Here is a 72,089-nt window from a genome sequence, read left to right as displayed (position 1 = left end):
TCCTAGTAGCAGGGGACACGGAGACTGAAGAAGATGCCCTCGAACTAGACAAAAACCCACCCACAAAAAATTTTGATTCAAAACTTGCCCTGCCTATAAGACATGCAGGGATAAAGATAGAACAGATAGAGCAGAGATTGAGGGAATGTCTAACCAATGCCTGGCCCAACCCAAACCTATCCCATGGAAAAGAGCCAACCCATGACACTATTAGCAAGACTCTGCTATGCTTGCAGACATGAGTCTAGCTGAGTTTTAATCTGAGAGGCTCCACCCAGCAGCAGTTCAAAAGAGATCCTAAAACCTCACAGCCAAACACCGGGCAAAGCATACGGAGTCTAATGGAAAAGAATGGGGAAGAATAAAAGGACCTAGAGGTAACAAAAGCTCCGTAATAAGACTAACAGAATCAACTAAACAGGGACCAGAGGGCCCTGTGGAGTCTTAAACACCAACCAAGGACCATGCATAGACTGTGCATAGGCCTCTACATAGATGTAACCTATGGGCTGCTCAGGCTTCATATGGCCTCACTAGCAAGGAGAGCCAGGGCTGTCTCTGACATGAACACTGTTGCCTGCCTTTTGATCACTTCCCCATAACTGAGCTTCCTTGCCAGGCCACAGGAAAGAGGACAAACTCAGCCCTGACACAACTTGATGAGCTGAAGAGGCTGTGTAGGGGGAGCTCCCCTTTTCTGAGGAATATGGGATGGGAAGGAGAGTGGGACTGCAAGAAGAGGAGGGTGGTGGCTATGGCAGGGATGTAAAGTAAATGAAGGAAGGAAGGAAGGAAGGAAGGAACCATTGTTATTAAAACAGAATGAGTAGTCACTAACAGAGTTTATTTCAACTGTAATAAGACATATGTAGCAAATCACATTTCCTGGAAGGGGTATTTAAACAAAGGCTTAAAGGTTAGATATTGCTTCATTAAGGAAGCAATAAAGAAAAGAATATTCAGCTGGATAAGCTTCGAGTTACTATGGTGGATCTGGACATGGTACATAGGGCTGACTACAAATCAACTCTGAACAGCCAGGGGGAGGCTCACATTTCTAAATTTCCACTCATGTAAGCATTAGCCTCCTCTGCCCAGTGACCAACAGAGGAAACAATAGTACTTGTTCTGCAGGAAAATGACATGGGTTTGGATTTATTTTGGAAAGATTGTTTGATCAATTGTGAGAAATAATAAGAAAAGGTGTCACTTGAGGAAGGTGCACACCGGGGATTCAGACATCAAAATCTAAAAGTCTATGCCCCACCTAGAGAAAGCAATAGGAGGATCACCTCAGTGATGTCCTGACTGAGGGCCAAACTACAAGACAACAAATAGGATTAACACTTTGAATACACTGACACTTAAAGGTGGTATCTATAAAATAATTTACAGAGGTATTTTTAAAACAATTTCTTTTTATTTAGTGAATTAGCTTTAATGTGCTTCCTGCACATTCTCTCTAGTTTTATTTATTCCTATGCTTACAAAGAATGCTATCTCTAGATTCTTAGGGAAGTCTGAGAAGATATATATTCACCATTTATTTGTAAATAATTGCTTCCACATGTGCCATATATGGTACAAAAGATGTTTTTTTTTTAAATGAATGGTTGTTGCATAGAGTGACCAGACATTTAGTTAAACCCTTTTCTTAACATGTTAGTGATGATGCTTATAAATAATGATAACCTTTGGATTGCTAAACTAAATATCATGTTTTGACAGTATGTAAATGTAGACAAATAAAAATATATTCGGTCCAGAAACTTCAACCTTTCAGTAAATGTGAAGATTTTGGTTTCTGTTTGTTTGTTTCGATATTTTAATGTATGTTTATTTATTATAATTACACTACATCCCATTGTCATCCCTCCCTTCTATCTTCCCATGCCTACCATCCCTCCCTCTTCTGCCGGTTCCCTTTCCTTAGCCCTCTGATAGGGGAGGCCTTGCTATCCCAACTGTACAGCAACAGCCGACTAGGTCTCATCGAGATAGCCTACATCCCCTTCCTCGGTGTGCCCACTAGGTCGTCTTGCCAAGGGGCAGTCACAATATCCTGTGCACCAGAGTACAAATCAGAGAGAGGTTCAGCAGCAGTTTCCCTCCCTGCCATGTGGAGACTCAACAGTCCGTTGGTTACATCTGAACAGGGGGTCTTGGTTCTCTCCATGCATTGCCCTTGGCTGGTGCATCAGTTTGTGCAACACCCCGGCCCCTGTGTCTAGATCCTCAGGCCTTGATGGTCCTCCCTGTGGAGCTCCTGCTCCCTCCCAGACCTTGCATCACCCCCACCCTTCCCTACAACTCTCCGTGCTCCTTCCAGAGTCCAGCATCGAGGCCCAGTATCTGTCGCAATCCCCAACTAGGTATAGTCTCTCAGAGGACATCTATGTTAGGTTAATAGCCACTTATAAATGAGTATATACTGTGCATGTGTTTCTGGGTCTGAATTACCTCACTTAGGATGATCTTTTCTAGTTCCATCCATTTGCCTACAAATTTCAAGATTTCCTAGTTTTTAATAGTTGAATAATATTCCATTGTGTATATGTACACAGTTTCTTTATCCATTCCTCAGTTGAGGGACATCTAGGTTGTTTCCAGATTCTGGCGATTATGAATAAAGCTGCTAAGAGCATAGTTGAGAAAAATGTCCTTGCTGTATGGTAGAGCATTTGGGGGGTATGTTCCCAGGAGTGGTATAGCTGAGTCTTGAGGTAGCACTATTCTCCCAGTTTTCTGAGAAAATGCCAGATGACTTCCAAAGTGGTTGTACAAGTTTGCACTCCAAAAAATGTAAATAACTTCATATTTGTCACCCTGTACAAAGCTAAAGTCCAAGTAGATTAAAGACCTGAACATAATATCAGGCACACTAAATCTGTTAACCAAGAAAAGTGTGAAAAAACCTATAACTCATTGGCACAGGAGACAACTTCCTGAATAGAACACCAATAGCTCAGGCTCTAAGATCAACAATTAATAAATGGGGCCTCATGAAACTGAAAACTTTTCTAAGGCAAAGGACACTGTCAATAGAACAAAGCAACAGCCTACAGATTGGAAAAAGATCTTCATCAACCCTAAATCTGGCAATGGGCTAATATCTAAAATATATAAAGAATTAAAGAAATTAAGCACCACCAAACCAAACAGCTCAATTAAAAATGAGGTACAGGGAATTCTCAACAGAAGAATATCAAATGGCCGAGAAATGCTTTAAGAAATATTCAACGTCATCAGGAAAAATGCAAACCAAAATGACTCTGAGATTCCATCTTACACCTATCAGAGTGGTTAAGATTAAAAAAAAAAAACCCTCAAGTGGCATCACGTGCTGGTGAGGATATAATTATCCTGAATGGAGGCTTGGAAATGGTGTTAGAGTAGAAAAACATTGATATTACCAAAACAATGAAAAGTAATAAGTAACATATTGATAAAATAATGAATATTTGTGCTCATAACAATTATTGAGGATTTAGGAGGCAGAATGAACACTTGCTGGCAAGGCTGATAACCTACGCACAACTTCCGGAATCTACATGGTAGAGGAGGACACCTGACGTATGTTAAATTGGCCTCTGACTTGCACATGCACAAGCATACTTTAAAATGAATCATAAAAAATGAATTTAGATGCTCTAGTGCCATCATTTCCTACAGTTTGTGTATAGCTGCTGCCTGACTTCATGGTGATGATTCTGAAGAGCAGGAACAAGATAAATTACCCATTATTGACATGGTATCATATTAGACACACAGGATATTAGTAGAGGCTATATGTATGACTCCTAGACACTATTGTACAGCCAGAAAATTCTTCTCATTTAATAAATGCCTATTGATTTCATTTGTGAGATGGTATTATAAAAGAATTCTTTATTAGCACACAGGTAAATTGCACAAGAATCACCAATCCAAGCTTCACTAATTATGAGAAAGCACTAGGACATTAATAAAATAACATTCTTCAGTCTTCTTTCATGGAACAAATTGGATATATGAGGAGGTAATGATCATGGTTCAGTGTGAAAAGAGCTTGCCTCACAAGACAAAGGACCTAAGCTCAAATATCCAGAGCCCATGTTAAAACTGGATACAATAGAACACACAGAGCTCCTACTGAGTGAGCAGAAACAGAGAGGAGAGGCTCAGGAGCTCGTGGCCCAGTGACGTGTCTGACATGCAGGGGTAAACAAAAGAATCAGTCTCAAATGTTGTATATGATAAGGGACAATACCTGAGGTTATCTTTACCTTATTACACACTAGCACACTGATATATTCACACTACACTTATATGCACATATAATAAATACACAATTGTTAAAAAGAAAAAAAAAACAGCATGCGTATAGGACATTTGGCCCAGTAATCAGGAGCATGCTGGTAAGACTGTGACTCAGAGATCTGCTTGTGAGAATATCAATTGCACTATCAAGGGATAAATACAAATTTGTCCAATTTTCCTTTGGTGGTCTATTTGTCTAGGGAGGACTTTTCAAAACATTTTTTAATAGAAAAGAAAATAAACTTTGGTTATATGATACTGTTTTTCCAACCCTAGGGAAATTGGCCAGCCAAGACAGACCAAGATGGAGTATATTTAAAGTTTCCACCCTGTAATTACATAGGAGGCAGCATAATTAACCTTGACCTTTCCCAGGGCTGGAATGACATACACCGTGAGTATGCAATGAGTGAGTCTCCCCAAAGTTATATAACCAAACCCCAAAACCATCAACAGTGGTCAATAGGTATATCCACAATTACTTTATGCTTGGTATCCTAGTGTCTGGATTAGACTAAGCCTTCTAGAAATTAATTGCAAAGAATTGTCGTTGAACACTTTGACATCAGTACAAGTTTGAGATGAGAAAAGAATTAACCTTTGGTGGAACAAAATAGGAGTTTATCAAACGTATGGGAAAACAAGACCAATTACAAGTCAGAATGAGAATAGCTATAGAGCTACAACAGTAGCAAATACAGCATGGGTAAAAGATCTTCCAGGGGACTCACGACAACACATGGGGTTCCAGGAGGGTGTGCTAAGCAAGCTGTGCAAGGATTGAAGTTGGGATTTTTAAAAGGGATGGAAAAGCTGGAATGCTCCTGTTTCCAAAAATAATTTATGGAAATTTAGTCAATTTGTGGACAGAGTCTGACACCCCAAAGCTAACTTAAATAGAGTGAAGAAACTTTAATTCTGAATCTTTCCTAGACTGTACATGAACCTTGAGATTTACTAGTCACTACTTTCCACATGGAAAAAATATAAGATCAGCAAAATGTGGACATCTCTGGCTAAATAACTGAGGTATCAAAGCTGGAATAGGACAATGGCAATTGTGGTTGTGATAGCAACTAAGAAACATCCTCAGAGAGGAAGTATAGCAAATATGAAGTGATAAAAAGCTCAATGGGAAAAAAAGACGGCAAAGGAATTAGCAACTAGGTTAACACCATTGTCAAAAAATGCCTGCTACAAAAAACACGGGTAGTTAGGGATCCTCAGAACTAATTTAAGCCTTGATGTTTTATTGAACTGCAGCAGGAAAATACAGAAGGGGTGTTCTGGATATGAAGTGAAATGTAGTACATATGGCTCTACTAGGGCCATGATCAAGGCACTCAAAAATGTTGTCTGATAGAGACTTTCGTGCTGCACCATCACCTGGCCAACTGGTCAAAGTACAAAAGACACAAGGATACTCTCGTCAGTCTTTTCCGAACAAGAAATTTTATCTGGTTTATGAAAGTTTATACTTGTTACCAGTCCCTAAAGCCCCCATTCTCTTAATTATATCTCCTTAGAGAGTAGATTTCAGCGTACGAAATTGGAAAGGTCATACACATCCATAGCATAACACTTGGGCTCTGGTCTTTATTGGCATTATATGTGGACAACTTAGTTTCCCAAAGCTTTTGTTGCTTCAGTTTTATAACAGACACAATAACAAGAATTCTCATATGTCATTATGTAAAACTGAGTAAAAGTGCACAAATGTCCTCAACATGATTTAAAAAAAATAAAGGACACTGCTCTGTAAATATATTTGCATGAAGAAATGTCCATTTTACAATCTTGAAATTTGCAGACAAATGGACGGAACTGAAAAAGATCATCCTGAGTGAGGTAAGCCAGACCCAGAAAGACAGACATGATATATACTCACTTATAAGTAGATATTAGCCCAACATAGCTGTCCTCAGAGAGGGGGATCAGAGATACTGGGACTCACAGCTGGAATCTGGGGAAAGTGCTGCTACTTGTATAGAAGAATTAAGGGATGGAAGGACGGGGGTGGGGTTGGTGCCAGGAGCTCCTCAAGACTAGAAAGGCTGACAGATCTGGATCTGGAGGGAAGGGCTGCACAAACTGTTGCACCAACCAAGGACATTGCAAGCAGAGAGCATAGACGGCCTGTTCGGGTGTAGCTAATGGACAGCTCATTCTCCATGTGGGCAAAGGAGGAAGAGTGGGGGACTGCTTCAGACATGAACTCTGGTGCCTGCAGGCTATCCAGATGAGACCTGATAGGCTGTGATCAGATGGTGGAGGAGGAGGACCCCACCTGTCAGAGGTCTAGGGGACTGGAATAGAACAGAAGAGGTCGGGAGGACGGGAGCAGGAAGATAAGATGGAGGGGATTACAATTAGGATGTAATTAAAGAAATTATAATAAAACACATAAAGAAATAAAAAAGAAAAAGAAGTGCATATGATCATCTAAACCATAACTGTTCAAGCTAGAATATCCTTCTTAGTACTGAAATTTTCTTATTGCCTCCCTCACCTACATACAGAGTCAGCTTCATCCACCAATGGGACTGGGCAGTACTACAAAGGAAAATATACTTCTGAGTCACCTGAGTTCTTCCTCCTATTTTTCCTTCAGTTAATTTGGATAAGCCAGGGCTATCACCTCCCCTCCAGAAGAAACCTGACAGTATCAAGGGGTGCTGAGCCAAGAGTGGATTCCATCAGCAAAGAGATCATTATCGTAGGACCACATGATGAGGTCATGACAAATATTTGGATTAGAAAGAAATAAAACAGCAACGAATGCAGGCTATGTAAAGGGACTCATGGTAGAAAATAATTTCCCAGGTAAGCTGATTAGATGATAGTCAATGGAAACTTTTTGACTGGGTGATCTGAAGGAAAGGAACAAGGCAAGGAGAGAATAAGTTACAAATTCAAAATGGTAAAGGATATTGGCCAATAACAGGCATTGCCCTGGTATTTTAATTTCTTGAATCCTAATGTGTTTCATTTAATAAACAGAAATAAGAAAATGATAAAGAAACCAATCAAATTGGGTGTCGCTAGGCACTTATGAAACTCAACAGATTTGAAACATGTGATCCAGTTTTAACAGGGAAATACTTTCAAATAGTCATTTGTGGTAGTGTTAAAAATCCTTATGTCTTATTTTATCAGCATGTTTTTAAATTGCAAGCCTACTTTTCTATATTAAGGAGAGAACAAACACACACATATTATATATATATATATATATATATGAAAAGCTGTAAAATCAACCTCATTTAAGTTTTGCCTCTTTCTAAGATTGGACAATTGGTCAAAAGAAGTTTTAAAAGATAATTATTTAAGGGCATATACCACAGAATCCTAGAGTATAACAATTCAAAAACAAAAATCTGTCAAATCAGTCTCCTCTGCTTAAAACAAAGGAACATGAAAATCTCATCAACATAGACAATTTCAGTAAGATTTCCCTGCACCCCTTGCAAAAGTTGGTAAGACTTTGCAATAGAACATTACTAGCTGTCAAAGACAACTGTTGCTTGATTAGAAAGTGCATCTGCCACATCATTATTGTGTTACTTTAATATTATTGTTATTATACTGAGTTTGGTAAAATGGGAAACATCAGATGAAGGCTATATGCTCATTACACAGTGCCAACATAAAAAGGGCTTTAAAATGCATGCTTCCTCGCCTCCCTTCTGCTAGCTCTGGGCTTCTCCTGCCATATCTTGCCAAATTATATTTGCTCTCTGTCATTGTCCACTGGCAGAGTGACAAAGTGCTGAATCTGCAGGAACCAGGGCATGCTGTACAGCCATTGCTACAGCAGATTCCTGACAGATTGCCTTCCCCTACCGTAATAAAGCTTGTGCTACATTTGCGCAGAAGGGCATAAGTGAGTTAATATTTCTAAGACATTTTGAAGATGGGAAGTACTGTATACATATCAAATTTTACTACTAATTTCTGTTGCTGTAAGGTTTATTGTAAGGAGAGAAATATATCAGGTTCAACACATAGAGGCATTAACATGTTAGCTAGGATTGTCAGGTTCCTGATGAAAACAAAACATATTTGCCTTCTCATTTGATGACATTTGACAAGAATGACAAATCAATGTTCTGATTTAAAACAACAAGCATTTTTCACTATCATAATTTATATGAATCACAGATAAAATGCTAAGAGCAAATTTTCCTATGTTGACATCATTGTGGATCATCAGCTGGGAAGCAGTCTTTAATCTCAATTATTTTTCCAGAGTAGGCATCTGTATTTTGATATACTTCTCTCTATTTACATAGATGAGACCAAACTTCAAATGACAAGGAGAACACCTAAAATATTCATAAGACTACCTAAAATCTCAGATCAAAATAAGCAGTTGCTCCTGGTCATCTTCCATGATACAAATCAAAAAGTTCATAAAAATCATCTCTGCAATGTTTAGAATGCTCGCTTTTTTTTTTTTTTTTGGTCAGGAATTCTAACTGCTTCCACAATTGAGTTTAGCATTGAAATTCACTATTAGCCAATCCCTATACATTCAAATGAGTGTCATTTTCTAACAGTTCAAATCTCTTTCACTCCTCAAAAGAAATTAGGTGGGATTCTCTTATTCTTCAGATTTAGATGGAATGAGTCCAAATTGGATGCAACATAAATTTTTTGGAAGTAGCTGTTCTTCTAAAATTTAGTTGATTAAAAATTTATAAAAAGTAAAATATTTTAAAATTTCAAAATAAATTTAAAAAATTTTTTAAAAATTTAAATTATAAAAACTAATGATAAATTGATAGAAAATAATTATCTTATTTATACCTTTTTTCTTTTTTGTTTTGTTTTGTTTCATTTTTGTTTTTGTTTTATTTTAGTATTTTAATGATCCTGAGAAAGTAATATATATGCAAAATGAAGAGAACATACAAAAAAGTTACATATTTGTACTCTTAAAGCCAGCCTCAAATATAGTCCTTAGTTCCCACACTGGCCTCCTCATGAGTACCCATGAACACCTCCAGAGTATCCTCAGAGTCAAACCCTAACTCTGCACGCCTTGAGTTTAGGTCCACTTTTCTTCTGGTCACTTTATTTTTTTGCTGCCCTGTGACCTCACCACTCACATCTCCCACAAAACTGATGGAGGTTTTCCTCTGTCTCTTTCTACTGCTTTGGGACTACACTGTTTTTCATCTGGCATGTGACTAATTTCCCCTTCATCCTCTTATGTCCTGTGGCCCATTCAGCAACTTGCTCTGATTGTTTCCATGGAGTGAGAAACGAGCTATTTATTAGTTGCTTATGTGCAACTCATCATCATTAGCTCACAGCCCAGCAAGGCCAAAAGCCCAGATGCAGATAAATCCTTAACACCTGGGCTCCTGCCATTCCTGTGGAGATAGGGCTTATCAGAATGCAATGCATCTCTTGGATGGTTCACAGATAAGCATATGAGGGTGTGCATAGGCACCTATAGCTTTTTTTTTTTTTTTTTTTTTTTTTCCTTGTTTGGCCACAGACATTGGTGCTATCTGACCAGGCACTTTCTTTTCTTTTTCTTTCTTTTTTTTTTTTTTAATTTATTTTAGTAATTTATTCAGATTACACCTCAATTGTTATCCACTTACTTGTATCTTTCTGATCCCCCCTCCCTCCCTCTTTCATCCTACTCCCCTCCTCTAGGTCTGTGAAAGAAGGGGACCTCCTCCCCCACCATATGATCACAGCATATTAGGTCTCATCCTGGTAGCTTGCTCACCAGGTCTCCCCACTAAGGGAAGTTGTTAAATAGGGGGCACCAGAATTCATGTCAGAGTCAGTCCCTGTTCTCCACACAGCTGTGGAGAATGGGCAGTCCATTGGCTAGATCTGGATAGGGATTCTAGGTTTACTGCCTGCATTGTCCTTGGTTGGTCCTGTAGTTTGAGCAGATGCGCCTGGGTCCAGATCTGCCAACCTTAATGGTCTTATTGTTGGTTTCTAGGACCCTCTGGATCCTTCTAATAATTCCCCATTCTCCCTTACCTCTCTCACCTGCAGTCACAATAAGAAGTCCCAGTATCTATCCCAATCTCATGGTGAGTGAAGACTTTCAAAGGGACATCCCTGTTGGGCTAGTGTCCAATTATAAACGAATATGTACCATGTGTATCTTTCTGGGTCTGGACTAACTCATTAAGGATGGTCCTCTCTAGTTCTATCTATTTGCCTGCAAATTTCAGGATTTCCTTCTTTTTAATAGCTGAGTAGTATTCCATAGTATAAATGTACCACAGTTTGTTTATTCATTCTTATTTTTTTCTTTTTTTAATTTTATTTTTATTAATTAACCATTTTTAATTTTACATATACTTGTCCATTATTACACATATATACCATAAGCTACATATAGAAAGAACGACCATGACACAATCAGGAATTTTATAAATGTTATATTCTTAATGCTTTTTGGCTATTTGTATTTGACAGCCTTGAAGAAAACATCTTTCCTATCTTGGTGCATCTAAAATTCTGAATGTAAATCAGTCTCCATCACATCCTGTCATTAACAATTTAAAACATCTATCTAGACCTAAAACCATCTTAACTAACAACTAAGCTTCATTGTAAAAACTAAGCTACCTGGTCTTCAACTCCATCAGAGACTTGAGAAGGAATAAACTTGATTACCTAAAGTATGCCAGTAGTGCAGGCTAGTAGCTTTCCAAATAAGAAGATGACAGAGACAGTTTGCTACCTGAATAGTCACCCAAAAATCTCTACAATGTTGGAGCACCTTCTTTAGTCTTCTGGCCCTATATAACTAACAGATATATTTGTGAGGCAGGAACTATTGAGGACTTGCTTACCCTATCTTGGCAGTGTTTGGTCATTGACCCTGCCTGCATCCAAGCTTACCCTTTTTTAGGCAGAATTCTGTCTGTAGTAGAAATGAGGACATTTTCCCAGTGGCTAGGTTGCCACATTTGAAGCCATCTCCATAAAGAGGTCCGGTGATGCTCATCACCCTCTTTGAGGTAGGCTGAGTGTTGACAGGAACTAACCTGTCTCATTGTCAGCAAATCTTTAAAATAATAAAAATATTTTAAAATACCATATTCTGCATGTCTCTTAGGCATTTGAAAACCTTATCTAACCATCTCACCTTATCTTTCTGTAGAATTATATCTATCTGTCGCACCTAAGATGTATATTCTTATGAAAAAAAGTAAGCTAGTAATTGACATGACCATGATTTGATTAACAATAATTAACTTGTATAACTTGCTTATACTAAACAGCCTGCAATAGCACTTTCAAAGCATTGGAAATAAACCTTGTATTATAATTAAGTTACATGGGTACAATGCCTCATATTAAATATATAATATAATATATACAGTGTATGTGTGAAGAAGAATCTTACATTTGAATTCTATACCACTGTATCTAGAATTAAACTTGTTTTGCATCTATATACAAAATTCTATACCAGTGAACTAAAAAGAACCTTGTGATTCACAATTGAGGCATTAAGTTGAGGAGTAGATTCACTAATCTACATTTTGATCTAGCTTCCCTATATATTTCTGTATTCCCCTTTCTTTCTTTTCAGCCCCTATCTCCAAACCTAAGAATGTAAGACAAAGGAAAAGAGAGGCATCGCTGAGTCCAACCTCATTTTCTCTCTAAATAATACCTATAATAACATGTAACCATCTCCCATTGATAACTTAGGCCTTTGAGGATATTCTGACTGTTAGTTGAATTTTATTTTGTGTTTTCACTTTGTCTACCTCTAGTGCTTTATCTCATGTTTATTTAAAATACTGTTTGTCTCTGTACATTTTTCATGTTTATTTTGTCATCTTTTTCGCTTTCCTTCTCCAGTGTGAAATAAGATGGCAATATCCTATGAAAGAATATCCTAGGTCTGTAGAACAGTCCCTAACGAACTAAACCCTTATGAGTATATAAGTCACCCCATTTCCAGAAAAAAACTCAAAGTGTACAAAATCTAGGCTGTGACCTTCCATGTTGAAACCCTATTTAATTTCATATAAACTGTGGCCCCAAATAAGGTATTAAGTATCAATTTTATAAAATGAGAGCAATGATAACATCTCTACCTATTTAAAAAAGAGTCTTAGGATTAGATAAAAACTACAGATCTAAGATGCTTTGAAAAGTTTCAGAAAGCTATTCTTATATGAGAAAAAATGTAAAGCCATAAGTATTCACTGTGTCATTACATAGAAGTGAACTAGTACATCCATGTTTGTGTGGATAATGAAGAAATGAGATAGGACAGGGTAAAGTGATGTTGACATTTCAGCTCAGTCAAACAGGAAGACCAAGCTGAAGCCAACAGAGAGAAAATCAGAGAGCAGATAAAGATATGGGAGGTTTACCTAGGGCTCATGGATTGGTCTGGGAATCCAATGGATTCCAGTTGGAGCCAATGAGATCTTTTGCTCCAAAGTCGGTTTACTTGTATAATTTATCATCAGCAACTCAAGAAATCAACTGATACATTACTTTTTTTGGCGCTAGGTACTAAGACATTATGCTGAGATATGGAATTTAGAAAGGTAGACCCAAATTCCTTGACTTAAGGATTGTCTTTGCTCAAAATGTGTTCAACGATTTTAAACATGTTCACACAGTTCAACACAAAAAAGAAGAGTGGAAATGTCCCTGGGTATAATCGCACTTTGGAATGACACATCACTGTGATTCCTCAACAAAATACCTTTATGAGAGAAACACGGGTCTTAGATAAAGCTATTCCATGGCTGACCATCGCTACGCACCTCTATTTTTTACCTGCCTTTTGTGGAAAATTTTGACAGTACAGAGAAAATATTTGAGAACAATGCAAGCCTTTGTCAGCAGTATTGATCTACAGTTAGCCTTTGATCCTACAGACAGGAATCACGACAGGCCAAGCTATGTGATCTCAGCACAGAACTCAGGCTATGAAGTCTCCTTCAAAGTCCGAAGCACAATGCCACTGTGTGCATCCGAGCAGGTAGGAATGGACTCTCTGGAGCCAAGAAAGACACTTGTGTCCTAGTGCTTCTTCTTTTTAATTTATTTAAAAATAATTTGATACAGCTTTCAAATGATCTGAATGAACACCCTTTTGCCACAGGACAGAAGACAAGCACCTACTTGTGTTCTGATGACAGAGATTTCTCATTAGACTCCAGGAGCTGCATTAATAAGCCTCTGAGCCTGCTGGCTAAACACTGTCAGTTTAATATCCATTGTGCCGAAACCAAAATTATTTGAGACAGATACTCCAACATGCAGATAGAAAAAATAGCTGAAATCCATCCACTTGGATGACTCATATACCTATCTAGGGGAGGTACAGCTTTCAGTTTGCAACTCCAGAAATATATAACCATTCAATGAGTATACAACATTTCCTGAGTAAACAGAGTGCAAGTGAGAGAGTGTGTCCTGGGATGTTTAGTGACTAAGATCTGTTCTGTTAGGAAGCTTGTATTTTAAGGTAGACTGTAAGGGATATGTAAGTCCTATGTGAAATTGTGATAAGGAAACTTGTAACCTAAATTGTTAGATTGGACAAAGAATAGCAACAGATTATGTGTTTAGCTTGTAGAATACAAAACTTTGACAAGTATCTTTAGCATATATTTGAACTTTTATACTACTAGTGTCTTAAATGTTTTGTACTGCAAGTGTCCTCACATCTCTTGATGCCATCTGGCTATTTAAAGAATTGATAACATTTTGTGTCTATGAATACTGGTTAAACTTGAATGACGGGATCACACCTGGCAGGATTTGCATCCTATTCCACAAAAATAATGGATAATAAAACTGTTTATAAACATGGGAAAGAGGTACATTTTATGGATGAGTAGAGACAACTCTGGCATCAAGTTTAGATCAGTCAGCAATGTGAAGGCGGGAAGCCAGAGTGGTAGTGCTCACTATAGTCCTGTAAACTGGTAGAATGATGCAACTCACCAATACACAGAGATATGTTGTAGGTGGCTGAACTAAGTTGAGCTGTGGGCTGCTAAAACAGCTCAGTAGTGCAGTGCTTAGCATTTGTGTAGCCCTGCGTTCTATCCCTAGTACCAGGAACAAAAGAATAGTATGTGGCAGAATGGGAAAGAAGGCTTTGCTGGCAGTTTATATTTTGTTGGCAAACATGGAAGAGACACTTGGTCTTGTCCTGCACAGTGCTTGTAATCATAAATCAGACAAAACTATGGAATTTATATTCCTCATTTGAGGAATTATCAATACTCCAAGTACTATGGATAAATTTTTGGACAGCAGAAACATATTTAAGTTTTTCATTTAGATCTCACATATTACTGTTTTGTTTATTAAGCATATAGAATGGTTCTGACTAGAAAAGTCTGAAAAGGTTTTGGTGAACACCTAGAAGAATACAGACCAGCAGCCAGAGGCACTCTGTTATTCCAAAAGCATTAGCAAGGCTATACAGGTCTTTAATTTTCAGGATTAAGTTGAGTGTAATGGGTGGTGATGGATAAGAAGGAGAGGAAGTAAGGACTACTGAGGATCAAAAAGGCAGCCTGATTGAAATAGTGCAAATTTGAAAGATAATTGTGGCAAAGGGGACACAGTCTTATTCTAAAAATTTTATAGGTCAAAGCTAGAATAGATGAGTAAAAATAGAGGCCGATTATCTGTTTACTCACGAAAGACATTTAAACTGTATAGGATGCTTTTCCTTGGAAGAAATGAACATTGGGGAAGAAGTCGAATATTAATGACCATTTACCAAGGATGTTATAGAAAATAACAACTGTGAAATAGGTAAGATACTATGGCAAGGTCAATAGACACAACCCCATCCAGAATACAGATTACAGTATGTCCGTAGTTTTTTCTTCTTCCCACTCTCTTTCCTTCTGGGTGACAGAATTTTGGATGGAGCCACCCATAGTCAAAGTGAGTCCTTTGTGCTTTCTATACAACTACTGGAGACTAGGAGGTCAGGCATATTAGAATAGAACCTACCACTGTCACCTTACTAGACCACCACAACTCCTAATTGCATTCCTTATATCCACAGTTAAGTGTAGTTTTCACCCCTCATCAAACACACTTCTCTTCAGCAAATGGAGAGAACACTATAGAAAAACAACAACGACAACAATGTAACACAAAGCATACATCAACTGATTTTACAGAGACCATTCCAAATAGATTTCTCTATCAAAACAACTCCTGTGCCTAAGGGTCAGAGAACAATACTGAAGAAGTGGGCAGAAAGATGGTAATAGACAGAGAACCAGGAAGTCGGCTGTGAGATTGTGCCTGCCAGAAATGACATAGAAGCTACATATACAATGCCTGTAGTCATTCAACAACATGTTTGCCTACACAAGATTGAACAAGAATAATATCAACAGACATGCTACCTTGGAAGAGGGAAAATCTCTCAGAATTCCACCTCAGATAAAGAACAACAGGAATTTAGTGACTGCTGAGAGAGGGGGAATTAGTTTCTCCCAGGGAAATGCTTCCAAATTGGCTATCCAAGGCAAAAATAGAAAGCCCTGAAATCATACACTCAATGACTCGAGATAAGTTGTACCATGGCATTATGATATTGTTGTTTGATATATTTAGTAGAAAGTATCTTTTAGGGACACTTGCCAAGTCATTAACAATCTGATTCAACGGCATTTAAAGGAAGGAAATGTTCTGCATAGCAGGACAGCACCCTCAAGAAACAAAGCATCCAGTGTGATTTAGCCAGTGATACTGTTGTACACTTGCTGATTACAAGGTGAGAGTTATGTCACTAATTACGTGTTACTTCTCAGCAACTGAAGCACACTCTAAATGTCATACCAAAGAAGAAATACTGTGTCTCCGGCATATATCCCACCACTCTCAGTTTCCTCATACTTACAACACGTGTCACGAATAGGCTCAACTACATCTCACACTTTGGGTAGGCAGTATAATCTTGTTTATACATTCAAGCCATTAGGTGTTATAAAGCATCTTAGAGAAACTGTCCTTACTAAAGTTACAAAGATGTCTCCAAGGTAAAGGAAAAATGTACATGATCCAGCTACAAAAATTATCTTTATTCCATTCTGAACCTACATATGATGACTAAGAACAAATGCTCATTAGGAGTCCATTTATATTTTAATATCTTGATAAATCTGTATATTCCTGTTTATTTTGCATTAAGCTTAAGGTTTTAGTAATTGGAAATGAGACCCTAGATGCTTGAATTTCCTTATCAATTTCTCAAAATATGAAATTCAAGTTGGGAAAATTGATATTATTATCAACATAAAGAGGTGCGTGCTGAATTGAGTAACTTGAGAAGGGTCAATGCTAAATGGTTCTCATACACTGAATCCTCAAACAACTTCCTTAATGATCTTCATACACAGTTTACCTAAAACCTATCTACAGAGATAAGACTTAGAGAGCATGAGTGAGTCAGTCTAAATTGTGTGACTGAATGTGACCCAGGACTGCATTCTTCTCAGTCACTATAGTAACATCACTTTCCAATGCTATTCATCAGAATGACATTAACAATGCCATAGGAAAGTTATCCACTTCAGTGCTCCAAAATTTGTGACCAACTATTCTCAGTTGTCAACTTGATTACACCTGGAATTGAGATGCCAGGCACCCTTATGAGTGGATCATTGGAGGGAGAAAAGCCCATGTTAAATCCAGATAATTTGAGCTCAAAGTTTCCATTCTAAATCTGGGCTACACCGTCTCATGACAACCAGTATACTGGCATGCTTTGTCTGTTTGTCTGTTTGCCCCTTGCTCTTCTTCTCACTGGCAAGTTAATTCTATCATTGATATTATATCCTATTTCTTTTAAATCCCTATAACCAGTTGAGGCATCTAGCTTCATGTATTTTTGTACTTTCCATCAGGAGACAGCCATTGTTGGACTAGCTGGACTACAGCCTGTAAGCAACTCTAATGAATTGTGTGTGTGTGTGTGTGTGTGTGTGTGTGTGTGTGTGTGTGTGTGTGTGTGTGTTCATCCTATAAATTCTGTTCCTCTAGAGAACCCTGACTAATGCAATATTAATTTGAAGAAAGGAATAAAATTCTTCCCAATTATTTAACATCACACTAAGTATATAATGTTGTTTATTCTTGTCAAAGAAATATAGAAAACAGTGATGAGAAGGTCACTAAACATTAATCCTGGGACTATAACAATATAGAAACAATGCCTTTTTCACTGTTAGTATTTTTAAAAGCTTTAACAATGGTCAAATGACACTCCACAGCCAAATTGACAGCACATTCTGTGGATCATCCTGTTAGTGTGTTTTTGAAGGGCATCGTGACCTATGTTGCTCTAAGTGTCCAAAAAGCATCAATTTTCTACCTTGATTTACTCTGATTATTGACAATTTTCTCTGCTAGGAACCATTTAGATGAGGAGACAAAGCTCCATGTGATTGGACAGGTTAGCAAAGTGAGAGCATCCCAGACAATCAGTATGCAACTCATTAGTATTGCTATCTCTCTCTTTTTCATCATTGATGAAAAGGCATCTTGAAATATATAAAAGAACTTTCATTTCAAAGTGGAAAACATTTTCTTGTTGATTCTCACCCACATCAAGACATATGTTATTTGATGATAAAATTCCAAATGATTTCTAAAAGACTTCTTTCTCTGTCTCCACTGCTAAGTCCCTCTGTGATATATTTGTCTTATCTTTCCCACATGGAGGTAGCAGTCTATTTCATCAAGCAATGTAGTATAATTATTTACTATTTAAATCTCTTTTGATCGCAAATAACTTATTCAGAGAAAAATGAGCAGTTGTAAAATCTTGGAAAGAATTTTTCACAGGCATAGGCTTTAAGTTTATTTTAGGATATGATTATTTATTTATCAGTCAAAGAAAAAGATATATTTACCATTTCAGTTAAGTACTAGGAAACACTGTCATTTGATAATATCAGAGAAAATTCGTTTCATTATAAATTTCCTGGCTTTGGTAAAAACCCTTGGTCTTAAAATGGTGTTGAGTTTTGGAAAATGGCCAAGAATATATTTTTAAACCTAGGAAATATAACACCTAAAAACAAATAATAAAGCTTAATGTAGACTAATGCTTCACTGCATAGCCAAATGAGTAAACTACAACTGAAATAAAATGTCGTTATTCATGAAATGGCTGCATAAGTAGGCTCCAAGTACAGGCAGATAGATGGCACTGTATAAATCCTTAAAAACCACTGAATTTTCTATTGACAATTAATGCCAAGCTTATTCTTCCTACTAAGAAAGGCATTGAAAAATGGCATACTCTTGCATGTCACCAATGTCACTTACTTTTCATGTAAAATATAATAGCAAAGCAGCTATTAATATTCACAAAAATATCTGCAGACGTTGCTCACTTTTACCTGTTTAGATGATGCCTAAAATATCCAGAACTGTTAAGTATTTGAAAAAAACTAATCTTGCAGGTTTTTATAAGAGATTTTTATAATAAAATCCACCAACATATACTCATATCATTTTCTGATTATATTGTAATACCCACCACATCAAATTTTTCAATGACTGTGGCCTCTATGGTTCTCTAAAAGTATTTGATAATTTACTTCCTTTTTCACTGGGTTACATACTCAATGTTGTTACTAATACCTGTGAAAGCCATTTCAGTATCTCAATTTATGAAATGATAATATCCATGAGCTAAAAAATTGATAGGCAGGTAGAGTTTATGCTTTCATTTTACTATATAAGGTATTTAGTCATGACGTTTCAGAGACAGTTTATTTAATTTTAGGGACATATTTTGAGAGGGTGTTTAAAGATATAACACTTGAAAAATAAACATTAGTTGTTTGCTGGCATCAACACATGGGTTGAAAGCTGTTTGAAAAGTTATTAAAATGTAGTGATAAATAACAGCAAAAGTACATTTTCTTGGAGAGGACAAATTTGTGTCATGAGCCTAATGAGGAGTCCAGTTAGCCTCTTTGAAGATCTTTATCAATGATTTGGAGTAAAGGAACAACACATTAATTAAATTCTTGGTGCTAATGAAAAATAACTATCAACCAATAAAAGGCACTAGCCCAGATACTTAGTTCCAACACGCCTCAGACTTTAATACAAAAGTCATTTACATCATTTGAGTTTCAACCAACGAGTTCTGAAATAAAATATATATTGCAAATACACCACACTTTAAAGTATTGCGAACACTGGGCAAGTGTGACTTCTGGCTTAAGTTTCATCAATATCTTCACATACTTTTTTTTTTTTCAGTCTAGATTTAAAATACATTTTATACTGTGAACAGTACAATCCCAGGCAGATAATCAAACATAGGCATCAACTGTGAAACTCGTTTGTTCTGGGCCACCTGCTTTTCTCCATAACTAAGAGCTTTGAACTAGCTCTGCATAGCTGGCTTTGCTTCAGGATTCAAAGAGCAGTCCTGACTACAGATAATGGGCTTGAGAAGGCTCTATGCAGTGCTCTAGAGCAAGATTGACAGCTCTGACCCAACCCCTGCTAATGAGAGTCCGGCCACTCATTTCACTTGTGTAATTGAATGTCTGCTGTTTTCTGGAATCTATCTAGAAACCCTTCGCACCATGCTGCACTGTGCTTCCTTTACTTCCTTCTTTAATGTGTGGCTAATTCTCCAGATGCTATGGTCTGACTTTTTCCTTCTTTTTCCTAGTAGTTCTTCTTCCTTTTCTTGTTGGCACTAGAGTTCCTTGGTTGTGAATCACAGCTTCTGTTGAACTGACAGATGCTTCTGATAATACTACCTGGCTGGCTGGATGCTCCCTGAATGTAAATATATACAGCAGCTCCAGGCTTACTGTGCTCTAGCTCCTTGCTGTTTAGAAAATCCTGATATCCAGGCTTTCCAATAGCAATAGCTTATCACCGCAAATGAGCAGCATATATCAATAGCTGTAATTAATAACGAAAATTACAGAGAAATAAAATGCATCCATAATTTTAATACAAAGATAACAGGTAGCAATGTGAAGTTTTATTCAACGATTATCATTAATAGAGTGTATGAATTTAAAATAGAATATCTCACATTAAAGAAAATAACCCTAAATTGATGTAGCTTATTTATTTGCTATTAGAACCATCTCATTAGCTAATTTCATTAAGGGAATATACTTAGTGCTTTTAATTGTTTTAATCTGAACAAAAACTCTAATATTCTATCTAACTTTTGGGGGTCTAGGGCAATTTTAAGTTGTGTTTGTGTTGGTTGATTTTTGTGTTAGAATTTTAAATTTGTACTCTATAAAATTTACACATCTGTACAATTTTTGAAGTGCTGATCTAATCCTAATAATGCTATTGCAAAATAGGACAGAGAAAAATCTAAATATGACTCAAATTTATGGTCCACATGATAATGCCCAGGCAATTGCTAGGGGGAGTCTCACACTTTAATTATATTGTCTGTCTGAAGGGACTATCTGTCCCTGGGCACAAAGGGTTTAACAAACATTAAGTTCTGCTCTAATCTCCCTTTACCCACTACCTAAACACTCTAGACAGCCAGCTTTTCCTTTATAGGCATATAGCTACATCTTTATTTTTTCTCATATCTTACTATATCAGGAAAACATTTTTTACATGCTCCCCAAATTCTGAATTTACATGCAGTGACATGCTAGTAAACATTTTTAACAGCCTTTTCTTCTACAGGAGTGAAAGCTTATACCATTCACCAATTTTAATAGCACAGAAGCTCAGGATGGCCAAATTCAAGCTCCCAAAGTGACTTGGCTAAGCAGGAGTTAGGTCATGTGTGTTATTTATTGCTGGATACAAATGAATCCAAAACTTGATAGCTTAAAAAAAGTGTATCTTTACCCTCGCAGTTTCTGTTGGCCAAAAATTCAGGATTTCTCAAAAGAGCACAGACAAAGTGTTGGCCAGGACTTTGGTGTTACACGAAGGCTCAACTGAGCGAGTGCACATCGTTAAATTCACTCACAGGATGGTTGGAAGAACTTATCCTCTTAAAACCTCATCTCAGCTGCTCACTCTTCATTTATTGAGTTCTCTGGAACTCTGAGCTCCTTGAGTTAAGACCAATTCGGCCTGATCTGGCAAGGGCCATAATTCCTGGCCTGGGTGACTCAACTCTTTTATTACACCTATGTCCCAGAAGGATGACATCAAGCACCCACAATAATATTGACTCTGTCCCCTACAAAATGACACTCCACAAACTTTTAATCTGAATGTGATAGTCTCAGCCTAAAGATGCCTTTGAAGCCCTGTGCTAAATTCTTCAAGCCCATTCCTTTAATATGATGGAACTGCCTAATGCAGTTCACCATTGTTAACTTTTATTCAGCTTTTGCTTCATGAGGCATTCATTACATCTCTTTCTTTTAAAACATTGTTTGACCTCTTTTAGCTTTGCTCCCCGGGTTTCTATGATTCAACATTTTTTATAGTGCACACTACATATCTCTGCCATTCTTTGTCTGTTTCCTTCAGGGCTTCCTCTCCCTTGGTTGCCTTTTGGAAGCTGATTTTCTAAGGATTTCATGTTTGGCCCTTGACTCATCTCACTTTCCACAGACTTTGTAGGTTCTGCATAGTCTCTAGAAGCTTCTAGCTCTTCAGGTTTCAATCAGCCAAGATTTTGCCTCTACATCTAGCTCTATTCATGACTCCTTATGTCTTTCTTCACAATCACTGAAAAGTGGAAAACAGAGATACCCATCAACTGTGATAAATTAGGGTTTTTGTAACTGTATATGGCATCCTCAAAGAGGCACCAACTACAATCACAAGCAACAATATAGATGATTCCCAAGAGCATTTGAGTAAGTAGAAGCTGCCAGAAGAACACTGTGTATGTTTGATTCTATTTACAGGGTACCATTTGAAAAATAAAAGTTTAAGAACAGAAAGCGATTTTCTATAGTGCTACAGGTAGAGATAAAAAAGCATTGAAAAGAAAAGGACATTAAGGAACATAGAGGGTAATTGATGTCTTCTTTGTCTTCATTTTGATGGTAGATATAGGACTACAGATATTTGTCAAGGCTCATAAAACCAAGCCTTTAAAAAGAGTAATTTTGTTGAATGTAAATTATACCTTAATAAGCCTGATCAAGGCATCAAAAGCTGAATATATTATATTCCTTTCCTCAATCTTTTCCCTGTATCAATATTCTAAATGTCATTTCAAATGAATTCCTAGTATATAAGGAAGTATATAGTCATCTTTGATCCATAGTTTCTTCTAGCATTTTATACCTAATCCCTCTGCCAATATTAAACCTTTAAAATATAGCTCTAAATTCCTTCTGTCTTCACAGTAATTAAAAATCACATCTCTTCTTGCTTACCATAGACAAAAATTTATCTATGTCACCTCAGGCATACCAAGATTTCCCAGTTACCCTTTGTCAATAGGATTCCTTCTTAAATGTCAGAATGACACAATTCTTTTTTTCTGAAAAAAAAAAGCTATGTTTTTAATGTCTGTATTTATTGATGTATTTCCATATGCACATGTACGACTTCTGAGGCAGAGCAGATGATTATTAATTCTTTAAAACCAATAGTAAATGTGTGCTTCTCTTCTCTCTGTTCTAACCTCTGAAGAATTGTGGTGAAAGCTGCAAATCATCCTGTACATAGAGTATTCATATTTTAGATGAAGAGTAAGAAATGGATACACAAGGAAACATAGGCATTAATAGAAAATTTTTAGCATGAAAGTACATTTACATCTAAATCTGCCCACCATTTCTTCTATTGATAAAATCTCATTAAAAACTATTCTGAATTCTATACATTTGGACTGTAAACAAAATTATCAGAGGAAAGTAAACCAATATATTTATAACCCAAAAGTATGTCCACAGATCAACTCTTCATATGACCATAAAAAAAATGTATCTCTCTCTGTGGATGTTGTTTCTTTATCATCTTACATATACCTCAATGTCTAAGTTTGGCAGAAAGAATAGATCTCATGTTCCAGCCACATTTATTATGCTTAGGGATACTGAGTATTTCCTCAAAAGTACCATGTATTTTTTTTTCTTGGTGGCTTTCTTTTTTTTTTTTTTCCTCCTTTATTAATTTATTCTTGTTACATCTCAATGGTTATCCCATCCCTTGTATCCTCCCATTCTTCCCTCCCTCCCAATTTCCCCTTATTCCCCTCCCCTATGACTGTTCCTGAGGGGGATTACCTCCCCCTGTATATGCTCATAGGGTATCAAGTCTCTTCTTGGTAACCTGCTGTCCTTCCTCTGAGTGCCACCAGGTCTCCCCGTCCAGGGGACATGGTCAAAGGTGAGGCACCAGAGTATGTGAGAAAGTAATATCCCACTCTCCACTCTACTGTGGAGAGTGTTCTGTCCATTGGCTAGATCTGGGTAGGGGTTTAAGGTTTACTGCCTGTATTGTCCTTGGCTGGTGCCTTAGTTTGAGCGGGACCCCTGAGCCCAAATCTGCCTATCATAATGTTCTACTTGTAGGCTTCTAGGACCCTCTGGGTCCTTCTACTTTGCCTTTCTCCCATGATTCTCTCATCTAGAGTCCCACTAGAATGTCCTCTCCTCTGTCACAGTTTCCTGGTAAGTGAAGGCTTTCGTGGGACATGCCCATTGGGCTAATATGCAGATATAAGTGAGTATATACCATTTGAGTCTTTCTGCTTCTGGCTTAACTCACTCATTATGATCATTTCTAGTTCAATCCATTTATCCACAAATTTCGAGAATTCCTTGTTTTTAATAGCTGAATAGTATTCCATAGTGTATATGTACCACAGTTTCTTTATCCATTCTTCTATTGAGGGACACTTAGGCTATTTCCATGTTCTGGCTATTATGAATAAGGCTGCTATGAACATGGTTGAGCAAATTTTCTTGCTGTGTGCTGGAGCATCTTCTGGGTATATTCCAAGGAGTGAAATAGCTGGGTCTTGAGGAAGCCCTATTCCCATTTTTCTGAGATAGCACCAGATAGATTTCCAAAGTGGTTGTACTAGTTTGCAATCCCACCAGCAATGAAGGACTGTTCCTCTCTCCCCACATCCTCGCCAGCATGTGGTGTCGCTTGAATTTTTTATCTTAACCATCCTGATGGGTGTAAGATGGAATCTCAGCGTTGTTTTGATTTGCATTTCCCTGATGACTAAGGAGGTTGAGCATTTCTTTAAGTGTTTCTCAGCCATTTGATATTCCTCTGTTGAGAATTCTCTGTTTAGTTCCATGCCCCTTTTCTCGATTGGGTTATTTGGTTTGGTGGTGTTTAATTTCTTGAGTTCTTTATATATTTTGGATATTAGACCTTTGTCAGATGTGGGGTTGGTGAAGATCTTTTCCCAGTCTGTAGACTGTCGCTTTGTTCTCTTTACCGTGTCACCTGCCTTACAGAAGCTTCTCAGCCTCATGAAGTCCCATTTATTAATTGTTGACATTAATGCCTGGGCTGTTGGTGTTCTGTTCAGGAAATTGTCTCCTGTGCCAATATGTTCCAGGCTCTTTCCCATTTTTTCTTCTAAGTGATTTAGTGTCTCTGGTTTTATGTTGAGGTCTTTAATCCACTTGGATTTGAGTTTTGTACAAGGTGACAAATATGGGTCCAGTTGCAATTTTTTACACATAGACATCCAGTTAGACAAGCACCATTTGTTGAAGATGCTATCCCTTTTCCATCGAATGGATTTGGCTTCTTTTTCAAAAATCAAATGACCATATGTGTGTGGATTCATATCTGGGTCTTCGATTCGATTCCACTGATCAACCAGCCTGTTGCTGTGCCAGTACCATGCTGTTTTAATTACTATTGCTTTATAGTACAGTTTGAGATCAGGTATGGAGACTCCTCCAGAGCACCTTTTATTGTACAAGATTATTTTAGCTATTCTGGGTTTTTTGTTTTTCCATATGAAGTTCAGAATTGAACTTTCAATGTCTTTAAAAAATTGTTAGGTATTTTGATAGGGATTGCATTGAATCTGTAGATTGCTTTTGGTAGGATGGCCATTTTTATTATGTTAATTCTCCCTATCCATGAGCAAGGTAGATCCTTCCATCTTCTCATGTCATCTTCAATCCCTTTCTTTAGGGTTTTGAAATTTTTTTCAAACAGGTCCTTCACTTGCTTAGTAAGAGTAACTCCTAAGTACATATTGCTTGTGGCTAATGTGAAGGGTGTAGTTTTCCTAATTTCTTCCTCTGAAAGCTTATCATTTGTGTATAGGAAGGCTACAGACTTTTTTGAGTTAATTTTGTATCCAGCCAATTTGCTGAAGGTATTTATCAGCTGTAGGAGTTCTCTGGTGGAATTTTGAGGGTCACTTATGTAGACTATCATATCATCTGCAAATAGGGATAATTTGACTTCCTCCTTTCCCATTTGAATACCCTTGATCTCCTTATGTTGTCTTATTGCTCTGGCTAGAACTTCGAGTACTATATGGAAGAGATATGGAGAGAGTGGGCAGCCTTGCCTTGTTCCTGATTTTAGAGGAATTTCCTTGAGTATCTCACCATTTACTTTGATTTTGGCTATTGGCTTCCTATATATAGCCTTTATTATGTTGAGGAAAATGCCTTGTATTCCCGATCTCTCTAAAACTTTAAACATGAATGGGTGTTGGATTTTATCAAATGCTTTCTCTGCATCCAAAGAGATGATCATGTGGTTTTTTATTTTCATTTTGTTTATGTGGTGGATTACATTGATGGATTTCCGTATATTAAACCATCCCTGCATGCCTGGAATGAAGCCCACTTGGTCATGATGAATGATATCTCTGATGTGCTCTTGTATTCGCTTTGCAAGTATTTTATTTAGTATTTTTGCATCGATGTTCATCAGAGAAATTGGTCTGAAATTCTCTTTCTTTGTTGAGTCTTTGTGAGGTTTAGGTATCAATGAGACTATGGCCTCATACAATGAGTTTGGTAATGTTCCATCCCTTTCTATCTTTTGGAATAGCTTGAAGAGTATCGGTATTAGCTCGCCCTTGAGGGTCTGGTAGAATTCTGCACTGAAGCCATCTGGCCCTGGGCTTTTTTTGGTTGGGAGACTATCAATGATTACTTCAATTTCTGTAGGGGAAATGGGACTATTTAGCTTGTTTATCTGTTCTTCACTCAACTTTGGCAAGTGAAATTGATCAAGAAAATCGTCCATTTCCCTTAGATTTTCAAATTTTGTGGCATATATGCCTTCAAAGTAGGATCTTATGATTCTTTGTATTTCTTCAGTGTCTGTTGTTATGTCTCCCTTTTCATTTCTGATTTTGTTGATTTCAATACTGTCTCTCTGCCTTTTAGTTAGTTTGGCTAATGGTCTGTCTATCTTGTTGACTTTCTCAAAGAACCAACTCTTGGTTTTGTTGATTCTTTGGACTGTTTTCTTAGTTTCTAATTTATTAATTTCACCCCTGAGTTTGATTATTTCCAGACGTCTACTCCTTTTGGGTGTTTCTGCTTCTTTTTTTTCTAGGGCTTCCAGTTGTGTCGTTTAGGTATTTATGTGCGATGCTTCCAATTTCTTTTTAAAGGCACTTAGTGCTATGAATTTTCCTCTTAGCACTGCTTTCAATGTATCCCACAAATTTGGGTATGTTGTTCCTTCATTTTCATTGAATTTCAGAAACTCCTTGATTTCTTTCTTTATTTCTTCCCTGACTCAGGTGTCATTTAGCAGAGAGTTGTTTAGTTTCCACATACGTGTAGGCTTTTTGTTATTTCTGTTGTTGTTGAATTGCAGCCTAAGCCCATGATGATCTGATAGGATACAAGGTATTATTTCAATCCTCTTGTGTCTGTTGAGACTTTCTTTGTGAACTACAATATGATCAATTTTGGAGAAGGTTCCATGGGGTGCAGAGAAGAAGGTATATTCTTTCTTGTTTGGGTGAAAGGTTCTATAGATATCTGTTAGATCCATTTGACCCATGGCATTGGTTAATGATGTTATTTCTCGGCTTAGTTTCTGTTTCGATGACTTGTCCTTCAGTGAGAGTGAGGTGTTGAAATCTCCCACTATTATTGTGTGGGGATCGATGTGTGGTTTAAGCCTTTTTAGCAGACCTTTTACAAATGTGGGTGCCCTTGTATTGGGAGCATAGATGTTCAGAATTGTGATGTCATCTTGGTTGACTTTACCTTTGATGAGTAAGAAGTGTCCATCCTCATCCCTTTTGATTAATCTTGGTTGAAAATCTATTTTGTTCGATATTAAAATGGCCACGCCTGCTTGCTTCTTGTGTCCATTTGCTTGGAATATTTTTTTCCAACCTTTTATCCTGAAGTAATGCCTATCATTATGGGTGAGATGTGTTTCTTGAATGCAGAAGAATGTTGGATCCTGTTTATGCACCCATTCTGTTAGTCTGTGTCTTTTTATTAGAGAATTGAGACCATTGATGTTGAGAGATATTAACGACCAGTTACTATTAAGAGTCTTAATTTTGATGTTGGTTCCAGTCGAGCGTTTGTGTAGTTGTGTTTTTGCCATGGTATAGTTATCTGTTTCCTGAGTAGTTTTGATTGTAGCTTGACCCTTTGGGATGGAGTTTTCCTTCTAGTACCTTCTGTAAAGCTGGATTTGTGGATAGGTACTGTTTGAATTTGGTTTTGTCATGGAATATTTTGTTTTCTCCATCAATGGTTATTGATAGTTTTGCTGGGTAAAATAGTCTGGCCTGGCATCTGTGGTCTCTTAGGGTTTGCAGGATCTCTGTCCAGGCCCTTCTGGCTTTGATGGTCTCTGCTGAGAAGTCGAGTGTAATTCTGATAGGTTTGCCATTAAATGTTATTTGGCCCTTTTCCCTTGCAGCTTTTAATATTTTTTCTTTGTTCTGTATGTTTTGTGTTTTGATTATTATGTGACGGGCAGTTTTTCTTTTCTGGTCAATTCTATTTGGTGTTCTGTATGCCTCTTGTATGTTTATAGGCATCTCTTTCTTTAGATTGGGGAAGTTTTCTTCTATGATTTTGCTGAGAAGAGTTTCTGGGCCTTGGAGTCTGATATCTTCTCTTTCTTCAATGCCTATTATCCTCAGATTTCTTCTTTTCATGGTGTCCTTAATTTCTTGGATGTTTTGTGTCAGGAGTTTTCCAGATTTGGCATTTTATTTATTGGTTGCTTCAAGATCTGTTATTGTATCTTCTAGACTTGAGATTCGTTCTTCCATCTCTTGGATTCTGTTAGAAAAGCTCAGCACTGTGTCATTTGCCTTCTTCTCTGAAGCCTCACGTTCTCGTTTTTCTTGTCTGTGTGTTTATCATTGAATCCATTTTCATTTTCATATCTTGAACAGATTTTTTAATTTCTTTCATCTGGTTGTTTATATTTTCCTGAAAATTTTCCAGTTCCACTCTATGTGCTTCTTTTATGTCTCGCACCTGCTTCGCTGCTTCTTCCTGCATCTGATTTCGAATTTTATTTGTTTCCTCCATTAACATCCTCATTACCAAGGATTTGAGGTCATTTTCTTGTGTTTCCGTTGTATGTGAGTTCTCCGGGTTGTTTTCTTTGGGATAGCTGGGAACTGGAGACGTTATGTTGTTTTGGGGTTTTTTGCGAATGCTTTTACGCTGTCCCTTAGACATCTTACCGTCTCTGTTTTTGTTGGGTAACTTCCAGAGTTGAGTGGAGGGAGTCTGATGATAGATTCACTTGTTTTCTCACGATTTCCATAGGCTGGAAGCCCTGATACTTCACTGGTGTGGATGGCAGGAGGTTAGCCCTGTAGTTTTGGGCTCTCACCACCAGTGATCCTCAGCTCCCCTTTGCTGTGGGTCCTGCAATCGTTCTGGGCCTCTGAATGATCGTTGGGTCAGGCCAAGGTATCCACAACCTTTTGGGTCCCCTGCCAAGTCCAGCCAGGGATACTGGGCCGGAGCCACGCGTCGAGCTCAGCTAGTTTCTCACGGCCTGAACCGTCTGCCACAGCAGGAGAACTGCGACTGCACTGAGCAAGCACCTGGTGGAAGTGAGCGCTCTGCCCAGCTTGTGTCACAGCAGGAAACCCAAGGCTGCGCTGAGCAAGCACCCAGGGTATAACTGAGCGCTCCGCCCAGCCCACGTCACAGCAGGAAAACTGCGGCAGCACTGAGCAAGCACCTAGGGTAGAAGTGAGCGCTTCGCCAGGCTTGTGTCACAGCAGGGAAACTGAGACCGCGCTGAGCAAGCACCCAGGGTAGAAGCGAGCACTCCGCCCAACTTGCGTCGCAGCAGGAAAACCTAGGCTGCGCTGGGCAAGCATCCAGAGTATAACTGAGTGCTCCGCCCGCTCGTGTCACAGCAGGAAAACTGCGTCTGTGCTGAGCAAGCACCCAGGGTATAACTGAGTGCTCCGCCCTGCTCGCGTCACAGCAGGAAAACTGCGTCTGTGCTGAGCCGGAGCCCAGGGTGGAAGCAGGCACTCCACCCAGCCTGCGTCACAGCAGGGGAGCTGCGCCTCGGGCAGAATTGCCCGCCGAGCCGAGCCAGCCTCTCCACAGCACAGCTCACTGAGCAAACCCAGGACTCCGGGCAGAACCGTCCGCTGAGTCCAGCCTGGGTCTCAAGGCGCCACGCGACCCAAATCCTGTCCAGAGTCTCCTCTCCCGCAGCAACTCCCACCATCCACCACACCAATCGCCTCCACTGGAAGGCTCTGAGCTGCAAACCTCAGCCACCGCCGCTGGAGCCGCTGGCGCTGCCGGAGCCGCTGATGGCACTGCTGTCCCCACCACCGCCGCTCTGATCCAAGAAAGTCCTCGCTCCTCCCGTGTGCAGGGGCAGGCAGGTCCTCCGCACCCTGGTCCCTCCGAACCGTGGAGCACTTCTGCTGCCGTGGTGTGGGGACCTTGGTGTTCCTGGCTCAGAAATCTGTGCAATTCCCTGAATTGTTCGCTGGAGCTTTCAAACACGGTCCACACTGCTCGCCGCCATCTTGGATCGTCCATATTATTTTTTTTTAATTCAAAACTCCCATTGAGCAAACAGTAAGAGTATGTGAATCCACACTCTTCTCTCTAATGACTCCTGATACCTCTTTCTCATACATTGTTAAGATACAGGCCTGGTAGGTACTTATATAAACACAGTGGCTCAACTTTGAGGAGGGAGATTGAATCACAGTGATTAGGACAACTTTCAAGTATAATTGCGTATGTCCTTAAGCCTGTCTCACCCTACCATATATGTATACTATATTATTGTCTGTGGATATAAAAAGAGGTTGGATATTCAGGTATTTGAAAATGTCTCTGACTATTATTTCATCTGAATGATATGGACTTGACCTTAAGGGACAGTAATAATTTGGAATAGGAAGAAAAATGTTTCTTTCATTTTATACTAGGAGTTTAACTTTCTAATTTTGCTATATGCAACAGCTAAATTTTCCCTACAAATTTCCTTACTATAAGTGACTGTCCTTCCTTGTACATATACCAAGATTAATTGTTTAATTGCGTAAGTATTTATAAACACTTCTACAATAACAAAGACATTGTGTTAGGAAGTGATTATAGAGATTATGAACAATAAGCACAAAGACTTTATTCTCAGTTATTTTAAAGTCAAGAAGTCACATTAATAAAATAGTCATACTTAAGATATATAATTATGAATTTAATTATTTGAGAGAAATAATCATAATTACTCAGGGAAATATATATGTGTGTGTGCATGTGTGTATATGCATGCACACACACATACAATTTATATTACAATCAAGAAAAGCAATCAAGAAAAGTTAAATAAATTGACACACAAAAAGTGAAAAACAAGGAAGTATTCATGACAGAGAAAGAAAACATACATAAAGCCCCTGATGTGAATAATCTGTTAGACTCAAGGCATTTAAAGTCAACAAAATAAAAAGCATAGCCCAAGAGGGGACCAGAGACATCATAAGTAAAAAAGGGTTTTCGTGACCATTGTAAGTATTTTTACCTGTATTTTTTAAACATCAATGATAACCGATTTGTAAAACAAGACATAAGGAACCATCTGTTTGACAACCCTGCATGGTAAAAATGGAGAAAGGAGAGATGCATCAATTCATAAACTATTTGAAAAGTAAAATTAATGAAATGTGTTATGGCAGATGAAGTTGGAAAGAAACATTGCATTATTCCCTGATTCTTCATTTTACAATTGAAGTGCCTTTTTCTAATGCAGAGACAAGTGTGATAATAGCACATCTACACTGAACCATGATAAGTTTGAAATACTTTGTCGTTAAAAAGAACTGTGTTAACTTAGCAACTAAGCCCTTCTGTTTTAAGCTCAAAGAGAAGTAAGCTGCTGTAAGTATCTAAGGATCACCATTGTACATAAGGTAAATAAGGCCATGTCCTGGGTAAAGCTGTGTAAAAAAATACCAAATAAGACTGGAAAACTCACAATAAGCCATAAGCAACACAGCCAGCCCTAACTACTCGAGCTTGAAGAGAAAAACAGAAGAGGGGGAAAAGAGAGAGGAGGAAATCCAGGAAAATAAGATATTGAAAAGGCCAAAGAAGGAGAGACTTTTTTTAAAAAACTTGAGTTTTAGATCTTAGCCATTCTGATCAGTGTAAGATGGAATCTCATAGTCATTTTGATTTGCATTTCTCTGATGACTAAGGACATTGAGCATTTCTTTAAGTGTTTCTCAGCCATTCAATATTCTTGTGCTGAGAAGTCTCTGTTTAGTTCTGAGCCCCATTTCTTAATTGGGTTATTTGGTTTGCTGGTGTTTAATTTCTTGAGCTCTTTATATATTTTGGATATCAGACCTTTGTCAGATGTAGGGTTGGTGAAGATTTTTTTTCCCAGTCTCTAGGCTGTCACTTTGTTCTGTTGAAAGTGTTTTTCTGCCTTATAGAAGCTTCTCAGCCTCATCAGGTCCCATGTATTAATTGTTGACCTTAGAGCCTGGGCTATTGGTATTCTGTTCAGGAAGTTGTCTCCTGGGCCAATGAGTTCCTGACTCCTCCCCACTTTTCCTTCTAATAGATTTAGTGTATCTGGATTTATGTTGAGATCTTTAATCCACTTGAAATTGAGGTTTGTATGTAGTGCCAAATATGGATTTATTTGAATTTTTCTACATGTAGATATCCAGTTAGACCTGTACCATTTGTTGAAGATGATACCCCTTTTCCACTGCATAGATTTGGCTTTTTTTAAAAAATCAAGTGTCCATAGGTGTGTGGATTTATTTCTGGGTCTTTAATTTGATTCCATTGATCAACCAGCCTATTGCTATGCCAGTAACATGCTGTTTTAGTTACTGTTGATCTATATAGTACAGCTTGAGGTCAGGTATGAAGGATCCTCTAGAGGATCTTTTATTGTTTTAGCTATTCTGGTTTTTCTGTTTTCATATGAAGTTGAGAATTAATTTTTCAATGTCTTTACAAATTATGTAGGTATATTGGTAGGTATTGCATTGAATCTGTAAATTGCTTTTGATTAGATGGCCATTTTTACTATGTTAATTCTCCCAATCCATGAACAAGGGAGATCTTTTCATCTTCTAATGTCATCTTCAATCTCCTTCTTCAGAGATTTGAACTTTGACTAAGATCAAAAGCTCTAGTGACAGCACATGCTGGCGAGGATGTGGAGAAAGAGGAACACTCCTTCATTGCTAGTCAGAGTGAAAATGTGTACAACCACTTTGGACATCAATCTGGTGCTTTCTTGGAAAACTGGGACTAGGTCTACCTCAAGACCCAGCTATTCCACTCCTTGAAATATACCCAAAATATGCTCCTCCACACAATAAGGACATATGTTCAACCATGTTCATAGCAGCCTTAATCATAATAGCAAGAATCTGGAAACAATCTAGATGTCCCTCAGTCAAAGAATGGACAAAGAAACTGTGGTACATTTACACTATGGAATAACACTCAGCTATTAAAATCAAGGAAATCCTGAAATTTGCAGGCAAATGGACCGAACTAGAAATGACCATTTTGAGTGATTTAAGCCAGACCCAGAAAGATACACAGGGTTTATACTCACTTATAGTTAGACACTAGCCAAACAGAAATGTCCTCTGAAAGTCTTCACTTAACAAGAGATTGGGATAGATACTGAGACTACCTATTGGGACTCCAGGTGAGAGAGGTAAAGGAGGAAGGGGAAATAGAAGGATCCAGTGAGTCCTAGAAACCTACAAGAAACCATAAACGCTGTGGGTCTTGACCTAAGGGTTCTGCTCAAACTACTCTACCAACCAAGGACAATGCATGCAGTAAACCTAGAACCCCCATCCAGATCTAGCCAATAGACAGGACATTCTCTACAGATGTGTGGAGAGTGGGGACTGACTCTGATATGAACTCTGGTGCCCTATATTTGACCACTTCCCTTTGCTAGGAAGCTTTAGTGGCACTCAGAGGAAGGGTAAGCAGGCTACCAGGATGAGACCTGATATGCTGTGATCATAAGGTGGGGGAGGAGGACCACTTCACACAGACCTAGGAGGGGGGAATAGGGTGAAAGAGGGAGGAAGGGGGAATGGGAAGATACAAGTGAGTAGGTACCAATTGAGATGTAATCTAAATAAATTACTTAAATAAGAAAAAGACACATCATGTTGTATTTATTTTTTAATTAGTTTATTTATTATAATTTATTCATATTACATCCCAACTATTATCCTTTCCATTGTATCTTTCCATTCCACCCTCCTTGCTTACTCTGTCCTATTCCACTCCTGATTCTTAACAAGTCAGTATTGTTAAGTAGTGCTGATGGCCAAAGTACAATAAATATGAAGTGCATTAAACATGGACCAGTTACTGACCTAGCTAGGATTCTCTTTTGAAGTATAGGTTAAGGTGAACTGACTGAGAAATAAAAAAAGAAAGAAAGAAAGAAATGCACAAAACAGCCATAAAGCTGCATAGTTGCGAAAATAAGCTAGATTGAGGAGTTAAACAGTGACCAAAGATTTGGGGAAAGGGTATGGGGAGAGCTTTGCCTATTTTAAGGATAGATAGATAGATAGATAGATAGATAGATAGATAGATAGATAAGGTATAAGAATAAAAGAAACAGGAAGGGAATAGAAAGGAAAGAATCACATTGATGGTGAAAGGTTGATGAGAACCCAAGACACTAAAAAGAGATCAAAGCACAGCAGGAGGATTTGTTGCCAGCCATTCACTGAAATCCTCTACTATCAAAGGACAAAGGATGAGAGATTAAAAACAGATGCAGGTAGACTGCTATGCTTGCTAGAAGGGCAATTTGACATAGCTTTTGCATTTGGATAAAGTAGGAAAAAATCTGTTTTTAAGGTTTTATGAGAATAGTAAAGATCCAACACACTTTTAGTTAAGAGTAGATAATCCTGAAGACATTTCCATGGATGAATTTCCAGCAGAAGTAGGGACTACTCTGACGTTGTCATTCCAGAATGTATAGAGATAGTAGCCTTTCTTGCAGAGCAGCTTCCTCCAGAATCCAGAGATTCAGAAAGGTATGGAGGAAGATGATAGGATTTATCCTGTTGAGGGTTTTCAGAAGATGCAAACCAATAACAAACATGGAGAAGTGTCCCATGCTGAGAAAATTATAAGTGAACTTTGGGTTAGGAATAAAAGTAAGGAAAGGAGGATGAGGAATTGATTGGGGTTTGACGATAGTAAAAGTATTTTTGATTATGGAGATTCTAATGTTATATGTAGTGATTATGTGTGTAACACTATATGTGTTCTCTTCCATATATGAATGCTACAAGTTGCTCTAAATGTAGAACAGAAATTAGTATAATGTAAGAAATCTACACAGGCCCCATATTTGATCATGTCCCTTGGATGGAGATGCCTGGTGGCACTCAGAGGAAAGATAATAGGTCACCAAGGAGAGACTTGATACCGTATGAGCATATTCAGGGGGAGGAGATCCCCCTCAGACACAGACATAGGGGAGGGGAGTAGGGGGGGGAAGTGGGAGGAAGGGAGGGATGGGAGGATACATTGGATGGGCTAACAACTGAGATGTAATATGTATAAATTAATAAAAATGTATTAAAAAAAAAAAAAAAGAAATCTACACAGGAGAAAAATACAGAGAGTTTGAATGGCCTTTGCCAGAACACAGAAATAATAAGTTCTAGGGACAATATTTCATAATAACCTGTTATGTATGTTATGAATAATTAGTAGAGATTACCTCATATGCTCCAAACACAGAGATATTATAAAGAGTAGTAAATGTTACTTACCCTGATTTAACCACTATATAATGTATACATGTATTGAAATATTATACTGTAACTCAAATGTGAATATTTATTGTGCATTAAATTTTTAATATTCGAGGTGAAAACACCAAGCACTTTGATTTTATCATTACACATTGCACACATATTTCAATTGATCATACTATATTCTTTAAATGTGTACAATTGGAGCCATAACTAAGGAAGATAAAAACAGATGTATTTTAAAGGAGACATGTAAAAGCAGGTACTTTAATTAGCGTTTTGCCAAAAAAACTTTGAATGTGGTAAAGTGACTGTGAGAACATATGCCTGAAGCAAGCTGAACACGTAAGCTGTGAGAGGAGACAAAAAAAAAAAAAAGGAGCAGTCTCACGATGAATAGGTTTTCACTTGAATGATAAAGTTATTCAGAGTAATGGCGGAACTTGGCAAGAGAACAAGGTTATAGTGGAAAAACCTCATTAAAGTGCCGGTTTAACGGGACAGAATGGCAGAGCACTTAGTGGATAGCATTGGTAATGCAAAGAGATGATCAAGTGGCATGACCATAAGAAAGGCAGAATATTCCAGAACTTGTTAAAGGCTGATTTCTCAAAATTGTTACAGGTGTTGATGTGACCATAAAAAGTGACAGTGACATTAACTCTGCACTGACTCCAAGAATTAAAATTAAAAACAATGAAGAACCATCACTTAACAATTGCAGAGGAAGAAATGCCACATGAGAGCTATGTTTTCTGTAAAGACAAAGAAACAAACACCCATAAAAGATGAAGACAGGTCACCAAAGGCATAAATAGCATCTTCAGGTGTTAAAGTAATTATAGTCAAATACAAACATAAGTAGAACTGGGAGGCACGTAATCATCATCATCCAAAGTAATCCAGAAATGTTGGTGAGAAGCATAGCTTACTTGTCATTTGCAAAGTTTAAAGGCAATAAAGGCATGAAAATCAATAATTAGAAAAGAAATTAAAGCAGGAATGCATTTTGAAGGTAACAACTAGAGCGACTAAATGATGTTAACTGTTGTTAGTACTCCCAGAGATGACAGTATTATAAGTCAAGTCTGCACAGTAAAGCTAATCCTACTACCTTCAGATGGTATAAACAGGCTATATCAGGAGATTGTCTAAGAAACAGCTGTCCTGTAGTAGCATTCAGAGATAGTCAGGTTTTATTAATACAGGAAAATAGGACTAGAAGTAACAGAAATGATAATTTGAAGAAAATAATAGACACATATAATGGAATAAACTATCCATCTCATGTATTATGCTCCCAAGAGAAATATAGCTTAACAATATTCATTATAATTTATGTTTTTCATAGAACCATAGGCAGCTAATGACTACTGAGGGAGAATTGGGATCTCCCAACGATGAGCGCTATAATTGGTTATTCAATACAAAATGACCAGCTGTGAAATCATATACACACAAACAACACTAAATACACCAAGAAATAAGTGTGTGTGTGTGTGTGTGTGTGTGTGTGTGTGTGTGTGTGTGTGTATGTGTGTGTGTGTGTGTGTGTGTGTGTGTTAACCAAGGAGAAAAAGTCAAGAATTTGAGTAGAAGTGGAGAGAGGTAAGAAGGACTGGAAGAAAGAAATATAGGAGGCTATAGGAAAGGAAAAGAAGAGAAAGTGATGTAATCATATTTAAAGTAAAATTAAGTTTTCAAGGAAACATAAATTTATATTTTCTTCTTTTTAAAACTTGAATATAATTTTAGAAACATGTCTTTCTGCTTATATTTTTGTTACTGTCACCCTAGTCTTACTGATACAGAAAATAATTTATTCATATCTTTGGAAGAAGTTTATTTGACTGTCAAGAAACAAAACACTGCTTTGAAGCTATTTGAATGTCACCAAGACATCTGAATACAAAGATCAGTTATTTAAGAGCTAAACTGAATAGATCAAGTGACCAAATGATGGAATAAATAACTACCATCATAATCATAAGTCATAAATCAATGTAATAGAAATTTAAGAGCATTAAGCTTCACTGAATTTCCTACAGTCACAGATTCATCATTTTTTGTACTTACCATTATGGATGAAACAACTTACAATGGAAATGGTAAAACAAAGAAAGTACTAGAATTCTTGTTCCTATTCATAAATATCAATAAGTAATATTATAACACAATCACAGTGCAAGACAATTGATTGTCTAGAGACAGTCTAAAGATAAGATTTTGGAGAAATATTTAACAATATATACTTGCTTAAAATTTAAAGACAGAATGTTTAACTATATTGGAAAATATCCTCTGGAGATTAGGATAAATTATGACGGTGTCAACCTTATTTTTTGAAAGCAATGATGCTTGGCATGTCAGGTGGTTCTTCATCAACAAACTTCCTTTAATATATTCAAATAAGTGAGCAAATATAGCATGCAAGAAATTTTAATTCTGCCAAGTATGCACTAAAAATATCACACTGTATCCTAGAAAACAAAAAGTGAATTTGATTCTCATATATATGAACTACTAGTCAAGTATTATTTTGTTAAATTTTTAGTTAGCATATTAATTGATAAGTTTTAGCTTCATACCTTGAGATATTTCTTTGTATCAGTAATATTTCTTCTTTATTGTGGTGCTAAAGATTGAGCCCAGGGCTTCATGATTGCTAGGCAGATGTTCTACCACTGGCCTACATCCCCAGCCCATAGGTTGCATTCTTCTTTTTTAATTTATTTATTCAGATTACAATTCAATTGATATCCCATCACTTGTATCCTCCCTTTCCTCCCTCCTTTCCACAGAAAATATTGCTTATTGAATTAAAATTATATCTCAAAGTTAGTTTTGTTATTCTAATCTGACACCCATTACTTCTTGAACTTAATGTTATCATAAAACAAAACCTCAGGGACTCTGTGGCACCATGTATGAATAATAAAGTGATGAGGGCAGAATATTCCTCTTAGTTTAATCTTGGTACCAGATGCCAAGGCTCTATGGGACCCTAGCCCTTTTCCTAATGCAGGTGATCCTCAACCTGTGGAACCAGCCTGAGAGAAATGTGCTCAATTTACAAGAGTTACAACTCTTGAGTCAAGTTACTAAGATGGAAATACTGCCTGTTTCTTAGAATTTCATCTATGTGCCTACAGTGGGATCTGCATACCAGTATCTCTGACATACTCTATAGTTACCTACATTTCCTTGGGTTGTACATGTAACTCACTTTCATTAGTCTCTCATTTCTCCAATATCTTGTTAATGGGGGTGTTCAATTGGCCTCTAGAAACACTTTACATTTTTCTTTTAAACTTTTTTAGTTTATTATTTTTCTTATTTACACATATTTTTATATTTATATACATATATACAATAAACTACCTACAGCAATAAGAACCATGAAACAGTCAAGAATTATGTAAATGTTACATTATTAGTGTTTCAGCTATTTATATTTGGCAGCCTTGAAGAAAACATCTTTCCTATCTTGGTGAGTCTAAAATTCTGAATTTAAATCAATATCTATCATATCTCATCTCTATCAATTTAAAATATCTACCCTGCATTTTTTCAAGAAAGTCAACTCTTTGTTTGTAGATCTGATTCTAGACTCTTGTACTATTCATACCTATTACTCTAGCAATGCCATATTATCCAGGACCTTTCTTAGCATCTCCTGAGGCCAGAATACCCATACCATTGTCTCAGTGCTGCTAGCCACTCTCAAAAGGAGACATCTTTTATTCACTTCTCAAATTTCTTTTTATTTGTACATGGTATCTTCCTATCTGCTAGCCAAATCTGTCATTTTGATTTCTACACCATTATTATGATTCTATGTGATATATTTATTTTTAATTCTTTAAGGAGATAATACATTGAGCAATGTTGCATTTTTTTTAGTGTACCATTGTGATTCACACATAGCTTTGCATACTACCATGAACAAAGATGGGGTTTAATAAGCAATTTCTTTGAACATATTAATTAGTCTTGGTCTGGAGACAATAGAGAAAATAAAATTTTCTAAAGTTCTAAATCTCAAACACAAGTCTTTAAATTGCAGATCGATACATATAAAAAATAAACTTCAGTTGTAATTCCCCAAATCCACTTATATGAACTCATGTAGAGTTTGTCTCTTATGTTACTATGGATATGTTGGAGATAATTGCCTCAAAGTGTTTCGTGCCTGAAAGTTCTAGTTTTTAGGTTTTATATTATCCTCAGTGTAGTAATATCATTTCATCAGTCTATATTTACTAATCTATTCAAGGTAATACCAGTTAACACAATAAGTTAAATGTCTCCTCAAACATGCAGAACATTAAAAAGACTCAGATGTAAAGTGTTCTAATATTTTACATTTTACTCGAGTGACAAAGGAATCTGAGAGTCAACCCAGAACTATACTGGTGGACTTCAGACCATCTTTTTTATACACTAGTAGTTAACATGCCTCGTGACTGGGAATAAACTTGCCTTCAACGTTAGTGAAGTTAGCGGTTTTGAATTTCAAAACGAGGTTCTGCACTCCTGTTGAGGAGAGTTTTGGCTAGCATGTCCACGGCTTCCACCATTCTACTTTGCTGTCTTGGGCTTTTCTTCCCTGTGTTGTTTCTCTACACACTTGAAGCCTGGGTCCTCCACTGGCTGTTGATCAGCTGCTTAAGAATCTATCCATCTTTCTTACATGCCACCAACAGGAGCCCCTTCTGCAGTACATCCAAAATACTTCTCTTCTAAAGAACTCTTTGTATTTCAAAGTCAATTATAAAAAATTTAAGGGCAACATTAAGAATCTGGTACAGACCTGACTTATCATAATAGGTGAAAAGAAGAAGAAGTCGGGCCACTGTCAGAGAAAACTCCACCCACATTGCAAATGACTATAGGGTATCTAACACCCTATAGACTTCATCCAAAGGGAGGGGATGGCAAATGGAAAGTACAGAATCGATGGACACTAAGAGCTGTGATTGAATGAGTGAGTGGATTGATGGATGGATGGATGGATGGATGGATAAATGGAAGAACAAATGAATGAAAGGGTGAAAACCTGGTTGAAAGATGGAGTGAGGAACTTGTTTTCTGTATTCATTGTCAGTGCTATGGAATAAATGAATTAAAAATATCAAACTTTCAAGCTATTTAAAAAATATGACTGTCCCACACAGGATTCTAATTAAACTTGAAATTTCTCAACATTTAGAAACTGGACCACAAATGTGTTTCCTAGCTTGTTTAACAATTTCCCTAATTCTATTTGGGCCCCTACTAGGTATTATTTGTCCCAAATCAGGCAGAAGAAAACTAAGAGAATGATGCTCTACTTCTTTTAAGGGGGGTTGGGTAAGTTATTGGTTTCTTCTTGGGGCTATAAAGGGTTATTATCAATGGGAGTGGATTACAAGTTATTATTGGTCATATTTAGAGAGAAAACAAGGTTAGACTCAGTGATGTCTTTCTTTTCCCTTATCTTACATTCTTAGGTTTGGAGATAGGGGTTGAAAAGAAAGAAGGGGGAATATAGAAATATACAGGGAAGATAGAACAAAAAGTAAATTAGTGAATCTACTCCTCAACTTAATGCCTCAATTGTCATAAACAAGGTTATTTTTAATTCAATGGTATAGAATTTTGATATAGATGCAAAATAAGTTTAATTCTAGCTACAGAAGTATAGCACTCAAATGTAAGATTATTTTTCACATGCATTATATATATGTATATATTTCTAGTCTAATATGAGGGAGGCATTGTACACATATAAATCAATTATAATACAAGATTTACTTCCAATGTTTTGAAAGTGCTATTGCAGGCTGTTTAGATAAATAAGTTATACAAGTTAATTGTTAACTGATCAAATCATGGTCATGTCAATTACAAGTATAGTTTTATCACAAGAATATACATCTTAGGTATAACAGATAGATACGATTCTATAGAAAGATAAGGTAGACTAGTTAGGTAAGGTATGCAAAAACTTCAAAGACATGCAGAATATGGCATTTAAAAATGTTTTTATATTCTCTGTATCGTTCCAATTTTAGTATGTGTGCTGCCGAAGCAATCTTTCACACATACTCTGGTGCCTCATATTTGACCATGTCCCCTGATTGGGGAGACCTGGTGACACTCAGAGGAAGGATAGCAGGCTACCAAGAAGAGACTTGATACTCTATAAGCATATACAGGGGGAAGAAATCTCCCTCAGTCACAGTCATAGGGGAGGGGAGTAAGGGGAAAATGGGAGGGAGGATACAAGGGAGGGGATAACCATTGAGATGTAATATGAATAAATTAATTTTAAAAATAGCACAATATTTATAAAAACTCATGCTTCTTCACTCAATCAACCTTTTGTTTTTGTGAAAACCAGTTGATTTCATAGACCTAGGGGAGGGGAATAGGGTGAAAGCGGGAGGGAGGGAGGAACGGGAGGAGACAAGTGATGGGATAACAATTGAGTTGTAATCTGAATAAATTAATTAAGTAAATTAAAAAATGTTTTTTATTATTTTAAATATTCACTGACAATGAGACAGGTTAGCTCTTGGCAACAGCCAGCCTACCTCAAAAATAATAAGTATCAAAGAACCTCCTTAGGAAGATGTCTTCCAATGTGGCAACCAGCCACTGGGAGAAATGTCCTCCTTTCTACCACAGACAGAAATCTGCCTAAAAAAAGAGCAAGCTTGGACACAGGCAGAGTCAAGGGCCAAGCATTGCCAGGACAGGGTAAGGAAGTCCTCAATAGTTCCTGCCTCACAAATATGTCTGTCAGATATATGAGGCCAGGAGGCTAAAGAAGATGCTCTAACTATATAGAGAGTTTTGGGTGACTATTCAGGTATCAAACTGTCTCTGTCATCTTCTTATTTGGAAAGCTACTAACCTACACTATCGGCATACTCAGGTAATCAAATTTATTCCTTCTCACGTCTCTGATGGAGTTGAAGACCAGTTAGCTTAGTTTTACAATGAAGCTTAAACAGCTGTTTGGAGGTTAAGATGTTCTTAGGGCTAGATAGATGTTTTAAGTTGATAATGACAAGATGTGATGGAGACTGATTTACATTCAGAATTTTAGATGCATCAAGATAGGAAAGATGTTTTCTTCAAGGCTGTCAAATACAAAAGCCAAAGCACTAAGATTGTAACATTTATATAATTGCTGATTGTGTCATGGTTATTCTTGCTATAGGTAGTTTTTTTGTTTATATGTGTAATAATATAAATGCATATGTAAAAAATAAATAAAAATAGAAAAATATCCACAATTCAATCACTGTTTCTTATGATGTAGATATATGAAAAGATTATCGCTGCTTATATATGTGTATAAAGATCATGCAGATCTTTAACTAAACAGAATATGGTGTTGGAAAATCCAGGTACTGTCTTCAAATCATCTTTATGCCTCAATACCCTTTTAGTCACCAAATCTTCACAATAATGGCCTGTGCTATACAGAGAAGAGGAGCTCATTTCATAGTATTTATTCTCTTGACATTAAAGGAACAGAAAGAAGTGAATTTCTACAAAGAAGGATTTTTTTTAAGATACAAGGCTATTAGTCAAAGAGAATGAAAAAAAAAAAGACCTAAGTTCTTCAAGGAAAAGTGATTAAAAGCATGACAGAGAACAGTCTAAAGGGAATAAATGATTCAAACAAGGCTGGAGTGTTAAAATATACATCTGGAAGGATTTGACACCTAAATTTCTAAAGGGATGGGATGATTTTCATAGACCTCAGGCTAAAAATTGGTAATGAGAACTTCTCAGAAGCAAATACCAAGGGGAAAAAAACTCAGCCATTAATAAAAAAGAAATTTGTATTTGATTTTTATTTAGTCATACTTGTTACATTTTCCTAAAAGAAAAAAAAATAATTAAAACTACAGAAGTGAAAGAAAATAATGGTTTATACCAACTAAATAGAATATTTACTACTATTTTCCAAACATCAGTTTATATAATTCCCTGTCAAGTCTGTGACATTGACAGTTAGCACAATGAAGTAACAAACCAAACAATAATTACAAGGGCACATTGCTCTCTGCCTATAGGACCATGTGGTATAAGACCAAGAAGGAAAATAGATAGAAGCCACAGAGATAGTGAGAACCAGGGCAGCCCTTCCAAATATAAAGGAGGCCACTATTTTCAGCAAACCAAGTCAGGAGATAGGCATTATCCCCTTCTGCCATGGCTCACCTGGTGACCATGCCTGACATTCAAACAGAAATGATTATTTTCATGATTTTAAAGTCCCTGGGTGTCTATAGGTGTGAAAGCAGTCAAACAAAAAAACCATGGAGGGTGTGGTAGAGCAAGCCTGTAGTATCCATACTCCAAAGTGGAGCCAAGAAGATCAAAAGTTCAAGGCCAATTTCTGCTGCACAGTGACCCAGCCCTATAATCAATAACACATTTGGAAATAACACCAAGTGGAGCTATATGGGCATCTGGCAAAGACAACAGCGTTGGGAAGCAGATTTGGGATGTAGTAAAAAGTGAAGCAGAGCCAAAGAAAACTTTGAATATTTCCCAGACTACGTGCTGTGCCCTTGATACTATGACATCTCTGGACAATTAAAAGAATGAGCTACTAAGGAGAAAGCCTATCTGGATGCTTACTGATGTAAACATAACACAGCCTATCATTTTACACACTGGGTTGAGGGCATCCTTGGAATTACAGTACTTATATGGTAGGAGTCTTTAGATTCTGTTAAAAAAAAACCCCAACATTTTACATCTGGTAAACCAATTAACTATGGTATATTAAATTCACAAGATGCTTAGTTCTAGGGCTAAAGACATTACTAAAATGTATTGATGAAATGATATTACAGCCTCCGAAGTCCTATCACTGCACTGCAGAGTCTTTGTATTATGTTGATGTAAAATCTGTAGTAAATGAATTGTATGCTCAATTTCAGTTGTACCTGACACATTTGTTTACTTATATAACTTGATATTGGGAAACATAAATTCAGATAAGCTAACTCAACCCAAAGGCTTTATTATCTAAGATATCCAATATATTGTCATCTAGAGATTGTCAAAACTGTGTTAATGACATGTGCATGTACGTGTGTGTGTGTGTGTGTGTGTTAGTACTCATCTCAACTTTAGCAGGCCAGGCTACCTTTACTCATACCCAGGCCTCATGATATAGCATAAATTCCAATAAGCCTCTTTCAGATAGGTTTATTGTGCTTAGTTGTGATTTATGCCTGAACTTAGTACAAATAAATACCTTCAGCCAATGGGTAGCAATGCTTTAGTGATCCTTAAAATAAGCTCAGGTCTTCAAAAGTCCCCAGGTCTCCAATGGAGAAAAGATGCAAAGTAATTGCTTTCAACTCTCCCTTATGAACTGATCCCCTTTTCATTCTATGTGAGTTTCAATTTGTTGTGTAGTGTACACCTTTCAGAAGTTTAATCATTCAACATGGTAGCATGTTGGGATAGCCTTGCATATAAGAACTAATAACCCAAACCAAAACATCCTAAAAGAGTAAAGTAAAAGATAGACAGAACCTTGATTGCACAGAGTACCATTTCTCTGGCCCAATGGATAGAAGAGTGTTTGGGGACATACCACATCAAGAAAAAAAGACTTTATGATCTAAATCAAACAAAGTCACAGTCATCTAGGACATACCAGAGTTTCTCAAAAGCTACAAACATGTCAGAGTCAGTTAAAAAAACACTCCAGATGCCAATGTCCTGCTTGAGATGGTGGCTGCCTTAGCTGTGTTTATCCCATGCCACTGTCCTGCTTGAGATAATGACTGCTTCAGCTGTATTGATCCCAGGGGACTCATTCTGAGTATCACGGTCACATAACACACAATAATAAAATCACAATGAAAGTAAGGTTGGATGTGTAAATATTTAACTGGACAGTCTTTCTTACTTTTTCCTTCAAGTGACACACATAGCCCAAAGAGCCTTACAATCTCTATTCATTTTCTATTTGTTGTAACTCATATGCTGCTGTTCAAGTACTCTGATAACTTTTTCCTTCTTCTCTTTATAGTTATATAACTCTACTCTTTGTACTTATTTAAAATTTTCATTTCATACGGAGTCATTTCTTTAATATGTATTCAGAATACGGCTCTGTGCCTGCCACACTTCTAGATACTTCAGAAGCAGGCATGAAATAATGGAGAAGAGGTGAAGACAGCTCAGTGATGAAAAGTGCTTGAAATACAAAAATCTGAGTTTTGATCTACAGCACCCGTGTGAAAAGTCAAGTTTCGTTTGGCCGTCCCTGTAATCTCAGGCACTAAGGAAGAAGATAGGAAGATCATGGGTGCTCAGTGGAAATGGCAAGATTCTTGTCCAATGAGAGGCCCTGTCTTAAGGAAATAAAGCAGTGACAATAGAGGAAAATACCCAAAGGCTAGACCCCACATATGTGCCAGCTGTCTTTACCCATAAACTCACGTCCATACTTTTTTATATAGCACACATACACACACACACACACACACACACACACACACACACACACACACACATCCCTTCACATATATTGTATTACACACACACATTGTGAGGGGTAAAAGAAAAGAGAATAGAGTCTTTATCCTAGGACCTTTTATAATTTCTGGATCTTCAGCCTTAATGATTACAACTGAAGACAGTGGAACCATTCTGTGATAGAATTTTCTATGCATTTTTTTTCTCTGAAACCATTTTTTCACTCATAAAGGATGCAGTCAACTCTACAGAGTAGATTCATGGTCTGGTAAAGAAAGAAACCAAGGGACATAAATTGAAACCATCCAAGGACACATCCTATTCCTTCTGTTTTCTGCCTATGTGATTGCAACATGTTCCAGTTTAGTGGGTACTCCCTAAGCATAGGCATCTTAGCATTTAAATTGTCATAACAATTCTCTGTTCAGAGAGTCATGTGAAGACCACTTGATATGCCTTGTGAAAAAAAAAGGTGCACACTTTTTGATATATACAGTTGTCACTCACAGATGTTATAATGTAAGCAATATAATAGAATGTCATCAAAAATAATCTACTAGATGCCCATCTACTAGATGGCAACTTTTTTAAAAAAATAACTGAGGATATAAATCATGAAATAATCATTGAGCACCTTAACATAACCTTCACTTTGATTCTAATATAAATAATATTTCACAATATAGTTTTCTGAAATGTTTACAAATAATATGCTCCTTCACTCCCAATGTTTTGGTATGTATTTCTGAGGAACAGAAACTTAAGAATAGTAGTAATATAAGAATTGTGACAATCTCAATATACAATGCTACAACACTTACCCCTATCTGCCAGCATTCCTAGAATTTATTCAGTTTCCAGCTAATACCATCGTACTTTGAGGTAAGAGATAAAGTATCTTTCCGTCTAAATTTGAGTCCAGAATCACACATTTCGTTTTGTTTCTTTATTCTTCAGTAATCTGGACATTCTCATCCTCTATTCTCTGCCATTCTTAACCTTGATACTCAAGATGGACAGGCCATTTCAAATTTTCTTTGTCCATTATTTTCTCATAACGCTATTCAGATTACATTCCTATGGGAAAGGTAATATGAGTGATGTGTATCTTTCTCAATACATCATATGAGCAGGAAGAAGAAATCGATTGTTAACTAAAGGTGACTAGGGTAGTTGGCCAAGCATGACTACTGAAGAGCTACTCATGTTCATTTTTAAAATGAGGATCCTGTGATGAGATCCGCTGAAGCTAAGCAGACTTGTTGCTGCTAAAGTTAGATTTTTGTTTACTGGTTTTACTACAGAATTCTTCAGGAAAACAGTCATTGCACCCTCATACCTCATTCCTGGCAGTTTATGTTTCATTGTCTTGTCTAAATGCTTTTGGGGGCGAGGAACTAGAAGGAGCAGGTCAGTAGGATTGAGTAAATGAAAAGATATTTTTTAAAAATGAGGTCTATAATTAATAAGACTAAGCTATATCCAGAGGGGATGTTGTTGTTGTTGTTGTTGTTTTGTTCTGTTTGTTGTTGTTGTTGTTGTTGTTGTTGTTGTTGTTTTGCTAAATAAATAATTTATCTGGTCTTACCAGGGGAGGAGAGATGAATAACATTGATATGGCACACATGTTAATTTGCTCCACTGACTTAATTAATTTACTCCCCTTCATTTTATTATGTATGTGTCTTACACAAACATGATATAATTTAGCTCTGTACAGTAAACTTTACATTTGAAAAGAATTATTGCAAAGTCATAGTAATATCCTTCAATAGTTGTTAGATGTGATCATATTGTACATTACTAATTATAAGTACATTGCTATTTAATTGATTTCATCTACGGTTGATATAAAATGTTTTATATAATATATGTGACAAATATTTACAATATCAAATAGCATTGAATTCATATAATATCAAGAACACTGAGTCTCAACCATACTGATATTTTTCTAATCATAAAAATTCATACATTTATCTACCAAGAAAAATATTGGTTAAATGCATTACTGAGTATACCTGACAAATGAAAAAGGGAAATCCAGATGTATTTCTTCACTTACAGGTCTTGAGCCACTCTTTTCTGTTCTTCTAAAGTAACTTTGCTTCTAAGAAATGTGCAGATCTACTCTTATTGTGCAACTTTCAAAAAGTGAAGAATCATTTCATGTTTTTGTAAACAAATTCATTATTACCATACTAGCACAGAATTCATAAAAGAGAGTTTTCATCATCAGAAAAAATGTGGAGGTTTCTTCAAGTTGCTGTTTCATAAGCTTGGAAGTTTTCAAAATCATAGTTTATACTTTTGTTCCTCAACTCCTCTATATTTTTTGCCTTTATGATACTGTTTTATATCTAATTCCCAACACAAATTTTCTGAACAGTGTAATTGAGTGCTCAGTGAGGAATAAGAATATTTAAAATTTTATTATTTTCTGATACTGAAATTTTTATTTACTTCTTTGTTGTAGAAAAGTATTTTATCCTGATGCACTGAATAGAAAATTGTTGAGATATCTGAATTACACATTAATTATTGATAAATTGAAATTTCAGCTTTCAAATATTCATGCTAAAACAAACTAATTAGCCTCAATAGATGCATTGTCCTGTTTATTTAGACAAAAGATTATTTGGATAATAAAAATAGAAAAACACAAGTAATCCAGCAGCCAGGAGACCCAGCGTCCAGACTCAGCTCAATACTAATTAGTCCTATAATCCTGGGTGCATTCCATCCGCTTCCGCATATGAGTATTTATCTGAAAAAGGAGAAAGGGGGAAAATATGATTTCTGAAGTGCATTTATTTGAATTTCTAGTACTTTAACTTTTTCTTGCTCTATATTTAATATTCTGACTTTAGACCTAATTTGTGTTTGTGGTTCAAGAGGGATAAGCGTCAGTCTTGGCAGGAAAGCATTACAACAGGACACAGACATGGCTGCAGGAGCAGAAAGCCGGGAGCTCGCATCTCAGCCACAAACGTGAAGTCGATAAAGCAAACTCCAAGTAGAGTGAGGAAATATGGTTCCAAAGCCTCATCCAATAACATAGTTCCTTCAGCAAAGACTGCATTGCCTAAGCCTCCCCAAATAGTGCCACAACCTGGAAACCACGTGCTGAAACCAATGGAGCCCATTTGTTTAAATCACTGTAGTATATGTGTATTTTCTTATAGTTAGTAAGCACTGGCACTAGTCAATCTTTTTCCTACTTTTTCTTCCCAGACAACTAAGCCCGCATTATTATAAATATATAATAATAATTATTATTATTATATAGTTATGTACATATCAATTCTACATAAAATTTCATGTAAAATTACATAATTGTAGAATTGGCTTTTGTGAAAATACACTTTTATAGAGTATTACACAAGCATTGCAATTTGCCTGACGGGTTTCATGATACCAACTGAATAAATTCTGTCAAAAGATTTTCTTTAAGTTAGTTTAGCTAGTATAACACAATGCCTTCCTAATGAGAAATTTCAAGTTCCTTTACCACTGGATCAACAAAGCTAACACTGCTCAGATCTGGAAACTTCACCAAGACATTGAGCCCCTATAACTGAGACAAAATGGACCTTGCTTTAATCAGCCCATCGCTTCATATTTCTTTTAGAATGTGCTACTTTCTACTTCTTTGCTTGACATTTATGCAGACTTCAAGCCAAGTGTCAGGGCTATTCTGGTAGAATGGGCTCTGGGCTCTGGTAACTTTGTATCTAATTTTTAGAGGTTTAGAAAAATAGTGTTAGTTAGAAGTTGGCAATCAAAAATTTAGCCTTCTCCCTTTAAATAGTATGAACCTGTGAGAATGTAAAATCACAAATGCATCACCTAAATGATGGTCTCTGTCCAGAATAGTAAAGTAAATGACTGAAATACTCAAAACTGATATAATCCAGTTATATTTAATATCTAGATTTATGAATTATAACATATATATGACAGAGTCAGACCCCTCCTATTATGTAAATCAACATAATAGAAATTATTTTATTCAAATTCTGGAGTCTTTTCCACTTAGAGAATCCATCCTTCTGGTTTTCAATCTTTCCCGTTAAAGAAGGCATCCTTATTGAGGACCATACTTTTCTGCATGCTGCTTCCATAAGTGGCTGGTGAGACAGTAGATGTATCCAGAAAATCCTCATCACTTGTCTGTTGGCAGAATTTTCTCATGCATTGCTAAAACTGTACATGGATTAGTGCCTTGAGACATGATGAAGCCACTCTGTAAAGCTGTTTCATTGACACGATGTAGCTTTTGTCTAGGTGTGACTATTTCTAATTCTTCCAAGCTTTTCTTTATTACTTATTTCTCAAGATATTTTCAGTCCCCCACACAAAATGTTTGAGAATGTCTCCAATCTCTCTATGATAATTCTACATATATTTTAAGAAGAACATAAATATGTGGACACATGTCAAGCCCAAGGATCCTAAGACGTAGATGATAGTTATATAACCAGACAGATAGATAGATTCTATTTATTTTGTCTCTGTTTTGCTCTCTATTCTAAGCCCTTTGTCTCCTCACAAATAAGCAAAGACTATCTTCTATCACATACTATAACAACCTAAATCCTAGGTATTCTTGTTGTCAACTTTATGATGCCATTTTCTGAAAGTTATAAGTCACAGTCCTTTCTTATCATCCCAGATGTTAACCTCATTGAATATCAGAGTTTACAATTTTTCCAACTTTTAAAAAATTTCTGCCCTCATCTCCTCATTTCCACTAAACAGAGATCTAAGATAAGTTTGATACCTAATGCACTGCAATCTAATCTCACACAGTATTATTAATATCAGATCAAAATATTACCCATAGCTTACATTCAAAAATAGTGTTATCGAGGAAGAATATTTAGGTTCCCAAAACATCATAGCTAATGAATGATGAATTATGATCGGCCTGATGCAAATGTTATGCCCTCTATAGTAAAACAGACCTTTTCATGATCAGAATACCATCTGCATGCTTTACATCTACCTGTAGTACCTAATATATAACAGACAAAAATAGACAAGGTACGATGACTTCATTTTATGTCTTAGTTTGGATTTCATTAGTTTAAATGCTATATACAAATAATATAGACAAATAATAATTGTGTATCTGTATGTGTATAAAAGAAAACTCTAAGTTTTTAGGATTTAAAAAATATTACTACTGCTTTAACTTGTATAAGAATTAAAATAGAAGGTTTGACTGAGCCTAGCTGAATTTATCACGTCAATCGAATTAATGCACTACACAAGAAACTATGTGCTTTGAGATGGCTCTTGGAATCCCCTTTTGATTTGGGGATTGCCATTTACCCATGCCTAGAAGGAAAGAATAATGGCAGAAGTGGTTTGGGGTAGACAATGACCTCATTAATCATCACGATGTAGATATGGATTGTTCCTTGCAGTGACTCATTACAGAGTGCACCAAATAATAAACACTGACAGCTAGCTAGTAGTGAGTGAAGACTGACAGATGGTCAATAAATTCGGGCTGGCAGATTTTTGTAAATTGATTGTAGGTTTGAAGGCTTGCAGTGCTTTTTGCCACAACTTTAAATCACCAAAGTTGTCTTCCAGATTAAGCAATTAAAATTTAAATATGTAAAGTCCTAATCATTTGAGAATGGAATATTTGCCACTGTCTTATGCCAGTGAAATTTCCCAATTATTTTTAATAGAAAAAAATCAATTTTGGAGCTTAGGCAAAAGAAGTTGCCATGGATAAATTGCAAACATTTTTCTTACATGTCATAAAATATCTATTGTGGATATACATCCATACATACATGCAAATACTCATACAAAAATACATACATAGCCACAAAACATCCATGAAAAATATTAGTTCCTCCAATATACATATTTAAAGCTAAAAATAAAAATTAAATGCATTCTTTAAAAGGTGGCAGTGATACAACATCCTTTGAAAAGTCTGGATTTTTTGCCATGTATGATGCGGTTACCATTATTGATATAGCTTAAACTATACATTTTAGGTGTGAAAAGGTTTATAAACAGCATGCGAAGTCCAAAGCCAAGAGCACTGCATTCAATAACGCAACAAGTCTGTCTGCTGCTGTGTCTATGGTTTTCAGACAATTGGCGCTAGTTGCTCTTCCTCTGTAGTGCTTCATTTACAAATCACAAATTATAAAAGAAACTTCTCTTTAAGAACGATGAGAACTGGATCATTTAGCTCATTTTAGCATTGACAAACTTTTGCTGAACCTTAGCCTTTTAAGTAAATACCCAAACTGTACTCCTTTTACTCCCCCATGGAGTTATATGTCTGTACTACCATAAATCCACTGCTTTCTGTCTACTATTGCTTGAGTTGTGTCCCCTAAAATGATAAGTTCATATCCTAATCTGTATGACTTGTAAATTTGAATTAATTTGTGAAGAGCATCTCTGTAGATGTAATTGACTTTAAAATGAGGTCACACTGAATTCAGATTTTCCTAATTCAATATAATTGATGTGATTATATAGAGGGACAACACCAAACCATAGACACATATGGAGAGGACATGATGTGATAACAGACATGGGGTTGGACGCAGCTGGAAAGCAAGGACAATAAGGATTTTTGAACAGCACTACAAAGAATAAAGGAAACATTCTCTCCCCCTAGGCTTTGGAGAACATAGTACTGCCAAAAACTTGATTTCAGACTTCTAACCTACAGAACTGTAAGACAATAAATTTCTGTTGTTTTAGGACACTCGGTTTGTTATACTTTATAACAACAGCCTTAAGAGACAGACATACTGTTCTTCCTGCTGTGTGCTAGGACACTGGCTTGCGCTTTCTCTCATTTCTGCTTTGCTCAGGTTAAAATAAAGTTCTAACAAGAGTTTATGGGCCATGGGAGAATGAAGTACGGTGTCACCTCTGCCCAGTTTACTCCAGGCGCACTGCTTTGACTTGCTCCTTTCCTAGATTTCATAGTTCCTACCAGTTACCACTGTCCAGGCATTGAAAGCCCCCTTGTCCCTTTTGCCCCTCAGTCCTGTGAGTGGTAGTGGCTCTGGGTTTTCATCTGTGTTCAGTAGCGGCTGCAGCATACTGAATTACCATGGACTTAGTAGCTTAGCTTATGTTGACATGTTTATTTATGCAATTTTCTATGTGTCAGAAACCGGCCATATCTTAGACTGCATTCCCTCACTCAGTCTACCCAAAAGCAATAACAAAGGAATTTTCCAATGGATGAAGCTCAGCTTAAGGTTCTGTACTTCAAGTTTGCTTCCTCATGATGATCTGTCAATAAATTTAGTTCCCTTTTGGGATGTTGAACTGAAGGCACAGCCCCCTACTGGCTGTCGATCAGAGACCATCTGTTATATAATATGTGTCCCCTTTAGTGTGACCGCTTAAAGGGGACACTGTGTACTGGCAAGACAGAAGTGACTGTCTTTTATAAGTCAATCATAGAAACAAGGTCATTCTAAATTGTAATACATTGGTTACAAACAACATGTTCAAGAGACTATTATAGAAGGCAAGGCGAGGATCTTCAGAGATCCTCCTTAAAATGCTTACAACATCACCTCTTCTTAGAGAGCCCCAACCCACACCGTTCTTCCTTCCTTTTCACCTGTCTGTATCACACTTCATCACAGATGATACAGTGATAACCTGAGCTTGATCACTGTTCTCTCCAGATAGCATGATAAAACATTGACTACCATGCTGGTTTCAAGGATTCCTTCAGCAAACCCCTCAAAGCTACAAACACTAAGTACTCTCAGCCTGAGTCACCCAAGCACTGTGATCTAATAAATTCAATAATTCAACTAAGCCATTGAGTGAGACACTCTTCTGAAAGAACTTACATTTAAGTACAAATTACATCAAAGACAATTTAGCTCAGGGAAAATTGTGCAGGATAACATAGGGACTGGATAGGCTCAAATATCATCAGAGGAGAACCACTGAAAATTTTGTCAGCAAGCTATATATTAGCCCTGGTCATAGAGAAAACAAAGAAAACAGAACTGAAGTAGTAAGGCAAGATGCTATGTCCAAGGGAAAAATAAAGTTTGTAAACAAGTCAAGAAGAAAGGAGGAGGCAAGAGCATCCAAATATGCCTCGAAACCAGAAGCCCTGGGAACTAGGTGCAATATAGTTCTGAGTATCACAAAGCCTACTTGCTTTGGAACAAGACTAAACCCACCATGTTACAGACGTGCAAAGTCCTTGAAGCAGAAACAGCATAATACAGGTTCTTAATGAGAAAATCATTATATGTAGCCTAATTTTTCCTTTTAGTTTTTGAGTCATAATTCCTTATAAATATAATTTTAAAGAAAGAATATCAAACAGCAAAAGGTCATGAGGATGCAGTCTTTTTTCCTGAAAGAAATATTAGTGGACCATAGGATGTGTTTAAAAAGCATTTCATAATTTTAATTTCCCCATCGGTAAAACAGAACAACAAGGTGGACCTTGCCTTCATCACTGGATATTGATGGTCAAACAAGACAATACATATTCAAGTACTTTGAACAGTAGGAGGCATCAAATGCATATCATTAAAATTCCTTTCAAAACTTAATCATATGATATATATGACAGTAACAGGTATCAGGAAAGCATCCTTTATAGGCATATGTAAATATTGTCACTAAAATTTCAGAAGCATCAAATTTTCTTTACTTGCATTATTTTTGTAACTATTGACATACAATATATGAAAATATATCAACTTAATGCTACCTGAATGTGACTCAATGATTTCTGTCTTTTCAATATCATGAAAAAATGAGGATAATATTTCTGATGCAATTTACTTAAACATAACAGATAATTTCCTAGGAAGTATTTAGTAGTGGAAACTTCCCTAAAGACAAACAATCTCAACAACTGTCATAGGAACTCTTTCAGAGAGTAGAGAACAAAAGAAGACCCCCCCAAAAATGGGATCTTTTTTCCTACCATCCTAATATGTGTGTGTGTGTGTGTGTGTGTGTGTGTGTGTGTGTGTGTGTGTGTGTGTGTGTATTACTAGAAAAGATGAAAAGCAGAAAGAAACTAAAGAACTTGGGAGAATAGTACACTAATGGATTTGGGAGCTTGTAAGGCACGTTAGGTCTGAGTGGAAAGATTCTATATAGACAGCCCTCAACCTCCTAAACTGGCAACTGCACAAAATGGTGGTGTAGTGTACACAGACAAAAGAAACTGGCATGGAATTAATGTTGTTGAAACTCTTTGACCTTCCATGGAGTTTGAAATTTCCAGTGGAGATTCTGAAAGTAACAGAGCTGAAAGCTAGCCTGCCTCACTGCAAGGCATGGGAGTGAAAGCTAGCCTGCCTCACTGCAAGGCATGGGAGTAAAGGTTATAAAGGACTTCAGGTTTAGATAAGCCTAAGGCAGCAACGGAAACGAAACTAACTAATGGAGACGCACAGAATTCGCAAAAACAAAATAAGCTCGGAAGACTGGGTGGGGCAGGAAGTGCTGCAGAGGTGAGCAGGATTCCCAGTGCTACAGGAAATGGCCTCAGTATGAACAGTTAGCAGGCAGAGCAAACACCTGCCCAAAGGTGCATGGAATCCAAACAGCCACTGGGTCTCATATGTTCACCACACCCCACACACACACACACACACACACACACACACACACACACACACACACACGGCAGTGCAGTTTCCCCTACTCGTTTACAAGGAATCTCAGAAATTAGAATTAAAAAAAAAAAAAAAGTCTCTGAAACAAAATTAAGCTTTTAAAACTTCTGCATTTATCTAAGGTGAGAGTAGCTAAAACTAGAAAAGAGAACGCATGCGCAGTTCATCCACAGTCCTGGGCGTAGAGGTTATAAGAAAGCTCAAACCAGTTACACAGAGATGTTTGTACTTCTGAACATAGTGTATGAATTTCCAGTCTCACAACAGCCCATACCTGTTTCGCATACATATCTCAAAAGAAATATCACATTTCAGAACCACGAAGAATTTAACCATTGAACAGGAACAAACATAATTTGCATAAATTTCCGTCACTCTCAAACAACAGATTCTGAAATTAATTTATATGTGTAGCACGGTACATTATTTGTGACAAGCACTCTGAGTCACAAGGCAAACTTCCTTAAGCAAAACACCTCCCTCTTTTGGATAGGATGTGAACCCTGAAACCAAAGGCAAGGAAAGTGTAGCCAGAATTACTTATTTTCCAGCTTACTGGGTTTTTGAGTACAGTAAGACGTTTATAAGTTCTTTTGAGTAGAAATTTTGAACAAATATTCCAACCTACCCTACACATTAGGACCACAGAAAGGGATGGTGAATCATTTAGGAATGCCATTTAACTTATTTTTGCTCCATTTGAGGATTTTTTTTAGGACCCATAAAAATATTAGAAAGGTTTAAAACACTTATTATGTTAGATTTTTGAGAATGTAAATTGTCTGATGCAAAGGAGAGAGGAAATGAAAATGTCAAATTGCTATCAGAAGTGGTAATCATCACACTGAGGTAACTTCAAACTGAACATATTTGTCTTCAGAGGCCATTTGAAGGAAGCAAGAACACAGACCATTAGCTCATTTTTCAAGAAGGAATTTAAGATTTAATTCTTAGACAGTATTTTTTTTTTAGAAACTTACCTAGAATGTAAACAATACAAGAATGTATGGGCCCCTCCCTGTACATTCTCTTCTTGTGTATACCTTTCTAAATTTGTCTCTTATTTATTGTTACTGTTACATGTACGTACGTGTATGTGTATATACAACCTTCTGAGACTATTTAGCATTGCACATGTGTGTGTCCAGGGCTGACCACATGGCATTTACCATCTCGTGCTGAAACTCATTGACTGATTTCCCTCTCTCATAAGCTATTGGCCATTGCAGCTATTTTCACAAAACCTATCAGCTTACTCAACTAAAAGCCAGACAGGAAATGTTGCTACAACGGCAACTGTCTGTCTCTCCACATGTTTTCCCAAGGTCCAAATGTAATTACTGTGTTTTCACAAGTGCACTGGCATGAAAGTGTTAGATGTGACAGGCAAAAATATCTCTACAGAGAGATGCAGTGTTTTAGTTCTAAAATATGGTGTGCATTTTCATTTCCTACAGCAAATGTTAGAGCATGGCTTTATACCCAGCCAGCATGACTACCCACAACCTCCTTGTAATAAATATTAAATGAATGTCATTTGATCCATCTATTTCCCCCTGAGTGTTTCTGATGCATTTAGCACATGCTGTTAGGGGCAGTCTCTCTGAAGTCGGTGACATAATTATTTTCTTTATTTTCACTTGAAAAGAAACATATTAAATAAGACCAAATTTTAGCTACTGGCATTAAAATCTGGTAGAATTTTGTATGATTTAGATTTCAATCATGGTTTATAAAAATCCGTTAATATTTGTTTCCACTGTGTATTCCAAAGCAAGAAAGCTTGAATTTCAGCAATAAGTAAAAAAAAAAAAATGTTTAGAATTGTTGTCAGCCATGAAAGCATTTTTTAAAAACTAGTGGATATTTCACAGAGAACATGTGACCCAAAAATAAATGGTTGTCCGGAAGGGGTAGTGCATGCACAGCATCCCAGTACTGTGCAGGTAAAGGCAGCAAGATGAGGACTTCAAGATCAGTGTTGGTTCTATAGGATGCTCAAGACCAGCTGGGTTTCCAAAGTTTGTCTCAAAGAACACAAAACAAATGGATAAATAAACGTTTCTACTTTACTCCATTTTCTGATCTGTGTAGCTATATTTCTGTCTTGCTTCTTACCCCGACACTGCTTCATAAGTAAACAAATATACCACAACTAAATTTCCTATAGCGTTGGGATAAGCTGAACCTTAGCTGGATGCTTTAAATATTTTAATTTTTTTCTGAAAATTCATGTATGGTAAGTCACATTCACACCCCGAAATTTATAGTCTCTGAGTAGCAGTAATTCCTGCTTCTGCCACTGACTTACAGCTTAACAATTTTTTTTTTTAAATCATGAAATTTAACACTCCTTCTTCTGGCAGAAAGTTAATCCCCTCAGTTATTTTCTCTTCCACGCTTTATGTTGAAGACCTTCACTGATTAAAGAATTGGGATATCTGCGTTTTCTCACATGTTAGTAATGCAGACTAACTACCAAAGAAACTTACACGTAGAAAATATCAACCAAGTGAGAGCTCAGAGTAAGAAATAAGAAGGTACTGGTGGAGTCTTGTTGAGTGCCACGTTCTAGTATGCATCATTAGGAAAGTAGAAACCAAGGTATCTCTCCTCGTTATATGCTGTTTAATACAGAGAGTTATTTTCGGCTACAGAATGTAAAGCTCCACTGGGTACTTAGAATTTAGAGTTCATGAGCCTATGAATGTTCCAGTAGCTTGTAGGGTTGGAAGGGGGAAAAGAACAAATAGCAAAAAGTTTATTTTGACACTCATATTAGTAGGCAACACTTAATTTCAGGTATTTCTTGATATATCATATATATACATATTATATATATATATATATATATATATATATATATATATATATATATATTTAAAAGCTTTTTCTTTTCAATTCTGAATTTATTTGCTGGGAATATTTTTTATTGTAAAAAAAAAAAAAAGAAGTTTACAAAATAGAATTCTTGATATACCCCGCTTGGCTTTGTGTTATTATCTCAACTATTGGAATATGACTGAAAGACACTGGCTGGGACCTGATACTCCTCTCTTGTAATTAATGTATCTTAATTCCCTGAGGCAATTTGTGTATATCATTCTCATTCCCTTTCAACAAGAAGTGATGTGTATTTTAACTGGCTTATTTAAAGAAATTTTGAGATTGGTTCTTGGAAAATTTGGAGGAAGCATCCAATATAGAAACCTTTTTATAATTGTAAGGTTATGATATTTTGTTCCTGTTGTATTTCAATGACTGCTGGAAAACAAAAGTGTAAAGCGACTGTTCTCCAATTTGAAGGAGCATCACATCTATAGTCCATGCTTACTGAAGCACTGAATTGGTACCCAATTCTTCCACTCTCTGACTTGGTCGAACTTGAGTGCCGTTTAAGCATTTGGCTTTCTGAAAAAAAAATCCCCAGGGGATTCTGATGAGCCTGTGGGCATCTCACTTTTGGATTCACTGTGCTAAAGAATAGCTTTATTCTGTGAGTACACATACAATCAGAGTCCATGAAATAAGTAAAGGTGGCTATCCAGTAAGATAGATAAACTTGCCTTCCTATCTCTTTGTGCACGTCAATGCTGATTTTTTAAAGCATTGCTAAAAACTGATTCAGACCATAGCAAGTGGGCATGTTGCCTGGGTTTCTTAGATCTATGACACGCTTAGCAAGAGAGATGTCTGGCAAGATATCAACATTAGATCATTGTACCATACGCTGTATTTCCTCCAGCACACAATGGCTAACAGTCCAGCTAACTCAATAAAAACAATATTAACGCTGTTACATTACCAGACAATCATATTCCCATTAGCATCAGCCTCTGAAAGGTATTCCCATGTTGGAAGTTAGCCAGACTCCTTCAGACAATCTCAACTTACAGCACAATGTAATTTGAAGAAGGCCATATGGCAATAAATATGGTTATGAAATACTTTGCTTGGTCTCCTTTTATTACAAACCGAAGTGAGCATCTAGAGATTGACTTAAGAATATATATATATATATATATATATATATATATATATATATATGTGTGTGTGTGTGTGTGTGTGTGTGTGTGTGTGTGTGTGTGTGTGTGTTTATGTATATGTATATGAATTGAATATATTAACATAATCTTTGGCCCTATAGCACAGAAAAGTAAACATGCTTTCTGAAATAGAATAAACAAGTATTTTATCACTCCGGTCACTTTTAGTACACAAACCCATGCCTGTGCTCAAGAAGATATAATAAGCCGAGGAAAGGAAGGAAGGGGATTTCTCATCTGGTTCAACTGCTTCACATTTTTTCCCATGAAAGCAACTGCTTACACCACTTTCTTGTACTTTGTGAATAAGAGAAGTGGTGCTGACTACATTAAAGAATTATTTAAGGCTTCACAGAGTCTGCAGTGAGGGCTGTTCCTTTTTTTTTTTTTTTTCCCTCTGCTGAGTACCTCAGCTGCAAGGCGATAGTGGACGTCTCATAACAAGAACTACCTTCTTCTATTCTACCTTTCAGCATCAACCTTCCGGTACAGCCACCTGCTCAGACAATCAACGTGACTTTCTATGACTTCACAATAAATGAGGCTCACTCCACTCACCCCAGGGTACTGTCAATCTAAAATATCGATATGAAAGCTTGAATCGCACATTTTGTGATCAGCCAACTGTACTTAGAAGAGAGCCACTTTCTCATATTTTAATACCAGAGCCTACTCTGCCTTTTCACCAGTAATATAAACCTATCGTTTTACATATTAAATACAACATTACTGACAGGGCAGCAGAATAATTTGGCAACTGTTTCTCCTAAAAGGAATTCCAAAATTGTCATCTCTTTCAGAAAAAAAAAATCTCCAGAAAACAACATAATGATTTTCTTAAAGTGCCTTGGAAAAAAAGTGTGGCTAAGAAATAAAATTAACAAGTGTATATCTCGTACCACTAGCTCTAGGCTACTTTTTCCAAATGCTGCTCTTTATTATGACACAGATTTCACCAATATGTTTGTAGCAGAGATGTCCTTTTCTGCTGAGGGAATGGCAGTGAACATTTGCCTCCATTTGTCAAAAGTGAACAGCCCCTAAGATAGTGTTTCACATTCTACTTTATTAACTCTTAACCATTTGTCAATATGAGGGTTCTCATTTACTCAGATATGGAATATGCTTATTCACCCAGAGAAAGCATTATGTCAGCTAGGGTATTTAAATTTGCATTTTACTCTTTGCCTAAGTCAATTTTTAAAATATCCATCCTACTCCAAATAATGGGGCCTAAACATAAGCTAGATTATTGGCCAAAGAGACAATAGTATGGCTAATACTGTATTTTCCACCATCTTAAATACAAAATGGTGAGGCTCTTACACCATTAATTACAAATTACAACTCAAAATTCTCTGAAGCAATGTTTCTGCTGGTACTGTAACTCAGATGATGTTTCTTTCCTGTTATAACAGTAACCTTAGGATGGGTCTGTTTAGTTCTAAAGGAAAGTGTAGCAGAACAGATTTTTCAATATTGTATGGACTAGTTGTTAAAATTTGCTATATTTGATCACAGGGTAGCTCACAAATAGTGAAATGAAAACCCAATGTCGATTTAGAGGATGTGGATTTTGAAATGCAATCTTTACTACTTATGAACGCTTTTAATTTTTTTGGTCTTTAGTCCTGAGCACAAACTAAGAAAGGCAAACACAAAATACCCCTTTACACTGTTAGGGCCTTCAAAATATAAAGTATTTTGAATGTTTTTTTTAATATAACATCTCTATAAAAAAATTTTTTGCCTTCTCCTACACAGTTTTGCCTCTGTGGTCATAGACAGCCTAAAAACCAATCCACATGTTTCTTCGACATCATTTAAAGATTCTGCCATAGCCCAATCTAACTGACCACCACACATCTCCATCACAGGATTCAGGATTTTCCAACTAGACCTACCAAATCCAAATCCAACCCCTTTGCCTCTTAAATCCACCAGTTTGCTTACATTTTTCTTTGGGGCATGGAAATCAGCATCACTTACTAGTAAGTATTCTCTTTGCCCTGTCACTTGTATCTAACTAGTTTTAACCTTGCTAATTCTTCTCTGAGTATTGCAAAGTTACAGAATTTGCCTCCACCGCTATTGATGCCACTGCTGAGGTTCTCTTCTCAACCAAGGGAAAGTGTTTGAATTAGATGCTTTTATCATCACGACAAAGTATCAGGATGGAGCAACTTGAGAGCTGATAAGCTTATTAGGGAGCTCCATCTTAGAGCGTCATCAGTGCATTGCAGGGAAGGCACAGTGAAAGAAGCATCTCTGTCCTGCTCTTGTTGTAGTGGAAAGAATATTTGTCAGCTGTTTCTCACAGCCTGGCTGACCAGGACACAAAGTACCTGCAACCTTCTGCAGTTCTTCCTAGTGATCTACTTCCACTAGCAACATTAAGCAACAGACTTTTAAGTGCAATAAAATTTTGTTTAGATAGTATTTCACAGTAAAATAGGCACAGGTTGCCTCCCCTAGTCTTCAAACTTTTACTTGTCTTCCTTCCATTGATTTATGATGGATGGCAAGCTATTTTTATTTATTATTTAAGGGGTACTCACAGGTTTTTTAATATATGGAAGTTTCATTAAAGTAACTTCTTTGTTGCATAAAATGATATTCAAATGAAATCAAGGGAAAGAAGACAAATAATATAGAAAAGTCTTTTGTTGTTGTTTGTTTGTTTTGTTTTTGTTTTTGTTTATTTGGGGGGTTTTTTTGAGATAAGGTTTCTCTCTGTAGCCTTGGCTGTCCTAGATTCACTTTGTAGACCAGACTAGCCTTGAACTCATAGCTATTCATCTGCCTCTGCCTCCCAAGTGCTGGGATTAAAGGCGTGTGCCACCACGCCAGGCTTAGAAAAGTCTTCATGTACACAAATATCACAGCTAGACAAAAGCAAGACAGTGAGGCTTAATTAATTAATTAAGTTTCTCCACAAATTACATTGTAATTATCATAAGGAACTGGAGGTTCAAGTTCAGATTTGCTGGTTGTTTTCTAGAAATAGTCTTATGATTTTTCCTGTTTCTTCGTCTGTGAGCACGCTCTCCTCCCACTAACGTTCTTCTGGGACGCTCTTCACCTTCTTATGAAAATTAAGTGTGCTGATGTTAGAAACCAAGTGACTAAATTTGTTCTGTAATGACTCGATGGGCATGAGGACAGAAGAGGTGGCTCAGTGGGTGAGGGTATTGCTACCAAGCCTGGCAACTAGAGTTTGTTACTGAAGACCCAGTGCATGATGCTGTGGCACACTTGCATGAAGGAACACACACAGAGTCCCAAAGGAAAGGAGGGAGGGGGAAAAAGAGGGGGAGGGAAAGAGAGGGGGAAGGGAGGGAGGGAGGGAGGTAAAGAGACAGGGAAGGCAAGGAGGGAAGGAAAGAGAGAAGGGGAGAGGGGAGGGAAAGAGAGGGGGATGGAGGGAGGGAGGGAGGGAGGGAAAGAGAGGGGAAGGGAGGAAAGGAAAGAGGGTGGAGTGGTTCGAGTGAATTGCTTTCCAATCATTGAATGTCCAGGGCTCTGCTTTCACATATAAAAGTAAACAATTTTAAGAATAAAAGTATAACAGAGACTATGCTGAAGCCCTGACAATGTTATCTTTTAAGGGAAGTGCAGTGAACAGGGTTTAGGTAAAACTCCTTCCGATTGTTCTCCAGCACCCTGTCTTTTGAACTATTGTGTTCTCTGCTGAAACTTCTCCACTTCCTAAAAGGAACTTCCTAACCTATTTTCTGGTTAATAGTGAAATTACTTTGAGGTGATCTTTTTAATGCTTCCATGTCATGATATGGAGGGACGAGGGAGTCTAACTGAAAAGTACTCAGATCTGAACTTCTGAGTTACAACTGTAACTATTTAACTAAGCCCTGAAAAGCAAGCTAAACAAACTTGACACTGACAGTGAAGGCAGAGCACATATGATTAACTTTTTCTATTAATTTTTTACAACAGTATTTAATTTATTAACAAGAAAGTTGTTAAAAAAAAAAAAGTATTCTTAGATTACATCCCAGCAGTGGACAACATTAGCCCCTTATATGTGTGGACATTCCATCTCTTAATACATGCAGTATCGTCAATAGTTTGAGTGTCTGTTCATAGTAACTAGGATTTTAGATCTCTGTACTAGCATTGGTAACTGAACCCTCAAGTCTGTGGGCTACACCCGATCACAAGTCTTAATGTTCTAATGTTAATCTTGTAATGCATTGGTACCATCTTTCAGAAAGAGTGCAGGACAGTAAGAGAGAGGTGAACAGAGAATGTGTGTGTGTGTGTGTGTGTGTGTGTGTGTGTGTGTGTGTGTGAGAGAGAGAGAGAGAGAGAGAGAGAGAGAGAGAGAGAGAGAGAGAGGTATTAATTGGACAAATCTATTTTGAAGGAAATATCTTTTTCAGAATTTTAAAATTAAGTAATTTTTGTGAAGAGAAAATCGTGTCACCAAAAATTAACAGATGCTCTTGTTTAGTGACACTGTTATCATAACCCCTAAGCACACATGTATTCCTTGGGATGGAATAAGGAGCATGACATTACATGGGTGTCTAAATCCCTCATAAGAAAAGAATTTGCACAGGTTAAAGAATCTGTGAGAAAATAAACCCTACTCATTTGCAGAGCAGTTCTGATCTAAGATCAACTTTGCTTCTTGCGCTTTTCTTTAGAAAGAAAAAAATCTGAGATTTAATCTAAGCATTTTTAAATGCATACCTCTCCTTTGAATAATGGTAAATAAACATCTGTGATTCTTATTTTTGCTGACCAATTAAAATGTTCACAATCATGCTAAAATTCCCATTGCCTACCCATAAGCAAACACAACTTATGTTATACCTTCTCAGGTGCTCATCTTTACCTACTACCTCTGAAGTAGTCAAGATATGGCACCCAGAGGAAGGATAGCAGGTTACCAAGAAGAGACTTGATACCCTATGAACATATACAGGGGGAGGTGGTCCCCCTCAGTCAAAGACATAGGGGAGGGGAATAGGGGGAAAGCAGGATGGAGGGAGGAATGGGAGGATACAAGGGATGGGCTAACAATTGAGATATAATATGAATAAATTAATAAAAAATAAAATACCATCCCCACTCTTCTGTCTTTCGTTCTTTTGATTTTCTCTCTCACTCCTTTAACCTTACTTCTTTGTTTTATTTATTTGTTAATCTATCTTTCAACCCACAGAAATGTATAGAAAATAAATGTAGATCCCTGACATTTTCTGAATTTTTTCTACAGGACCCTACTGTGTGTGTGACACTATTGTCTCACAGTGGATGGGTTCAATCTCCTTTTACAAATTCACTTACTTTTTTTTTTTTTTTTGTAGCAGACAAGATAATTTTCTTTAAGGAATCACTTACCTTTTAAGAAATCTTAACGTACATTTGCATTCACAAGGCCAAGTCCTTGAGTTCTTTTTTTTTTTTTTTTCTTGATGATTTGTCTATATGGAGATCCTCTGGGATACCTGAAACAAAATGCCTAGAGAGCTACAGCAGTAGAGAAGCAGCTCCATGCTGACCACTGTTGGAGGAATACATGCATTGCCATGTTGTAGAAGAATGTCCCTTACAATAGACACAGAAGTGGTAGAACTGCGAACATTGGGATTTCTTATAAACAGCCTTTTCAGATAAAAACGCCAACAGAAATATGAAGAAAGAAAGATGAACAAGAAGGGGGAAGGGACAGAAGAGAGGAAAGATTGTTGAGGAAGTGGGGTGCGGTACCTTTGTAGTACAACATCAATTGCCAAGGTTACTTTGGCAGTGAGAAATCAAGAAAAAGGCCAGACTCTGCCTGCTTGAAGCTTTGTACTCCTGCCCAGACTGCAGAGGAAATGATGGGATTAAATAAAAGTGCCAGTGAAAACAGAAAGGAAATCTTCCTGGTAGTTTGGCCTGTCTGAAGGATGAACTGCTAGAAGCACTGACCGCCCTGTCTTTCCCAATGTGGTCAAGAAACTGACTGTCACTCCTACAATTATGATTAATGTTGCTTCCACTGGTGACATGTTTCTAGCCATAGTCCCCAGAGTGCAGAAAGAGTCAGTTGTCTTGTGGTGTGTTTAGTCATTGCTCTGGCAAAAGATCTGCTTGCTGGAACTACAGGCTGAGCTTTCAACAGGCACCCTCTTGATTCTTTGTGAGACATGCTATCATGAAAGAACAGAGAGCCTGCTACAAAGGACGACTGCTAAGAAGGATAAGACATTAAATTAATTTTGAAAAAGCTTTTGTACTGAACTGCAAAATGCAGCATAATGAATAATTAAACAATTAATAATGTAATCCTCTTAAAAGCACAGAACCACTGTGTGAGAGATTAAGTGTTTAACAGTTTCCAGAATAATGCAAATGGTAAGATGAGCCTTTCTTCCTCTCACTTTTTAGGGGAATAGATTGAAAGCTCATTTCCGGGTTTTAATTAAATACTATTAAATTTGCAATAATAAGCAGAGAACAACACTGCTATAATGTGGAAGGATTACTAAATACAAAGGTAAGTGCGCAGTGGCAAGGCCCCTAACACATCTTGGTTGTTTTTATATTAAAACATTGCGGTGCACATCACCAAACATAAGGTTAAATATCAATTTTCATCAATTAGATTAAAGTATAGCAGTGGTGATCTACACACAGAAGAAAAGAATTAGAAAGATGAGGCTGAATCGCTGAAGAATCAAAAATAAAGTAGCTGAAGCATCTAAATGCCATTATACTGTCCAACCTAACAATATTTTCCAGGACACAGAATCTGTGTTTCCATGAATATATTTTTCAGTTTTCCTAAATAACATGTTTAGGATGGTTATATAGATACTTCTTCTGTAATAGCCTCACCTGGATGGAAGAGAAAGGCCAAAGCTTAGGGCATAAGAAAACCCACAAGGCTCAGGAAGCTCTTGAAACTTTAAAGATTCACAGAGCTCCTCCCCAAGGTCCTATTGGTATATGCAGAGTAGAGGAAATTGCCCAGCTAGTTGCACAAACTGAAGGCAGCTTCAATGATGGGCTCATCAACTATGCTGGGTGGGCTTTTCAGTGATGCAGCTTCCTTTGAGTCAGGAATAAACTCAGTTGTCTGCTAAGCTGCAATCTTGAGCACTTGTTCCTTTGGTCAGTTGTGAGGCATTATTGAGAGGCAATTAAACATTTGTTCACATTTCTCCAAGAAAATTCCCACAGCACTGAATTCTTTTACTTCAGTTAGGAATGAAACTAACATATTTAAATTAAGGAAAAGGATGAATAGAGGGACCTGGAGGAGTCAGGAGCTCCTCAAGGAAAACAATGTAGCCAACAATCCAGGCAGAGGAGTAGGGTGCTACAGAGACCAACGAAGGACCATGCATGGTATGTACCTAGACCCTCTGCTCAGATGCAGTAGACAGGCAGTACAGTCTCCTTGTGGGTCCCATAATATGGGGAGTAGGGATTACTTCTGACATGGACTCTGGCCCCCACAGATTCATCACTTCCCCCTGGCAGGGCAGCCTTGCCAGGCCACAGAGGAAGAGGGTACATGTAGTCCAGATAAGATTTGATAGGTTGAGGTCAGATGTTAGAGATGGAGAACTCACCTTTCTGAGGACTAGCAGAGAGTAAGAGAGAGTAGGAAGGAGGGAGGGTAGAATTGGGAGGTGATGAGAGAGGCAGCTATAATCGGGATATATAGGGAAAAATAAAAAATAATTGTATAATTAAGTCTATAAAAGAAAGTGGTCTTTAGAATAACTCAACATGAAATTGGAAAAAAAGTCAGATGTGGATAAAAGAAATGCTTTTCAGAGTTTAAGACTTTCTTCATGTAAACAAAGCACCAATGTTGGTGATGTGCTTTCCACATGCTAGCTTCTGCTGAGGCTTTTGTGGGCATTATCTTTCTTCATCTTCACTGTGGACTGTTGTGCTATGATCAATACTCTTTAAACATTATGAAACTTAGAGAGTGGGAGACGAGGTTTCAGTCAGTCAGCAGACAGAAGATGTAGGCTTCCAACCTAAGCTCTTCCCAATGGACAGGTGAGGTTCCCGCAAACTTACCGTGCTCCCCAGTTGCTGGTGAAATCAGGGGTGGAAGCACAAAAGCAGAGAGAGGAAATCATCTTGCAGGAGGGAGTCTGTATAAATCATGTGAACTTGCTCATTACTTCACGTTGGGAGAAGCTTCTTTCTGCCAGGAACTGTAAGGGTGAGGGGCACAGCCTGAGAGAAGCATCTCTGCTAGAACAGGATTCCCCAGAGCTATAAGACCTATACACCAGACAGGTATGCGCTAACCATTAAGATTCAACCTACGCACCACATTCCTTCCAAATCTACAACTTAGTAGTCCCCACTGAGTCCCCAGGAGGCCCCAACATCCTTCACTAAAGCTTTCTCACAGCATGTTGAATGTTTCTGCATGACTCCTCTGTAAACATAAACTACTTGCTCATGTGACTGTGCTGCCCATCTACCTTACTAGATCTTAGAAGTATTATTGACACAGATAGATAATCTACCGAAATTATCCACTGAGTGTACTCTTGAAAATGGCCCACCGTCTCTTCAGAGACGAGGCCATTGGAGACAAAAGCCATGGCAGCATGAACACTCCAGACAACTGGTCCACCGGAAGGGTTTGTCTTGAACTAACTCCTTCCTTTGCTTCTGACTTTTTATGACCTGCCCTAGCCATCTGTGAAACAGCCAGCCAATCTAAGTTCAGACTAAGCTACAGGACCATGGAACAAAGTGCCCTGGAATCACACTAAGGGTACAATGGTTTCTACAGAAGGTTTCTATGAGTTGAAACCTTCACTACCTTCAGGGGAAGCACAGCATTTCTACTGAACAAGATAGATTTGAGATCTCAGACGAAGAGTTGACTATCTGCTCTGCATGCAGGAGTTCTGTAATTTTGAACACACACACACACACACACACACACACACACACACACACACACACACACTCTTTTCTGAACCAGGCTTACTTTCTTACTTGATTCTGGGTCATTATGAAGCTTACATTAGAATCAAATAAATGAAGTTTATGGTAGTTGTCAATAAAGATGAATGTGTTGTTTGGGGCTTGGGGGTGGGGAATGCAAAGAATCTGGAGAACATGAGGATAAGAACATGGAAGGGAGGCTAAGAAGCCTCTCCAGGACAAACACTGAGTTGATAAAACATGAATATCAAATGAACCCTCTCTCCTTCTGTATACAGACAGGTCTCTGGAGCACATGTTATGCAGCAGAGTTTGCCCTGCTGCCTGGGATGTGACTCCAGCAGCCCAAAGTAATCCCAAGGAGAAGAAACAGGGCATGCAGAATTGGAATTGGCCAGTAAAACGATTCTAGAGATGCAGGCTGACCACCGAGAGTGTCTCTAGATAGTTGTCATAAAGAAAGACCTTGCTGGTAATTAGTCATAAACTAATTCACCAGTATGATTAACAATGCTTTGAAGTGGAACTGGAAGGGTCACTCCCAAGTCCATGACTTCACAAGCTCTGGGGTGCCTCTGATGTTTCTGATATTAGGCATAATTTCCCTCTTGAGCGGGTTTTAAGTCCAACTAGAGAGATGCTGGTTACCACAAAGGTATAAGCACTACTATACCCTTAGGGTTGTTGTGCCATGCTGGTTGTTGTCCTGTGTCAGGGGCATTATAGCTGGGTAAGAAGTATTGGCTCTTCTCCATTGGATGCTTGCATAACACCTTTCGATTCATGAGTCTTAGTTCTCAAGGTGGGTTCTTTCACTTCAGTTCCAACTCAAGAGCGTCTGGACCCTCTGTTTGCAATGTATGGTGTAGTCAGCAATAGGGCCTTACCTTCCACATTTAGAAGGCAACCAGGAGTAATAGAAATGCTCTGTAATGTTTTGGACATATCTAGGATAACCCTTACCAACAACTCAAAAGAAAACATCTTATGAAATTTTTGTTTAATCTATATGTTTATATTTATATCCCAACTTACATATACTATAAGTATTTTTAGGTAGATAGTTACTAGTATGATTCCTTGTGACTTTCTCAGATATTCTCTCTATTAATCTACCTCCTGCCCACTTCTTCTGTATTTATCTTCCACCCCCTCCTAATTAGAGTCTTCCCCCATTTTCCCATTTCCCCCATCAGTTCATTTGTACCCTTCAATTCCCATCTCCAGTGATTTCTCACCCTGGCAATGATACGTGGTTTCAGCAGTTTCCCCAGGACATGTGCTCACATCTGAACATTTGGAGCTAGGAACCTCTAATGAGAGATCATGAGACATCTGTCTTTTGGAGTCTGGGTTACCTCACTCAACATGATGTTTTCTAGTCCCATCCGGTTACCTTCACATTCCATGATTTAGTTCATATTCCCTAACTACAATATAAACATCTGTCCTTGTTTGGACAGATTAGTATAGTCCTCACCCCATATCAAAGAAACTTTTCTTCACAACAGGTTGAGACCATGACAGGGAACCGCAACCATTCAAAATGCAGTTGTAGAGCTTAAGACCAGTAGATAGCGCTGTAACCCAACTCCCACACCTAAGATTCAGGAATCATTGTGGAAGTGAGAGTGGAAAGATTGTGATAGCCCAAGGAGTAGAGGGGTTGCTGAGAGACTGTCTCCTGGGAATTTAAGAAGCTACATCCACAGTGTCTCACCAACCTGACTACTAAGCAAGGACAATAGATAAACACTCTAATGTGGGTGGGTGAAAGCCTATAAGGCCCCAGCCCTACACAAAGAGTCACAAGAAAGTAGGGAATGCTGACAACAGGAGAAATGCTCTTGCCTATGGAAGAGCACACGGAGTGGTTATCCAACATCAGATGGTCAGCTCTGAAAACATACACAAAAGTAACACTGTACATAATCAATAGCTTGAACATTAGGCGAAAGGGAGTTTTGAAACTAATAGCATGTTGTCTAACACAGTAGAATTTAACTTGAAGTTAATCGTATGCCCTGTCTTAAGAGCAAAGTTCTATGCATGTAAGAAACCTACACAAACACTGCTAAAACTCTCCAATTGTTCAGATTCCAGGGCTTCAGATTTACCACTTCCCCTTTGGTTACTTCTCATGAAATCCCAGGGAATATGCTCTACCTGATGTTACACAGAACTCATCATACAGAATTCTTACTGCTTTATATTGTCATGGACTACCTCTCTCTCTCTCTCTCTCTCTCTCTCTCTCTCTCTCTCTCTCTCTCTCTCTCTCTCTCTGTGTGTGTGTGTGTGTGTGTGTGTGTGTGTGTGTGTGTGTGTGTGTGAAGGGCCCAGGTAATAAATATAGAGTGCTTCCACATCTATCATTTCACCTTTTTCTTTTTCTTTCTTTCCTTCTTCCCTTACCCTTCTGAAATAAAGTCTCTTACTGAACTTAGAATTCAATAGACTGGCTGTCCATCAAGGCCCTGAGATCTGTCTGTATCCATCCTATCCAACACTGTTGCAACAACCTGGCTTTTACTTAAGTGATTCATATCCATATTTGGTCATTATGGTTGGACGGCATGCTGTCTATCAACTGAAAAATCTCTCCAACCCATTTCCTATTGTTGCCTCCATGTACCAACATCCTTTTCTTTCCATATCTGTAGACAAACATTACTCTCTTGCAGGTCATACTTTTCTAAACTAGGCCATATAGAAGCCCTTCCTAAAATATGACGCCAGTGATGTTTCTAAAAAAAGAATGAGTTGTTGTAATCATTTTAAAAACATATGTGAGGGGACGGGAAGTTAAAACAAGGACTATGGAGAGAAAACATTTTCTATTGTGAAAGGCTGGTTACAATCTTGAAAGAAGTTTTTCTCTATATAAACTGTCCGTTCTGGGAAAATAGGCACTCAGCCAACCCTAGATTTGGGAATCAAGAAAGTTTAGAAATAAAGAGCAATATTTAAATGTACACATGTATCCATAGGATAAAGTAACAACTGAAATATTTAAACTAGTACAAGATGAATGAGGAGAGTCAGATAAGATCAGAGACTAAGAGCACGAAACATGGTCAAGTTAAAATCAATTTTTAGGATCAGAGCCCCCTTAATTGATGTTACTCAGTTTATCAGTAATAATTAACTACTTAAAAATATTATATCACACAGGTGCAAAGCTGAGATTATAATATTGAAATCCTCTCCCACCCCAGCCTGTCAATGTTGTTTCAAATTCTTTTTATTTTCTTAAGGAAATGTAAATTCCACTTCTAATGATAACCAGTGAGGAGATCTGATTTGCTTTTAAAGGACTATTTTTCCAACTGGGTTTGCTGGCATTCGTCTACACACTAATGAAACATGAAAGTTCAGTTCTCAACATTTAACTACCTCATGTTGACATTTGAAACCACTTTAAAG

This window comes from Acomys minous (assembly GCF_964271855.1).
Source record: "Acomys minous genome assembly, chromosome: 18".
Taxonomy (NCBI): Eukaryota; Metazoa; Chordata; class Mammalia; order Rodentia; family Muridae; genus Acomys; species Acomys minous.
This window is presented reverse-complemented; position numbering follows the sequence as displayed.